This window comes from Papio anubis, chromosome 4 (genome assembly GCF_008728515.1).
Source record: "Papio anubis isolate 15944 chromosome 4, Panubis1.0, whole genome shotgun sequence".
Classification (NCBI taxonomy): Eukaryota; Metazoa; Chordata; class Mammalia; order Primates; family Cercopithecidae; genus Papio; species Papio anubis.
Genome location: NC_044979.1, coordinates 156,863,443 through 156,935,531, shown reverse-complemented (window position 1 = coordinate 156,935,531; position 72,089 = coordinate 156,863,443). Strand labels below are relative to the sequence as shown.

General features: G+C 34.7%; 1 long non-coding RNA gene across 1 annotated transcript; it reads left to right on the top strand.

Moving 5' to 3' along the window:
• Positions 1-22,319: 22,319 nt before the first annotated feature.
• LOC110742789 lies at positions 22,320-65,121 on the top strand. Its single transcript, XR_002520860.2, has 4 exons — positions 22,320-22,447; positions 22,736-22,760; positions 33,828-33,966; positions 63,678-65,121. It is a non-coding gene; the product is annotated as an uncharacterized LOC110742789 (long non-coding RNA).
• Positions 65,122-72,089: the final 6,968 nt, after the last annotated feature.

Genomic DNA, 72,089 nt, shown 5'->3' with positions numbered 1-72,089 from the left:
GGCATATTTGCATATTAAATTCTTTTTAGAACTGGTTCACGAAAACATCACAAGATGTGATACAGGAATTGCTGTATAAAACAAATCATATTACCATGGAACCTCTTGACAGAGTATTACTGCCATTCTAATTTTCTGTTTATTTGCATCTTTGATAATGATTGTGGTGATCTTATTCTTCAGCAGTTAAATTGCTTTGATTACCAGTAAGAACAATGGCATGTTATGAATTGTAAATGTTCCAACCCATTCTGCAGGTGCATCTCTAAGGGATACACATACATTCTTAGGTTTATATCGAGGATGGTGACTTATTTTCCATACCCAACTCCTGTGGATTCTGATGACCAGCTGGCAGATGATGCAGTTGAGTTGTGGAATCCAGTTCCCAGTCAGAAATCATGTTCCTTTGGTCATAAGTTTTCTTTCTTTTTTCCCTTCCTTCCTTCCTTTCTCTCTTCTTTTTTTGTTCTCTTTTTCTTCTTCTCTTTCTTTCTCTTTCTTTCTTTCTTTCTTTCTCTTTCTTTCTTTCTTTCTTTCTTTCTTTCTTTCTTTCTTTCTTTCTCTTTCTTTCTTTCTTTCTTTCTTTTTCTTTCTCTTTCTTTCTTTCTCTCTCTCTCTCTTTCTTTCTTTCCTTTCTTTCTTTCTTTTCCTTCCATCTTTCTTTCCTTCTTTTCTTTCTTCTTTCACAGTGAAGTTCTTCTGCTATCGGGTCATGCAGACAACAGAGATAACAACACAACTGAAATCATCTGAAGCCTCCACAAACTAACCATCATTAAAATAGATTCATTTGTGCTTATCAGATTCTATATCCTTTGAGAATTTGCATTATTGCCTTCATTTCTGACAATTTAAATACAATCTTAAATTTTTGAATACCATTTATTATAAAAATAGTAAAAATCAGTTTGTTTGGAATGTTTGAAGAGAATATGTTGAATTGATTCAGATGGTTAAAAGTAAGTTTAACAAATTTGTAGAAATTGCTGATGCTGATATTTATGTTCACGAGTTTTAGTATGTGAGACTGAAGAGTGCTAATTATTGCAAAATTACTTAGTTTTAAAATAAGATTTTGAAGTATTTGGAAAAGCCTTCATGACAGTATTAAACTAATGAATTTTTATGTAGTGGTGAAAATGCAAAGTGCCCAAATTTTTAAATACTAAAAAAGTTTATTACATAGCTATTACTGTTTCTAAAACACCAAGACCAACTAAAAGAGTCTTCATTTTGTTTTACTTTAATTTAAAATGTTTAGTTACCACCTCTAAATATGCTGATACAGTCGGTCTAGTATGGTGTTCAAAAATCTGAATTTTTTTATTTTTGCACATTTTAAAATAAAAGTTAGATTTTTTTTTTCACCTGGATTGTATGAAGCATTGAAGTCTCATCTCCTAGTTATGTTTGACTGGGGTTTTTAATGGATAAAACAAATACACTTGCAATATGAGTTGGACTTTTTAAATTCCCCCATATAATTTGAATATTTTTCTAATATCGTCATTTGCAGAGTATAATTTGGGGACTTTCATTTGTTCCTGAACAGTAAAACCTGAATTTTGTCTGATAGTATAAGTCATGTAAGTGAAGCATGTACTTTTTTGGGAGTGAGGGTGGGAGTTAGCATGGCTGGTTACTATGCAGGGAGAAAGGGAGATAACCGATGAAGGTAAGAATGATGAATTACACAAGATAAGTAATCAGGCTTTCCATTTTTAATATAATCTTTCTCAATCCAACTAGATCCCCTTTTGTCACTATTCTCTATATGCTGTCAATCTCAAAGGATATAAATCACCAGTTAATCACGTTGCTTTTTATCACCCCCTAATAGATCTGCATGCATTTCACAGCACAGTAGCCCAGCATGATAAGAATATAAAATCAAGGAACTTCAGGATGTTATGCTTTCTCAGCTGGTACCTGTGATTGATGCTGTGGTTGCTAAGATGGAATTCATGCTTGCTCCTACCAACATAAGACAATTGCAATAGAAACTGAAGTAATACTAAAGTGATAAATACACCTGTCATCTAAAACCACACCTTTCTTTAAAATCTACACCTAGTTTAACACATTGTTAAGCCACATCGATTATGCAGCTCAATGTGGTACACCAACATTCCTTTCCCTTGAAATGTACACATTTTCCATAATGATACAGAGTCTGCATATTCAGATTGACTAAGATACGGTCAAAAACACATTGAATTAATTTTATTAGTTAAGAATGGAACTTGGCCAAGAGAAATGGTGTTTTACATAATTGTTTTAACTTTTATTTTAAGTTCAGGTGCACAAGCACCGATTTGTTACATAGGTAAACACTTGTCATGGGGATTTGTTGTACAGATTATTTCATCACCCAAGTTTAAAGTCAGTGCCCATTAGGTACTTTCCTGATCCTCTCCCTCCTCCCAGCTTCCACCTTCCACTAGGCCCCTGTGTGTGTTGTTTCCCTCTACGTGTCCATGTGTTCTCATCATGTATCTCCCACTTATAAGTGAGAACACGGGATATTTGGTTTTCTGTTCTTGCATTAGTCTGCAATGGATAATGGACACCAGCTCCATCCATGTTTAAAAATTGTTTTATTTGTAGGAACTTGATCTTATTTTTACTTTTATTTTAGGTTCAAGAATATATATGCAGATTTGTTATGCATGTAAATGCACGTCATGGGGGTTTGTTTTACAGATTATTTCATCACTTGAGTATTAAGCCTAGTATCCAATAGTTACTTTTTCTGATCCTCACCTTCCTCCCACTCTCTGTCCTCAAGTTGGCCTCAGTGGCTGTTGTTCCCTCTTTGTATCCACGTGTTCTCATCATTTAGCTCCCACTTATAAGTGAAAACACGCATTATTTGGTTTTCTGTTTCCACAGTAGTTTGCTTAGGATAATGACCTCCGGCTCCATCCATGTTCCTGCATAGGACAAGATCTCCTTCTTTTTTGTGGTTGTGAAGTAGTCCATGGTGCATATGTCCCACGTTTTCTTTATCCAGTCAGCACTGACGGCATTAGGTTGATTCCACACCTTTGTTATTTTGAATAGTGCTGCAATGAACATATGCATGTGTGTGTCTTTATGGAAGAATGATTTATATTCCTTTGGGTATATACTCAGTAATGGGATTGCTGGTCGAATTTTCTGATTTTAGCCCTTTGATTAATTGCCACACTGCTTTCCACAATGTTTGAACTTATGAAAACTCTCAGCGACAGTGTATAAGCATTCATTGATGGCATTAGGTTGATTCCGCACCTTTGTTATTTTGAATAGTGCTGCAATGAATATATGCATGTGTGTGTCTTTATGGAAGAATGATTTATATTCCTTTGGGTATATGCTCAGTAATGGGATTGCTGGGTCGAATTTTCTGTTTTTAGCCCTTTGATTAATTGCCACACTGTTTTCCACAATGTCTGAACTTACGAAAACTCTCATCAACAGTGTATAAGCGTTCCCTTTTCTCTGCAGCTTCGCCAGTATCTGTTCTTTTTAATAATAGTCATTGTGACTAGTATGAGATGGTATCTCACTGTGCTTTTGATTTGCATTTCTCTAATGATCAGTGATATTGAGCTCTTCTTCTGAAACTTAACGTTATCAGACTTCAAATTATACTACAGGGCTACAGTAACAAAAACTGCATTGTACTGGCACATAAACAGACAAATAGAACAATGGAACAGAATACGGAGTCCGGAAATAAGGCTGCCCACCTACAACCATCTGCTCCTCAACAAAGCTGACAAAAACAAGCAATGCAGAAAAAAGTTTCTGTTGAAGAAATGGTGCTTTGGTGACTGGATAGCCGTATGCAGAAAATGGAAAATGGACCCTTCCTTACACCATATACAAAAATCAACTCAAGATGGATTAGAAACCTAAATGTAACACCCAAAACTATAAAAACACTGGAAGACAACCAGGCAATACAATTCGGGACATAGCAATGGGCAAAAATCTCATGATGAAGATGCCAAAAGCAATTGCAACAAAAGCAAAAATCAACAAATAGGTTCTAATTAAACTTAAGAGCTTCTGCACAGTCAAAGAAACTATCAACAGAGTAAACAGACAACCTACGGCATGGGAGAAAATATTTGCAATCTTTTTATATAACAAAGGTCTAGTATCTAGCATTTATAAGGAACTTAAACAAATTTACAATAAAAAAATACAAAATGGGCAAAGGACATGAACAGACACTTTTCTAAAGGAAACATACATGCAACCAAAAAGCATATTTAGAGAAATTTTAAAAAGGAAATCTAGGATGGATGCTGTGGCATCAACATATTTTCAAAGCAAATCAGTCCCTTTTACCATCATTTGCATCCATTCATTTGTTATGTCTTCATTTTTATATTTGAAAGGTGGCAGCCAGAAATCCAGCCATAAAGTTGATATTTCATAAGAAAGATGGTAAAACACAAATGAGGCTTAGGTCAAATCAATACATTCCCCTTAAAAGGCTCCCAGGAACTTCTTCCTTTATCTTATCAGTAAAAAAATTGTGTTACATGACACTAGCTGCTGCAAAGAAAGTTGCAGAAACTTTTTTGCTATGTAAGGGGAGGCTATTAATGCCACAGGGAAAGCTAGTTCTATACATAGGAGAGAAGAAAGAATGGATGTGGCAGTGGACCTTGTTGTTTTGTTACATCTATTAGAGTGAGGGAAGCCAGCTTTTAACAACTTGTTTAACTGTGAAAAAAAGGATGTCATAATTAGATGTAATAAAGTTCAAAATCAGTAAAATTTTGACTAGGATGTTGATAGCATCATAGCCAGAAAAGGGTAAAGAAGACTAAAATGTATCCTTACCCTGTCCCTTTGGTTTCACTAGAATATCATCCACTTCCACAATTACAGCTAATTTTTTTTTTTTTTTTTTTTTTTAGACGGAGTTTTGTGCTGTTGCCCAGGCTGGAGTGCAGTGGTGCGATCTCCTCTCACTATAGCCTCTGCCTCCCGGTTTCAAGCAATTCTCCTGCCTCAGCCTCCCGAGTAGCTGGGACTACAAGCGAGTGCCACCATGCCCGGCTAACTTTTGTATTTTTAGTAGAGATGGGGTTTCACCATGTTGACCAGGCTGGTCTTGATCTCCTGACCTCGTGATCTGCCCGCCTTGGCCTCCCAAAGTGCTGGGATTACAGGCGTAAGCCACCGAACCCAGCCAACAGCTAAATGTTTTCATTGATAACTCTCAGATACACAAATGTTATGTTTTTCTCCTCTCATTCATTATCATAGAAACATAGACACACTAAATATCCTAAAACTGAACAATTTATATCAATAGGTCCCAAACTGATTTTTTTTCTGATTTGTTAATTTCTGTTCATGGCTTGACCATTATCTCTCAAGGAAAATTAAAATCCATTTAGTTAACTTTTATTTGGTGTTCTTCTTCATTTATCTTACCCAATTGGCACTCAATATTATAGTTCTCCATCTCTAACATTTATTTTTAATAATCTTTTCATCTGCTCTTACTACCACTATCCCCATTCATATCCTGGATGATTCAAGAAAAAACTGTTTCCTCAACATTTTCTCCATCCTTTGTAGCGTTCTTTTTACAAACAATGCACAGATCTTGCGAAAACCTTGTTACAATCACATCAGTCTCTTAACGAAAATCATTAAAGAATTGCGGTATCAGTCTCTTAATGAAAATCATTAAAGAATTGCGATACCTAATAAAGTGGAAACACCTTAAGGAGATTTCCTGACTCTTAGTGAAATATTATACCATTTACTTTACCAGGCGAATTTATTTTATTTTATTTTATTTTATTTTATTTTATTTTATTTTGAGATGGAGTCTTACTCTGTCTCCCAGGCTGGAGTGCAGTGGCACCATCTCGGTTCACTGCAACCTCTGCCTCCCAGGTTCAAGCAATTCTCTGCCTCAGCCTTCCCAGTAGCTCGGATTACAGGCACCCACCACCATGCCTGGCTAATTTTTGTATTTTTAGCAGAGACAGGGTTTCACCATCTTGGCCAGGCTGGTCTTGAACTCCTGACCTCATGATCCACCCACCTCAGCCTCCCAAAGTGCTAGGATTACAGGCGTGAATCACCGTGCCTGGCTTACCAGTTGAATTTCTTAACTTTCTATTGTGTAACATAGTTGAGCTAACAGACTACTTATTTACCCAAGGGGAAAAAAGCAAAACAAAAATACCTTTCCCTTGTCTCTGGACTTTGGCTTACACCCTAGGAAACACGTCTTAGGTATCTGTTGACATTGTATTCATCTTCAATTTCAAATTCAAATTAAGCTTTCTTAACAATTCTTTTCTAATTCAGCTGATTGTAATTTCTCTGTCTCTCTCTCTCTGTCTCTGTCTCTCTCTCTTTCTCTCATGTGTGTTTGTGTGTGTGTGTGTGTGTGTGTGTGTGTGTGTCTTCATTCAGGACAGGTTCCCAGATGGCCATAACCAGCCTAGCTCTTTCCCCTCCTTTCTTGCTTGTAATTCTCAGAATAATGTAGTGTTCTAGGCATGCAACATCCTGATATAAGGAGGAGCTATTTGGAACAGCCTGGTCTCTGTTCTGTCCTTAAAACGGGATACACCTCAACACTGTAGCCCAATGAATTCAGTGACCCCTGGGCATGAAACCTGCAGCTGATTGCTTTTGTGGTCTCTTAGCTGTGGTACAACATGGAGCACACACAGACAAGAGTCCATTTACCCTGGGAAGTTCTCCTGAGCCTTGCAGGATCAGCTTGCCATAAATCCTAGGATTCCATTGTCGCTTGCCGCCTATCTGTGAATAATAAAGTTCTTTTGCTTAACTTGGTGTGGGAACGTTCTGTCTTACCAGGCTTGTTCAAATAGTAAAACTTGCAAATCAATAACCAATGCATGGTAAGCTGGCTTAGCACACAGTAGTCCTTAATTTTTTCTACCACTTTTAAACCACTTAATTTGGTATCCCTGTTTTTCACGTAACTTGATATGGTTTTATATTCTTTTCTGGATTATGTAGTTCAAGAAATACTAATTATTAATGTATCTCCTGATATGCTAATCACAGTAAAGAAATGTAACCCTCTTATATGTCCCGGAAAAAATATGGGTATTTATATGTTGTGAGTGAAGTCTGGTCTGTACCCTTATGCATAGGATGAAGGTTTAATATCAGAGACCAATATTTATTTTCAAACCACGAAAAGATTACTTTTATGTAATTTACATCACTGCTATTCGAACTTTAAAGTCTATATGAACCACTTAGGAGTCTTATTAAAAATTCAGATTCTAATGCAGTAGTTATTTAATAGAGCCCAATATTCTGCATTTCTTACAAGCTTCCCAGAGATGTAGATGCCATGGACCCTCAAACTAAACTTAGAGAAGAAGGGAAATAAATAAAGGAACAGTTCAAGAGGACATTTAAAATATTTTTTTCTGTGTCTAATCTATAAACAGAATACCAATAACACCAATATTTACTTTATGCTATTGTAGATATTAAGTGAGACTATGGGTAAGAAAGTGTTTTAGAAACATAAATATGTAATTACTTTAATCAATATATCTATGTAAATATAAGTATTTTTTTCTTGAGAAGACTGAATTACATTTGTTGAAACATAAACATAGAAGTTGTTGATAAACAAATGACATATACCATTAATGTAACCATCTAATAATAATATTCCTGTGTTATTGTTAAGACTTTCTGAAGATATTTTCACTTTGAATTTCTGATCCTAATTTTTGCCCTCTGAAGTCCTTACAAAGATATGAACCAATTAGTTTACGGCCCAAACCTTAGACACTATTGTTCCTAAAACTATTCTAAATTACTCTGCAAATTTCTAATTTGTTTGGGCTTTGAAACAACTTTGAAAACTCACATTTTGCTTCTAAAATTAGTCTAAATTACTATAAATTTCTGTTATTTGGGCTTTGGAACAACTTTGAAAACTCACACTCAATACAGAGCAAGATCTACAGAGCTAAAAAGAGAATTTAAATACATGGAGCATTGTCAGTTTGTCAAACCAGCCAAGCCATTTAGCAATTAGCAGCCATAGTCACAAATGCCAACTAAATCCAGAAGCATGTTCCTCTCATCAAACAGTCCAATTGTTTGTATTGATGCAACGCTTAGTCATAGACCAGGTGCTCAGTGGTTTAAATATGAATTCATTTTCTGAAATTAAGTCTGAAAACCTAATGAAAAAAGCTGGGTGTAATTGCAAAGGATACATTACATCATGACAATAGTCAGTTATAAATGATTCAAACAGCAATTAAATATGCCTCTTACTTGTTTGACATGGGTTGTGGGAAGAAATTCCTTTAGTTCAATTTACTTTTGGTATTTTACAGCTGCAGTTCTCTGGAATATAGAGCCCATTTCCACAACTAAAAGGCCAATAGATTTTCTTTATGTAACACTCCAGTGCACTGCCTAACCTCAGCGGGGATGAGCATTTATCCTATTTAAAAAAATGTTATTTCAAAATACCTCTCTGACATTGCAATGAAAATTGTAGTGATTGTTGGTAAAGATGATTTCTGTTTTTTCTTTTTCACTATATTAAATGTTTCTCTGTAGCACAGCATGGTGACTTTTGTAACCTTTACAATGTTAAAATGAGCTATTCACTGTTTACTATAGCATTTCTTTTGTAAGATAAACGTATTCAATTGATTGAATTCTGGCAAGCAGTGAATTCATCCACAAAAGTAAGGAGTTTATTTGTTCAGTTTTGCATTTCAAATACATTTTATGCTTTGAACAACTATTCCTTTAAAATATTTTTATGTTTTTTTAAATGAAGATACATACATTAGGTTCTTTATTTAATGATATATATGTTAGTCATCTGATGAATGAAAAAAATTACAGTGCAGCACAAGTTCAAGCTGGTATGTATTATTAAGTGCTAAAGATTGTATTAAATTATAATATAGTGTTCTGTTTTCATACTTTGGTATTCTTAAGAACAGTTGATTTATCTAAATTTTTAACATACACACACACACACACGCACATATATGAATGCACCTATTCAGTCATTGTCTTCTGATTTACTGGACATTTCAAGCAAAATTACAAAGTACTTTGCCATATAAATTCTGGAATGTTAGAAAAACATGATTCTATTCAATAGGTTATTTTTGTTTCTGCTATTAAAACTAAAGTATCCATACACTTTAAAGGGATCATATTCATTATAACACCGTATGCATTTGAGCTTGTGATCAGCTGATCTAGTCCTAAAATATTTAGCACTGCATCTTGAAGTTCTACATTTAATTCCAAATTGTATTACCACGTAGGCTGAAGGACAGTTTGGCAGCTAGGATAAAGTAGTTGTATTATCTATTATTTCTCACTATTTTATAAGTTACTTCTAGAAGAAAAATCCTATGATTTTTTGTGATTATAAGGTACTAAAATAGAGTGTTACATATTCTGTATGAATTTTTTGTTTTTCAAATCACTAAGGCAGGGGGTTTAAACCTTTCATGGATATGCCATTACTTTCATTGGATCTATACTCTGAGGGCAGTGGTGGCTGCTATTTCAGTGAATCAATGAAGTTAAACAACATGCTTCAAATGTTTCGAGATCTTATTATTTGTTAAACTTTTTATTAGATCAGTGTTTTGGAGTCTCAGCGACAGTTGTGCACATTATGTTATGAGTATGTGTGTGAAAAAATAGAATCATGAGTAACAAAACATTATTTTCTAAAAGTTGCATCCATGATTCTACTTACTATTATACTATTTGCTATAAAATCAGTTTAATGGAAAGTATCTACATAGTTTTAACATTTTTGAACTCAGGAAAATAATAGTGAGAATTCGTACACTTAAGGTCAACTTACCACAGGGACATCTGAAATTCTCCTGGGGTGTCTACAGAAAACGATAATAGTGCAACAATGACCCATGAGGATAGTAATTATATCAGCCTGCCTTAGGGAGAGCGCTCAACTTCAACACTATCAGGCTGAAAGTTCCCTCTCGTTGGAATTCACAGTAATAAAGGAGTCCATTTGTATTAAAAATTTTAATTCCTGACACAATGGAAATAGTGTCAGGAACAGACACAAAAATCAATTCAATTATTAACAGGATATTTTGAAAATGAAATAAAAATAATGCAATCTGCCAGATGAAGAATCAGATAAGCAAATAACGATATTTACTAAGCGCTTCTTATGGACCAGAAACCTTTATGTGGTCAGGACAAGGCAATATGAGATATTACTTTGTCGTCAGGAGACCTAGGGCAAGTAATGCATGGAAAACATCTTAACAACAGAGTATTTTTGAAGAATAGAGAAGATGGAGGCTAATAGATCATAAATCTTAATAGTTTTGTTATGAAAAGAATATACGAGGCAGCCTGGACAGTACATACATTCTGAATTATTAAAGTTTGTTGTCTCCATTAATGTCTATCGCCTTTTGGATAGCAAGAACTTCATTTGCAGTTGTGGACTTCAGGGTCTGAATTAGACACCCAGCATTTTCGTAAGGAGAGGATTAAAAGGATGTGTTTTCAAGACAGAAATCCCTTGTTTAGAATTTGGCTGTCCTCCCCATAGTTGATAATACTTGCTAAGTTGTTAACTCCTTTAAGATTTGCTTTACTCTAAAGCGAAATATACATAATAATACTTACCAGGTTTTTCTTAGATTAAATGAATTGACTCACAAATCACTTTGATTGGTGAGGGGCTCAAAAAATAGTGGTCAAAAAACAAATGGATAACTTTTTTCAAACACATAATAACATTGAGAAGGTTAGACATTCTTGTGGAATGAAACACTGATCCCATTAGGATCAAAAGATATACATACATTTTGAAACAGAAGGAGGTATAACATCACCAAGATGGCAGAATAGGAGATACCAACCTTTACCACCCTTAAATACGCACAAACACACACACGCACAAACACACACACACACAAACACACACACACACACCCTCACACACACAGAGACACATGTACATACACATGTATAAATACACAAAGAGCTATCCTCAAACCCAAATAACCTTGAGAGGGCTCAAGTCCTATTAAAGAATCCTCTGTAACACACAGAGGAGCAAATCACCAGAGAATATCTACATAAAAATGATTTCTGGTTATGTTGGCACACCAGAGATGCCAGAAAATGGATAGGAAGAAAGAAGAAAGTCAGAGGCTATTGGTGTCAGTCACACAGTGGGTACCACCACAGTTCTCAGCAGCCTGCTCTGCAAAAGACACCAGCATCTTTTGCCACCAAGTTAACCAACAGCTATTCCTGCTGAGGAGCCCCAGGCATCTTTTTGAAATTCCTCAAGAAGCAGACACTGTTCAACCACTTTGGGTAAGGAGCTGCCATCTCTCCCAACCCCAGATGGGCTCAATCCCAAAGCCATGGCTATCTCTTGAGTGCTCACACTCCAGACCTGGGCTCTGCAAACACCACATTTCTGAAACCAGAGCCATCAACATGGTGAGGGAGCTAGTTATCAATCCAGGCCTGAAACCAAGGTCTCCCTGAGTATGCCTGTGCTCTTCGTAGTAGCTGAGTTGGTGCCTGGAGCACAGGCATACTCAGAGAGACCTTGGTTTCAGGCCTGGATTGATAACTAGCTCCACCCCAACACCAGAGTCACTGTAACTCTGCACATAACTGTGCTCCTGCTCTTGGCTCCCTGGCTGCTTCATAAGCATATGCACACCACATATAGTTACCAACATGGCAGTGGGGCTGCATGTACCCTGGACACCAGGGCCATTACCACCGCAGATCCCAGAGCCATTGTTTCCTCTACTTATGCCATAATTCACACTGCATCCTCGTGACCAGTCCATAGATGCTACTCATCACACACTGGTACCACCACTACTGCAAGTGGACCTGCAAGCCAGACCTACTGCCAAGAGGGATCCCCTCTGCCACAGCTACCTTGGTGGGAAAATAAGAGATCAGGAGGACCACAGCAGTCATCACCACTGAAGACTCCAACAACCTTTGCCACCAATGAGAACGTCCACAGGATTGGCCATTAAGGACGCCTGCAATTGTCAATACTAACTTCAGCTGAGAAGGCTATACAGAAAACACACAGATTCATTCTCATAGATGTCAGAACTGTGATACCTCACCCAGCTAGTGCCCCCTTATACGGAAAGGTCTTTCTATGCTGAAACTAGCCAAAAATTCTGGAAGAGGTGACTAATCCACCAAATGGTAACAAGAAACATAAAAAACAAACAAGGAGACATATTACCACCAAAAGAATACAATAATTTCACATTAACTGACCCCTAAAAATTGAGATTTACGATATGCCTAACAAGAAATAAAAAATATTTGCTTTAAGGAACTCGGTGAACTTTTTAAGAAAATACACGGAAACAATTTTTTTAAAAAATTGAAAAACAACAATCAAAACAAGATATTTAACACAGAACAATTAGCCAAGAGAAGAAAATACAAGGTATCCCAATTGAAAAGGAAGAAATTAAATTGACTGTGTTTGCAGAAGAGACAATTTTATATAGAAGGAACCTTAAAACTCTATGATAAACAAAGTTAGAATAAACAAATCTAGTAAAATTGCAGGATACAAACTTAATATACAATAATTAATTGCTTAATGACACATTCTGAGAAATGTGTCTTTAAGCAATTTTGTCACTGTGTGAACAGCATAGAGTATACCTACATAAACCTAGACAGCTTAGCTTACTACACACCTAGGTGTTCTGGTCAGTCCATTGATCCTAGACTGCAAATCTGTATAGCATGCTACCGTATTGAGTATTGTAGGCAATTATAACACAGTGGTAAATATTTGTGCATGTAAACATATCTAAACATATGTAAACATATGTAAACTATATCTAAACATAGAAACATATCTAAACCTAGAAAAGGTACTGTAAAAGCATGGTATAAAATACAAAAAAAATGGTATAACTGTGTAAGGCACTTATCATGAATGGAACTTACAGGACTGGAAGTGGCTCTGGGTGGGTGAGTCAGTGAGTGAGTGGTGAGTGAACGTGAAGGTTTAGGACATTAGTATACACTGTTGAAGACTTTATAAATACTGTGTACTTAGGCCACATTAATTTATAAATTTTTTTCTTTATTCAATAATAATTAACATTAACTTATTGTAAGGTTAGTTTATATACTTTTTTACTTATTTAAACCTTTTAATTCTTTTTACTAGCACTTTCCTTAAAACACACATTATACAGCTGTATAATATTTCTTTTTAAAAATCTTTATTCTATAAGTATTTTCCTATTTATTTATTTACTTTTTTTACTTTGTAGACTTTTTTTGTTAAAAACTAAGACACAAATAGACACATTAACCTGGGTCTACACAGGGTCAGGATTATCAATATCACCATCTTCATCTTCACATCTTGTTGTACTTAATAGACTTAGGATCAAATAACAGACATGGAGCTGTCATATCCTTTGCTAATAACAGTTTCTTCTAGAATATCTTCTGACAGAGCTGCTTGAGGCATTTTACAATCACTTTTTTTTTTTTTTTTTTTGACAGGGTCTCCTCTGTCACCCAGGTGGGAGTGCAGTGGCACCACGCCTGGCTAATATTTTGTTGTTGTTGAGACAGGATCTCACTCTTGCTCACACAGGTCTCAAACTCCTGGCCTCAAGCTATCCTCCCGCCTCGACTTCCAAAAGTGCTTGAATTACAGATATGAGTCACCATGCCCAGGCTACAATCAAATTTTTTTAAATAAAAGAGAGTAGACTCTATATTATTGCTAAGAAATATATTATAGTAAATACATAAACGAGTAACATAATCATTTATTATCAAGACTTATGTATTGTGCAAAATTGCATTTGCTATACTCTTATATGACTAGAAGCACAGAAGGCTTGTAAACATCAGCATCACCACAAACATGTGAGTAATACATTGTGTTATGATGTTATGAAGGCTATGATGTCACTAGGCAAAATAAAATTTTTAGTTTGGTCTTATGAAACCACTGTTGTATATATGACCCATTGTTTACCAACATTATGCATGCATGCCTATATAACAATCAGTTGCATTTGTGTACACTAACACAAACCTATCTGAAAGAGAAATCAATAAAACAATTTATAACAGTTACAGAAAAATAAATTTAACAAAGGAGGTGAAATATCCGTGTTTTCGTTCTCACACTGCTATGAAGAAATACATGAGACAAGGCAATTTATAAAGAAAAGAGGTTTAATTGACTCACAGTTCCGCATGGTTTGGGAGGCCTCAGGAAACTTACAGTCATGGTGGAAGGCACCTCTCCGCAGAAGACAGTAGAGAGAATGAGGTGACCAGAGAAAATGCCAGACACTTACAAAACCATCAGACTCATGAGACTCACTCACTGTCACAAAAACAGCATGAGGGAAACCACCCCCATGATTCAATTACCTCTACCTGGTCCCACCCTTGACATGTGGAGATTATTAAAGTTCCAGGTGAAATTTGGGTGGAGACACAGAACCAAGACATATCAATCTGTATACTGAAACATTGATGAAAAAATTGAAGAAGACACAAATAAATGAAAATTATGGGTTGGAAAAAATAGTAGCATTCAAATACTTATACTAACCAAAGCAATCTACAGGTTCAATACAATCCCTATCAAAATGTCAATGATGTTTTTTACAGAAATTAAAAAAAAACACATTAAAATTGGTATAGAACCACAAAAGACCCTAAACAGCAAAAGTAATCTTGAACAAAAAGAACAAAGCCAGATGCATCACACTACCCAATTTCAAAAGCTACTATAAAGCTATCATACTCAAAGAAGCATGGTACTAAAATAAAAGAGACACATAGACCAATGGTACAGGATAGACAGCCTAGAAATAAATCTGCCCATTTATGGCCAATTGATTTTTGACAAAGATGCCAAGAACACAATGGAGAAAAGACAATCCTTTTAGTAAATAATGCTGGAAAAATTGGGATATTCACCTGAAGTGAATTGAAATTAGCCTCTCATCTCACACCATATATGAGAATCAATTCAAAATAGATCAAAGACTTAAATGTAAACTGAAATTGTAACACTACTAGAATACTTAGGTGAAAAGCTCCCTGACCTTGCATTCGGCAATGATTTTATGGATAAATACTCAAAAGCACAGGCAAAAAAGCCAAAATACACACATGGGATTTTATTAAACTGAAACTTCCGCATATTCAAGTAAACAATCAACGGATTGAAGAGAAAAACCCATGGAATGGTAGTATATATTTTCAAATCATACACCTGAATAGGGGCAACTATCTAAAATATATATAAGAACTCAAACATTTCAAAATCGAGCAAAAAAATAGACTGATTTAAAAACGGGCAAAGAGCAGGGCATGGTAGCTTATGCCTGTAATACTAGAACTTTAGAAGGCTGAGATGGGAGGATTGCTTGAGGTCAGGAGTTTGAGAGCAACCTGGACAACATAGTAAGACTCTGTCTCCACAAAAAATAATTTAAAAAAAGCTAAGTGTGGTAGTATGCTGTAGTTTTAGCTACTGAGGAGGCTGAAGCAGGAGGATTGGTTGAGCCCAGGAGTTCAAGGCTGCAGTGGGCTAATATGACACCACCTAATGTGGGCGATACAGCAAGAATCTGTCTCTAAAAATATAAAACAAAAAATAAAAAAGTGAGCAAAGGCCTCAACGTTACTAATCATTAAGGAAATGCCAATTAAAACTACAATGAGCTATCTCTTTACACCTGTTACAATGACTATAATAAAAAAATATGTGTTGACAAACAGGTGTAGGAAAGATAATCTTTGTATAATGTGAGTGGGAATGTAAACTAGTACAATCATTATGAAAAATACTATGGAAGTTCTTCAAAATATTAAAACTAGAACTATATATGATTCAGAAATCTCTTTCTGGTGATACATCCAAAGGAAATGAAATTAGTATGTCACAGAGATCTCTGTACTCCCATGTCCATTGCAGCATTATTCACAATTAGCCAAGAGGTGGTATCAACCTATGTGTCCATCACTGAATGAATCAATTTAAAAAATGTGAGATACACGCACACACACACACAATGAAATTCTATTCAGTCTTTTTTTTTCTGAGATGGAGTCTTGCCCTGTCGCCCAGACTGGAGTGCAATGGTGTGATCTCAGCTCAGTGGAATCTCTGCCTCCCGGGTTCAAGAGAGTCTCCTGCCTCAGCCTCCCAAGTAGCTGGGATAAGAGGCATGCACCACCACACCTGACTAATTTTTTGTATCTTTAGTAGAGATGGGGTTTCACCATGTTGGTTAGGCTGGTCTCAAACCCCTAACCCAGATCTCGAACCTCATGATCTGCCTACCTTGGCCTCCCAAAGTGCTGAGATTACAGGCATGAGCCACCATGCCCAGCCAATTCTATTTAAATAAATAGATTTTTTAAATAAAAAGGTGTATTTTCAATTCAAGGTGTAAAAATCACAGTAAATATCTAGCGAGATATACAATTTTAAAAAAAGCAATAGCATCTGTTTTTGTAACAAAAGCACATGCAAAATTTTGCAGTTAAATTTTTCCTTTGTGAAAACATGGGCGAACCTGGAAGACACTGTATTAGTGAAATAAGCCAGGAACAGATGATAAATACCACATGACCTCACTTATATGGGGAATCTAACAAAAGTTGAAATCACAGAAACAGAGAGTAAAATGGTGCCTACTAAAGGCTGAAGGTGGATAGATGGAGAGATATTGGTCAAAAGATACACAGTTTCAGTTAAAAAGGCGGAATAAGTTCAAGAAAGCTACTGTATCTTAGTGACTATAGTTAATAATAGATTTTATACTTGAAAATTAGTAAGAGTAGATTTTAAGTGTTCTTACTACAAAAACTTATGTGAGATAATGAGTCTATTAAATCGTTTGGTTTAGCTAGTCCACAATGTTTGTGTGTGTGTGTGTGTGTGTGTATACATATACACACACATATATAAATACATATATATGTGAGTGTGCATTTGTATACATATATATGGAAACATCATGTTGTATACCATTAATATACATAATTTCTATGTGTCAATTTAAAAAACTTTTTAAAAATGAAAAGGAATGTGAGTAATCCACTCTACATCTCACTTTAGAGTGCTGGACTGTTGCAGGAAGTCAGGGACCCTGAATGGAGATACCGGCTGGAGCCGAGGCAGAAGAAGATAAATTCTGAAGATTTCATGGACATTTATCAGTTCCCCAAATTAATACTTTTACAATTTCTTACACCTATCTTACTTTAATCTCTTAATCCTGTCATCTTCGTAAACTGAGGATGTATGTCACCTCAGAACCCTGTGATGATTGTGTTAACTGTACAAACTGATTTTAAAATATGTGTGTTTGAACAATATGAAATAAGTGCACCTTGAAAAAGGACAGAATAACAGCAATTTTCAGGGAATGAGGGAAGATAACCATAAGGTCTGACTGCCTGTGGGGTCGGGCAGAATAGAGCCATATTTTTCTTCTTGCAGAGAGCCTATGGACGGACGTGTGAGTAGGATAAATATTGCTGAATTCTTTTTCCAACAGGGAATATTAATAATTGAGATCCTGGGAAAGGAATGTATTCCTGGGGGTAGGTCTATAGACGGCCGCTCTGGGAGTGTCTGTCTTATGCAGTTGAGATAAGGACTGAAATACACCCTGGTCTCCTGCAGTACCCTCAGGCTTACTATAATTGGGAAATTCCAGCCTGGTAAATTCTAGTCAGACCAGTTGTCTGCTCTTGAACCCTGTTTCCTGTTCAGATGCTTATCAAGACAATGCATGCACAGTGGGACACAGGCCCTCATCAGTAATTCTAATTTTGCCTTGCCTTGTGATCTGTATTGCCCTTTGAAGCATGTGATCCTTGTGACGTACTCCCTGTTCGTACACCCCCTTCCCTTTTAAAATCCCTAATAAAAACTTGCTGGTTTTGTGGCTTGAGGTCGCCATCACAGTCCTACCAATTTGTGATGACACCCCTGAGGCCCAGCTACAAAATTTCTTTCTTTTTATTCTTTCTCTTTATTTCTCAGACCAGTCAACACTTAGGGAAAATAGAAAGAACCTATGTTGAACTATTGGGAGCTGGTTCCCCTGATACTGGACTTTGCAGAATCTAATGGAATTTTACCAAAGGTTCTGAATGGTGCTTAAATGGAAGAATGATTTAAGAGTAATAGACACATTTGTTAAATGATTACTCTATGACAAGCACAATTCTAAGTCCTCTCTGGGGAGTTTTATTTCACTTTCTTCCTTTATATTCAAATAAACCCTTTGTGCAGATTCTCCATGTGTCATGGAAGTGATAAATTAGTTGACCAAATTCAAACAGTAAGTATATAGCAAAGCCAAATATAAACTTAAGTAATTTGACTCTGGAATAAATAAATACACACACACACACACACACACACACACACACACACAGTTTTTTATATTTTTTATATTTCTTCCCCAAACAAGAATGAATATTTTAAACAGTATATTCAATTTTATTACTTTAAAAATATTTTTAGAATATTTAGGTATCTTATACACATGTTAAATTATTTTCATAAAAGCAGTTTTTATTAAAGTTAATCATGTGATTTTTTTAAATAAAAAGGTGTATTTTCAATTCAAGGTGTAAAAGTCACAGTAAATATCTAGCAAGATATACAATTTAAAACAAAGCAATAGCATCTCTTTTTATAACAAAAATACATGCAAATTTTGCAGTTAAATTTTCAAATGTTTACAACAAAAGTACATCTTTAAATAAATAACTTTTATGCTAATCATATAGTAATTAAATACTGTGACAGCAATTCCCTTCTCTGCAATATCTATGATCCCAACAAGTAAGTATTCTGTATGAAATTGGTATTATATTTAGTATTCTAAAAATAAATTCAGAGCTTTTTCTCAAATACTGCACAATTCCTACATCTTGAAGATATCCAAAGCCCTGAAACAGTATTAAAAATATAAAGTAAAACTAATGTCTAGGTCACCATCAGATTTCCTATAACCAAAAAACTTTGAGATCTCTATAGCTGCAGGATCTCTTTCTGCATTGTAATAAATCTTCACGGCAGGGGTTTAGGAGGGACCCACTGCCTTTTTCAGGATTTCTCTCTCCAAACACGTTCTCTGTCATGTTAGCCGTCACTATGAAGCAACTATTAGCATCTATAACTCCTGTTCAAACCTTCCCCACAACCTTAATTAGAATTTGACTACATGGAAATTAATATAATATGAGCATATTAAGTCTTCTGTTTGGAAACAGAAATTTTATAAACATATTTAGCATCAGGAATGTGAAAGTAGTACAATAAATATTACTCTTCCTTATTTAATCAATTAAAAAATCTGATCAACTTATTGAAAATACAAATTGAAAAGAAAACATATAGGTTTGTTTCACACTTGTAAAATACATTATTACTACCATGAATCTTAGCATCCAAGCTTTATTTACTTATTTCTCTCTTACCTTGTTCAATTTAATTGTTCTTTAAGAATAATTGTTCTAAAAGAAATCTTTTCTTTCCTTTATATTTTAGACATGGCTTTGCAGAAAAGATTTAAGAAACTATTAATAACTTTCACAAACACCTAATATGTGTGATAGAAAGTCATTTTTTAAATGTTAAAAGAAATAGCACTTTGGGGAGGCAAATTATTATCCTAGGTATGTGATATTATCCTAAATTTGTAACTAAGAATTTACAGATTTTGTAACTTCTTTGAGTCTCAGTTTCATCATTTGTAAGATGAGGAATAAGACATTTATATCAACAATTGAAATGGATTTTTATCAAGTAATTAACTTTATGTGTGGTATTTCGTATAGTTTTTAACATTTAGTATACAAATTTACAACTTAATGGATTCTTTCCTTCACTCAAAAAATATTTATTGAGTACTTATTTTGTGCCAGGCACTTCGCTAGTTACAAGTAATATGCAATATGAGAAAAACAAACAAAGCCTTTTCTTCATAGTTGGATTGCACACATTATATACATAGATATGCATCTTTTAGGGAAGAATGTTAGAAAACAGAATATTTTAGAGATTTATTTGGAGTACATCACAAGTTCAATTAGGATTTAGTGATGCAATGCATTAAAGTTATCTGACATTTCTGTCATTATATTCATATATGCTATTGAGATTATTAGAGATGGCTTCTCTGCAGCCATCACAAAGCGGAACATTATTACTTAATTCACAATGTTTGTAAAAAGGAAAAAAAATAAATTTCTGAAGGGAAAAATACTAAGGACCAAGTTTTTGAAAGAATATATATTAAGGTTATAAACAATGCTGCTTAATTATTACAATAAAAACCACAAAAATGAATTTTATATATGATTTCTCATGACCCTCAAAATAATGTGTATGTGAGTAAAAATAATTCCAAAAAGACCCTAAGTCGATTGATAAGAGCATGTAGCTGTCTGGCTAAAAATTGAAGACCTACGGGTTACATTCCTCTTCATTGTTTAGCCTATTTACAAAGTTTAAAGTTAACCTCCAAAACTTGAATTCACAGGGCCTTTAAACTGGTATCTATGTTTTAATTTTTTTTTCAAAAACAAAAGAGAAAACAATATTTAGCCTTCATTCCCACTTAGCAAGTGAGTATGACTTCCAAACAACTGCTGCCTCTGTAGCTAAGGCATTAACGGTCCAGTTTCACTGTCTTATATTTCATTGTCTTACATTCTGCCTGCTCCTTGTAATCAGGTTTTGTGTCTGAGTCTTACAGATACTGAAATTTCCTCATTTTAAGAAAAACTTTTAGCATTGTAAGGGATAAATTTGACTACATTTTTCAAAATTGTTCTTTACAGTTTGTTGAACTTTTGAATAACATGAGGAAGTACATGTTTGGAGGGTTTTATTCAACTAACTTACCATATGATCCAAATAAATTTATAGTCAAATGATTTGTACTCTGAATTGGTATCATTTTCTGAAACCAAAAGAAGTGTGCCTTAACATAAGACCGATTCACCATGTAGGCACGTATAACCTTGTCAGGGAATTAGTATGGATACCAAACATACAGTAGTCCATGTCTTCATGTAGTTTAAATTTTGGTGATGAGATCAAAAATAAGTTTAAGTTTAAAAAAGATGTTCTAATTTAAAGTAACAAATGCAACTTAAAAAAATTCAAGGTGGGAACATTAAATGATGATACATGGGAGATGTGTATTGTCGAAAAAAATGGATGTGGAAAATGCTCTCAGATGACACAAACTGTAAGCAGTGATGTGGAGAGATACCAGGGGCCAGCCTTATAGCAGTACTGGAGGAGTAAGAGCACCACAGAAAGACTTCTCACGATAACTTGGTATTACTCAGCTAAAGATCCAGTCATGCTGTAAACAGTCTTGTTTTTGTTCTTTGCACTTGAAAGCCTTCTCCACAATTTGACAGAGCACATGAAAATCAATGACATACATAGTATGACTCATTCCTGACTACTCTTCATACAGAATATGTAAGATTGCTCAAATTATTCGTGGAAAAAAACTGACATATTATTTTAGGTGAACAGGTTGAGTAGGGAATATAACAGTATATAATTTAGGAGATGATAGGACAATTTAACACTGGTTACATCACATTCTGAAATAACCAGTAATTAATATCAACCAAGCAAAATGGCAGATGTAAAATAGTAACCATTATGTGTCTGGAATTGGTTCCTTCCGGTGGGTTCTTGGTCTCGCTGACTTCAAGAATGCAGCCGCAGACCCTCGCGGTGAGTGTTCCAGTTCTTAAAGATGGTGTGTCCCGAGTTTGCTCCTTCAGATGTTCAGATGTCTCCAGATGTGTCTGGAGTTTCTTCCTTCCGGTGGGTTCGCGGTCTCGCTGGCTTCAGGAGTGAAGCTGCAGACCTTCACCTTGAGTGTTACAGCTCATAAAGGTAGTGCGGATCCAGAGTGAGCAGCAGCATTTATTGTTACAAGCGAAACAACAAAGCTTCCACAGGGCTAAAGGGCACCCCACCTACTTGCCACTGCTGGCTGGCTCAGGTGGCCAGCATTTATTCCCTTATTTGGCCTGGCCCAGGTCCTGCTGATTGGCCCATTTTACAGAGTGCTAATTGGTCCATTTTACAGGGTGCTGATTGGTCCATTTTACAGAGTGCTGATTGGTCAATTTTTACAGCGTGCTGATTGGTGCATTTACAAACCTTTAGCTAGACACAGAGCACTGATTGGTGTGTTTACAATCCTTTAGCTACACAAAAGAGTTCTCCAAGTCCCCACCGACCTAGAAGCCCAGCTGGCTTCACCTCTCAATTATGAATAATAATCTCAAATTATTTCACAGTGTTGTCAAGTGGAAAATACAGGTACCAAGATGATATTGTATGAAATCAGTGCTGTATTTCTTTACTGTTTTAATAAATGTTAATTGAGTGGCTATTAAGTGCAATGTTCCCAAATAATGGACAGGAAGGGGCAAGAAGTGATGGGAATAATATCCAAGTTTCTGTTTTTGGTTAGTTGGTAGTGCCAGTCTACAAAATTCAGTAGAAAGAATAACTTTGAGGGGTGAGGGAGTAGTCAAAGGAGAGAGATGTAAACAGCTCTTAACTAGGCTTTTCTGGTTACTTTTTTCTGCCGTTGACCTGGTGAAGGACAGAGTGACAGCATTCTCGTAAGGTAAGAGCTTACAAAAACTACATATAGTTTAATTAATGTTTCTTTATTAATGGATTATGGGAGGAGAATGTGGAACTGCTAAATGTTTTGGATAGCTATTTAACATAATAAATCTATCAGCCAAGGGGGATGGGTCATTGCAGAAGGATGCTGGGTGTGAAGAATGCGGGATACTACAACATCTTAGCCCGACAGCCTCAATAAACCCTGATGTTAAAATACCTTCAAGTATTTTTTAATAATTACACTAGATATTATAGAAATTAAAAGGCTGTACAATCTTTTTCTGATATTGTCATTATTTTATTATTCAAGTCCATTTCAAAGCTCAAAGAAAATAACATATAACATTATGATAAACAATAAAGTTACAAACCACTTTAAACCTAAAAATGGAAAATTATGCTAAAGATTTTATAGAATTGATTTTTTAGTTTGTTGAAGTTGTCGGCAATTATGGAATTCATAAATATTAAGAAGTTATGCTCAACTAACACTAAAGCCTCTTCTCTTTTTTTTATTATCATCATACTTTAAGTTCTAGGGTACATGTGTACAATGTGCAGGTTTGTTACATATGTATACATGTGCCATGTTGGTGTGCTGCACCCATTAATTCATCATTTACATTAGGTATATCTGCTAATACTGTCCCTCCCCCCTCCCCACAATAGGCCCCAGCGTGTGATGTTCCCCTTCCTGTGTCCATGTGTTCTCATTGTTCAATTCCCACCTATGAGTGAGAACATGTGGTGTTTGGTTTTCTGTTCTTGCGATAGTTTGCTGAAAATGATGGTTTCCATCTGCATCCATGCCCCTACAAAGGACAAGAACTCATCCTTTTTTATGGCTGTGTAGTATTCCATGGTATATATGTGCCATATTTTCTTAATCCAGTCTGTCACTGATGGACATTTGGGTTGATTCCAAGTCTTTGCTATTGTGAATAGTGCCACAATAAACATACGTGTGCATGTGTCTTTATAGCAGCATGATTTATAATCCAAGCCTCTTCTCTTACCAATAAATCAGGTATTACTTTTTTTTTCATTTTATGTCACTCATAAAAGGGCACAGTAGAATTTATGAACAAAATATACATCTTCAAAAATTACAAAAGTGCACTGTTTACCAAACTTCATGTTTTGGTTTCTGTCCCTCTCTCTCTCTCTCCTATTGTACATTTTTGAGAAACACAAATAAATTTTGACTAGTTGGATCAGTAGAATTGTATTTTACTCTATTCAATTAATTCTGCAGCTGGGCTGTCCTTTAGGCAGTTTTGGACAAAAATTCTCTAGCTTATCTCATAGTTCATTGCTGAAGCCGATATGAAGTGATGTTCTACAAATTATTAACAAATTCCTGAAGGCCAGTTTTAAAATAAAGGTGCTGGCTGGGCAAGGTAGCTCATGCCTGTCATCCCAAAACTTTGGGAGGCCGAGGCAGGTGGATTGCCTGAGGTTAGGAGTTCGAGATCAGCTTGGCTAAGATGGTAAAACCATGTCTCTACTAAAAATGAAAAAAAAAGATCCGGGTGTGGTGGCACACGCCTGTAGTCCCAGCTACTCGGGAGGCTGAGGCAGGAGAATCAATAGAACCCAGGAGGCCAGAGGTTGCAATGAGCCAAGATTGCACCACTGCACTTCAGCCTGAGCAAAAGAGCAAGACTGTCCCAAATAAATAAATAAATAAATAAATAAATAAATAAAGTGCTAAATACATGTTTCAAACTACTGTATTATCCTGTTATATAACAAATAAATTATCAATAAAATTAAATAATATTAGTAATATTACATTTGTTTCAGGCCATGAATGTTGAATGTATCAAACATCAAGAAAATGAGACATACTTATCTGATTTGATATTATCTATCTCATCTTGGAAATGTACCCCAATATTGAAAGAATGCCAATTTGCTATTTGCAAATCTATTTCTTACTTAAGCAAATATCTCAAAAATTTGTCCGTCTGTCTTTCCTTTTTCAAACATTACTTGGTACACAATAATATATGTTCCTTTTTATAAATGAAAATAAAATAATTGTCTAGTTTACATGAATAATACATTTTTTATATTTAGTCAATGTTTCATTTTACATTAGTTTTAGATGTATAGAAAAGTTGCAAACTCAGTATAATGTCCCATATATTCTGCAATCCATGCATCTTATTTTTGACATTTTATTTTAATATGGTACATTAACCACGGCAAATGAACCAATATGAATACATATCATTAACTAAAGTTCATTCTTTATTCTAGCGTCTTAGTTTTCAACCTAAAGTCTTTTTTCTGTTTCTAGGGTCCCACCCAAGATATCACATTGAATTTAGTTGTCACATTTACTTAGATTCTTCTTTCTCAATGACCAGGCAGTTTTGAGAATTACGTGTCTGGTATTTTGCAGATTGTCAACCAATTAATTTTGTCTGACAAAATTATTAAACTGGGATTATGGGTTTGGAGAGGAAGATCTTAAAGGCAAAGTTCAATTTCTATCATATCATTTCCAGAATACATGCTACCAACATGACTTATCACTGACCTTGTTAATCTTAATCACCTAGCTGAGGTAGTTTTTGTCAGGCCTCTATATGGTGAAGTTACTCTATTTTAAGATAATACTCTTAAAAAGTTCTATTCACTATTTTAGAGAATAGGATAATGAATATTAGCAGTACCAGTCACATTAAATTTAATGTTTGACCTATACTTTCATGTATTCCTCAATAATTGGAACTTATTTTTATAATAATTTATACCTGCACGATATAGAAATTATACAATTTACTAGGGATGAGTATTCAAGTTCTCCTGTGAGTCTCTTGTCACTCTATATAAATACAGAGCAAGACTCTCTCTCAAAAGATGAAAAAAAAAATAAATAAAATAAACAAACAAAAACCAGAAAAATATGTATGTATATTTTTGTGTATTTGCATATATTAACATATACATATATTTATATATTTTGTATTAAAACCAGTGAATTTTTTAAAGAGCTCATTAAATGAAACTTAATTGAAAATTAGTGAACTACAAGATTAAGCTAAAATTACATAGAATGCCATGTAGATGCCTAAAAACATAAGAAGATAAAATAGAAGCTAAGAAATAGGAAACATTAAATGAGAATAAGATGCATTAGATTTGAATTGCAGTTGTATAATATATCCAAACATTTTGGATACATGGCTGTATCTGCTTCATTCCACCTCATTAAGCATCAAGTTTATATACGATCCATCATTGCCTTTTTGCAGTTTTTGCTCAGAGTAGGAAAACTATCTCAGATCTTGATTTCAAGAGCTCAGCAAGATCTACATCATAGGTAAAAGTTTTCATTCCTGTTACTCACAGAGTTTTAATTTCTTTCTTTCTCTGCTTGTTTTTTGACTTTGAAACTAGCAAGCTTGCATATTTAAACACACTTACTGCTTTGTGTTTACAGTCTCTCTAGTCTAAGAAGATGTTTTGAGGAAAACTTAGCAAAGGGCTCATGAGGAAATATATATTCACTCTCTGGGAATACATGGGTGTTTCAAAGTAAAATTTTGTTAAAAATGAAAAAATATATATATTTTTATATACAAATGCTTGAATAATTTATTATTAACAGACACACACTACAAGAAATGTTAAAAGAAGTGTAAGTGTCAAGCAGAAGAAATATACCAGATGAAAATATGGGATTATCCTTAAGGAATAAAAAGCCCCAGAAATTATAACTACAGGGATAAATGAGTTGTATGTCTTAAATTTCTTTAAAAGATAATTGACAGCTTAAAATACTGTGGAGTTTATAGCATATATATGTCAAATACATATGTCTCTCTCTTTCTCACACACACACATATATAATACACACACATACACACATCCAGTAGTTGATCCCTGAGCAACACATGTTTAAACTACGTAGATCTACTTGTACACAGGTTTTCTTCTGGCTTTTCTACCCCTGAAACAGTGAAAACAACTTCTTTTTCCTGCTCTTTAGCCTTCAAATTGAAGATAAAAAGAATGAAAACCTTTGTGATGATCCACTTCTACTTGGTGAATAGTGAATGTATTCTCTTTTTCTTCGAATTTTCTTCATAATGCTTTTCTTTCTCTAGCTTACTTTATGGTAAGAATACAGTAACATGTAACATACACAATATGTGGTAATTGACTGTTTATGTTATTGGTCAGGCTTCCTGTCAACAGTAGGGTATTAGTAGTTAAGTTTTTAGAAAATCAAAAGTTGTAAGGAGATTTTTAACTGCTTGGGGATTGAGACTCCTAACCCCATGTTTTTCAAGGATCAACTGTGTATGTCAAATATATAACAACATTTTCATAAAGACCTGGAAGGAAGAGAGGAAAGTACAGTAAATCCTCACCTAATCTCATTGATAGGTTCTTGAAAAGTGTGACTTTAATATAAACTGTATATAAGGAAACCAACTTTTATCCTCGTCAACATTGTAATGAAACTATACTGAATTAAATGACATTATTCAAGCACTTTCTGCATGTTGTTTCATATGAAGTCAGTTTTTAAGAATATGTTGATGACATGAGGTGAGGACTCACTGTATATTATTCTATGATCTTATGAACTATGTAGAGTGGTATAATATCTCTTTCTTCTGGACTGTGACAAGTTAAAGTAACCATAAAAATAACAAAATAATGATATATAACTACCTAAATTATAGAGGAGAGACAAATTGATTTATAGTAGTAGTAATAATCTAAAAGATGGCAGAAAAGAGGGAAAAATGAGACGGAAAAGATGAAGTAAATAGAATATAAATAGCATAATGAAAAACATAAGTCTGACTATACCACTAACACATTACATTTAATGGCCTAAATACTTCAATTAAAAGGCAGGGATTTTCAGATTGCATTTTAAAGCAGGCTCTAATCATACGCTGCTTGCAAGAAAAAAAAATTTAAAAAATTATTAGTTTAAAACCACAAATAGATCAAAAGTAAAAGATGTTAAGAAGATAAATCATACAAATGCTTGCCAAAATTAAGATGAAATGACTATACTAATATAAAAAAATGTGATTCAGAGCAAAGAATATTGCTGAGTATGAAGAAGATAAGTTTATAATGTTAATAGTGTCAATTTTTCAGGAGGACATAGCTTTAAATTACATGAAACTAAAACTAACATACAAGAAAATTCACAATTATAGTTGGAAATTTTAATTTTCCTCTTCTGACAGTTGAGAGAACCAATAGAGCAAGAATGAATGAGGACATAGAATATTTACATGACACAACCAATCAACTTAACCTAATTAACAATTATAAAACACTCCAATCGACAACAGCAACACAGGTATTCTTCTTATGTATGCATGAAATATTTACCAAGTTGGACCATAAATCAAGTCTCAATTAATTGAAGAGGATTGTAATCCCTGGAAGTAAACTAGGAACTAAGTTAGAAGCAAATAGCAGACAGATCTACAAAAAACTTCTCCATCATATGGAAAGAAAGAGCACACTTCTAAATAATATGTGTGCCAAATAAATCAAAAGTGAAATTAAGTATTTTGAACAGAATGGAAACAAAAGAACAACATATCAGAATTCGTGTGATGCTGCTAAAACAATACTAAGGGGGAAAGTCATGACATTAAAGAAGAAAAATCTAAAATTAATGCCCTTGGCGTTGACCCCAAAACAATAAACTAAGAACTATAAGTAAAACTCAAACTAAAGCAAAAAGAGAAGAAATAATAATGTTCAGAATAGATATTAATGAAGTAAAAATCACAACACCAATGTAAAAACATCTATAAAAACAAAAGTGGTCCTATGAGAAAATCAATAAAATTGATAAATCTCTAGCCAGACTTATCAATGAAAAGGAGAAAAGTCACAAATAATCAATTTTAAAAATCAGGAAGTTAAAAAAAAGCTCTAGGTGATTACACAATTCGAGAATATTGTGAAAATTGTCAGCATCAAAATGCAAGGGTGGAAAGTGGGTGAGGGCTGAAAGACTGCAAACTGAGTGCAGTGTATACTGCTCAGGTGATGGGTGCACCAAAATCTCACAAATCACCGCTAAAGAGCTTAGTCATGTAACCAAACACCACCTGTTCACCAGTAACCTATGGACATAACACAATTTTAAAACAAAGAAAGAAAAAAGAAGAAAGAGGAAGGAAGGGAAAGAAACCCTGACAAACAGAACAGGGTATTAAAGTTCTCATGTTGTGTGCCTGATAACAAAAACCATCACAAAAGACTACTAAAATTGCAGCCTTACACAAAGGCCATCACAAACGTACACAAAAAAATACTTCTCCAAAGACATCTGCCCAGCTATTGCCTGTTCATCCTAGGACTGACATCACCCTTGTTATTGATCTTATTGATCTTTGCAGCCAAGGATAATTATGTCGATAGAATTATGTCATCTTCATGTTTCCTTTGTCCTTTACCTTTACCTTTACCTTTAGCTTTGTCCTTTACCTTTCTAAATCCACACATAACTTAATACGGTGTGTGTATTCATATTGAAATTCCTTGTTTCCCAATAAACATTATTCTCCTTTAGAAAAATTTATTTTAGTTGACTTTAGGAAGAACTTTACTCAAATAAATTTATTAAGTTCAATATTTCAATTTCCTTGAATGACAGGACCAAATTGTATTGAGTTAGAAATAGGTGGACTAGATATCTCCTATCTATTGAAAGCAGTAAAATTTTAGTTAAAAACTTTCTCACAAAGAATCCTCTTTATTACTAAATTTTTCACAGGAGAATGATAGCAAATATGTAAAGAAGAAATAATGGCAATTGTACAGAAACTCAGAAAATTGAAGAGAATGAAACTCATTCTATGAGAACTGCATTATTCTAACATATCGTAAGAAATGAAAGTTATAGTTCAGTATGTTATGTGAATATAGATGCAAAAAAGTTTCAAGTTTAGCAAATAGAATCCAAAAATATATAAAAAGAATATTTCACCATAATCATTATCTTGGAAATGAGAAGTTGTTTTACATTCATAATCATAAAATATAATTAACCATGTTAACAAACAGTGATTTTGTGAAATATATATTTTATCTTAGTCCCAGTTTCTCTTTTTGTATGCTAATGAGTTGATTGGTGGCTGGGAGCACTTAAACAGATTCAGGATGAGAGGTGGTCACCAAAAAGAACAAGGAATTATTAAAGGGTTAGAACTTTGAGCCTTACACTCAAGAAGAGAAGAGTGGCGCTGAAGATCGAGGTGATCACCAGTGGTCAATGATTTAATCAATCATGCCAATGTAATGAAGCCTCCATAGAAAACTAAAAGGATTGAGTGTGGAGAGTTGCTGGATAGCAGAACACATCCCACATCCTTCATTCAGTTCCTGGAGGGTGATGTGCCTCAGGAGGGCATGGGAGCTTTGGGTCCTGATGAATCCTTGTTTTTTAATGCAATGAGAGTCATTTAGGGCTTTTGATCTTCACAACTGTAAGTTAATACATTTGTACTGTTTTAAGTGAATAAGTGTGTGGTAGTTTGTTACAGGAGAAACAAGCAATTAATACATGAATGTATGCAAAATATACATCCAACATAATAATTAATGGTGAAATTGATGCTGAATGCTGTCCAACTAAGATCAGGAACAATAGGAGTATATTCATTTCACCATGTATTGGATATTTTAGCCAATGAACAAAGGCAAGGAAAAGAAATAAATGGCATCTAGATTTATGCAAAAAGGAAAATGGTCTTACTGTCTTATTTGCGGAAAGCATAATTGTTTATAAAGGAAATCTGATGGAACCTCATAAAATCTTTAAAAGGAAGTAAAAAGCAATGCTGTTAGAAATAACCAGTGATTTTAGAAAGTTTACAGAACACAAGACCAATATACAACAATCCATTGTATTTCTGAATACTAGCAATGAAGAATCAGAATTATTTTATTTAAAATGTATTTATAATAGCTTCAAAATGTTAAATGTTTAGGGATAAATCTGAAAGAATGTGTGCATTACCTGTCCAGTGAAAACTACTAAATGTTACTGAATGAAATTAAAGGAGGCCTCAAGAAATGGCAAGAGATACCTTGGTCATAGATCAAGAAGTCTCAATATTGTTAACATTCAATCCCCACTCCCACCCTGCAACTAGATTGGTTGATAATTTCAATGCAATCTCTAAACCTATCAAGGCTTTGTTGCTATTTAAGTTATCAAGCTAATTCCAAACAAGTATTTGAAAATCTGAAAGATCTGGAATGGCCAAAGCAACTTTGCACAAAAACCTGTGCTAAAAGAAAAATCTTGGAAGTTAAATGATCATTGAATAGATAAAAACCTCCAGAGAAATACAGAGTTATCCCTGGATAGACATGTTTACATTTCAAAGCGGGAGAAAACCTGGAACCATGTTTTTGTACAGTGTTCCGTATGTATCTATGGGGGACTTGTTCCAGGAACCTTTGGGATACCCAAATCTAAAGATGTTCAAGTGCCTGACATAAAATGGCACAGTATTTCCATATAACTATGCACATCCTCCTATGTTCTTTAAATCATCTCTAGATTACTTATAACACTTAACACAATGTAAATGTTACATGAATAGTTGTTGTATGGTATTGCTTTTATTTTCAATATTTTTAATTGTTGTATTTTTTATCAATATTAAAAAATACTTTCCATTTGTCATTGCTTAAATCCACTGCGCTGAACGTGACAATACAGAGGCCTGACTGCATGTTCTTTTCACTAAAGGACTATAAACTAGGAACATGCCATTCATCTTCCTGCAGATGACTTGTTTGTATTGGAGAAATGAGTTATCTCTGTCTCCTATCTCTTTATTATAGTCTCTTTCTCTCCACTACTTTAATATAAATCTGGATTTTATTAATATAAAAAGGGAATTATGATCCAGGTCACCATATGTTATCTCTAATAAATGAATAAAGTATAGTCAACACACATGCTAAAATGAAAATTCCAGAGACAAATCTAATCCTATAGTCACCGCCAAAACATGATGGAAGCATCATCCATTCTCTCAACAAGTTTATACTGAGATTCCACTATATGTTCCTGCACTTTTCTTGGAACCAGGAACACACTGATGAAAAACACACTACCTGCCAATCAACATTTTTAGAGTGAAATCATGGCTATAAGCTAAGACAGCCAAAAGAAACAAACAGAAACTTACAAGCTAATTAAAAGTGTGCTATATGTAATACTGGATACTAAACAGATGGTATATGTGCAGCAGAATAAAATTGCCAGAAAACAGAACTAACAAGGGTGCTCCGTCTTTTGGATGTAGATTTGTTCCCTCCCAAAAACAGAAAGAAATTTTGTCCCCGTGGATATTTATGATTTAGGAGGGAAAAGGAGAGAGATGTTGGTTAACCAAAGAGAGAGAAAGAGGGAGGGGGAGACTAGAATTAGGAGCAAGAGCATAACATAATGGGCAAACACCCACGAACAGGTAAAATGAACTGAAATGAGTAATGCGTTTTTAATGAAGCTCACCAAATTAGAACAGGAATAGGAAATAACAGTGGAAAAAGACAAACTGCTAGAGTGTTCTGACTAATTAGTATATTTCTGAAGCTTTTTGTATTTTATTTTCCATAATATTGAAAAACCAAGGGCTACTATCACACTAGACCGATTTTTAATAACAAAAGTTAATTATCTGGTTAAAATCCAGTGAAAATGAGATCACTATAACCTGAAACTAGTGACTTATGGAGATGAAAATTTTAGAAGGATTTTGAACAAGTATCCTAGATTTTAACTAGAAAAAAATAAAGTTATAAAAACAATGGCTGAGTTTTAAATGCAACATTAAAATATCTTAAAGATCTTTGAAAACTAGACTCTGTAAATATACTTTTGAATGATGAGTTAGATGAGAGTGAAGATGTGAAATGATTTAATGATATTAATATGTCTAACATAAAGGTCCATAATTAACACATCTAAAGGTTAAAAAAATAGTTCATAACCAAAAAAAAAATGCAAACTTCAAGAATCTATAAAATTATTCTTAGGGGACTGTAATGTTAATTTTGTAGAGCAACTTGACTTGGCCAATATGTGCCCAGGTATTTGGTGATACCTATTCTGGGTATTGCTGTGGAGGTGTTTTGGGTGACATTAACATTTAAGTCAGTAGACTGAGTAAAGCAGCTTACTTGCTCTCTCTGATGTGGTTGGGCCTCATCCAATCTGTTGAAGGTCCAAATGAAACCAAAAGGATGACCTTCCCTTAAATGAGAAGGAATTTATTCTGCCTGACTGCCTTCAAACTGGAGCATCAGTGTTTTTCCCACTGCAGACCCCACTGAAACACTGGATCTTAGATTTTGGGGCTGCTGACCTTCAGGTTGAAAGTTAAATCATTGGCTTTCCTGGGACCTCAGTTTGTCAACTCACTCTAGAGATCTCGGGATTAGTCAGCCTCCAAAATCGTGTGAACCAATTATTTCTCTCATAAGAAATAAATTCCATGATAACTGTCTCTCTCTCTCCGTGTGTGTGTGTGTGTGTGTGTGTGTAGTCATGTATCGCTTAACAATAAGGATATGTTCTGAAAATTGTGTACTTAGGTGATTTTGTCATTGAACATCACAGAGTGTACTTATACAAATCTAGTGTATGTATAGGTAGAGATAGTGTAGTCTACTGCACATCCAGGGTATATGGTATAGTTTTTGCTTTTAGGCTACAAACGTATACAGTTTGTTACTGCACTGAATACTGTAGGCAACTGTAACACAGTTTTATCTGTATATCTACATATAGAAAAAGTACAGTAAAAACAAGTTATAAAAGATAAACATGATAGACCTGTATAAGGCAGCACTATAATAATATAACTCTCATCATACATGCAATATGTCATTGACAAAAATGTCATTGTGTAGTACATGACTGTGCATGTATATGTGTGTGTGTATGTCTATATATACATACACATGTCTATGTATATACACACACACACATATACCTAATATATATAGCCTACGTGATAAAGGATATTTCTCTTCACAGGACTCGCAACAGGGGTGTCTCATTTACCCAGAGTGCAGCTTTCAACTCCTCGTGGAACTGGAGTGCACGAACGCTGGAAGCAGCCAGCTGCGTCAACGCCAGCAGGGCCGAACTCCACTCTCTGGGACGTGCTGCACAGGTGAGCCGGCGCAGGAGTCAGGGCAAGCGCTTTTGGGCGGTGGAAGAAGCAAACTCCGTGTAGGCCCCACGGCTGCATCGAGGGTGGTGCCTGCAACGCCGGAAGCCCCAGAGGGAGAGTTACGGTGCTTTTTTTGCTCTGCTATCCGTGGACAGCTTAAATGCTCAGTGGGCCCTGCTTCTTTTGTATCCATACTTGTGTCTCCCGAGCTCTTGCTGGGAGTCCAAGAGAAATTAGGTTGCATGAATTGAAGGATGGTAAATTCAGGTGATTTTATGGCTGATGAAAGTGGCTTTCAATGGGAAGGGGAGCTGAAAAGGGGACGGGGCAGGATGATGATCTTCCCTTGAATTCTGACCATCTCTGGCCAGATTCTTCTCCGAAGTTTTTCCACCAAGCTGTCTTTCCAGAGTCAAGCCGCTTCTCTCTGACATTCAACCATAGGCTTCAGTGTCCAGCTGCCTTCCTCTCTGCCAGTTTTTATAGGCGTAGGATGGGAGGCGGGGCCGTGGATGGTTTAGGAAAAGGCAACATTCGAACAGTAAAGCAGGGGTGTAAGTTCTCACTTTGGGTCACCCCGGTTTCAGGCTTGTGGGTGGGGTTTTGTAGGGGATCCACCTTTTCTGCAGAGGAGAGAACGAGGTTACCTTGACTATCTGTGGAGGAAGTAAATGAACAGAGATGCCATAGATCTGGTCAAAAAACAAACTGAAACATAAGAAAAGAAAGTCTTTAATTGTTATTTTGCTTCTATTTTCTCTGTAATTTGGAAATGAGATTGAAACCAACTGGTAAGAAGAAAAATTGATTAACACAATCAATCAAATATATCGAGAAAAATTCTAAGAGAGTAACTAGCTCACTAAATGAGCTTGACTCATGACTCAGACAAATTACATCTCAGGGCAATGAACAAACTTCAAAAAGAGTTAATTAAACTTATGTCAAATATCTTTGAGAAATGATGGGAAGCCAAATGAAGATGAGAAAATATAGACTGAATTTTTCTCATCTTTTTTCTCAACTTTAAGAGGAGAAAGTTAAGTCTAGACCCTAGACTAGCCAGAGCTTCATATTGACCATGTCCAAGATTGCAAACTCAGCATCAACTAGTTCATTCTTGGGTACCTAGAAAAAATAAGTAATGAAAATCCTAAATATTCCAAATTAGGAAAGGTTTGGAAAGGTCATGGTCGAGTTTGATAAATTACAGTGCATAAGGCAAAGAAGATAATAGGTACACTTTTTTCTGTGCTGATTATTTTCATCTGAAATATTACCTTAAGTTCTTGATGAAATACCTTTGAGAAAATGATCATGCACTACATTACCTCTCCTCTAGAAGTAAATGCAGAATAATGAGGACAAGTAAAGCCGTGGTGTTTAAGAAATTGTTGGGGGGCGTGGATGATAGTTAATACAGAGAAAAGACACTTAACAGCAATAATTTGGGGTACATATTTGAAAACACGGCATTTTGTATAAAGATTTGGGTGGTGTCTGGCATAGCTGTGATGAGAAAAATCATAAGTCACAGTTTGGAAAAACTTTCTAGTAATTATCCCCTCCCCACCCCCATGGATCAGTTTGTCCCCCACTGTGCCATCATTTGATTTGAAAATGTGGATATGCAAATTGAATTACCACACACTGGAGATGTTTTATGAAGGATGTCGCATCAAAATGAGTAACTGAGGCAGGTGTCTCAATCCATAGAGGTTTATCGAGTCTGCTCGAGGGTCCATCTGGGATAAATGCGAGTCACAGACACATTGTGGCTGCTTTTTTCCAAAAGGATACCAGGAAATTTGGAATTGATCCATTTTTCCTTAGAAGGGGATGTGAGGTGTATAGCTACCTACTTGTGAGACTTTAGTTAACACTCATTATGTCTACATTTTACAAGATAAGTTGAATGTCTGAAGAAAAAGGGAATGGTGAAAGCAGACATCTCAGAGAGGGGTGAAGGAATGATGAATCTCATCTTGTCTTTGTTCTATATCTGGAAAGATAAGACAGTAATTAACATTATCAGGGTGAAGTGTTTTGAAAGGGCCGATTTTGGTTTATCCCTTAATGAAGAATGCCTAATGGCAGTTAGGGAGGGAGCAGGTGTAATGAGAAGTGTCTGAAGCCCTGTCCTACCATGGCAGGGAACTCAGCTTGCAAAATTTCTCTGGAGTCCCCTTAGCCAGGAGGGAGTTGTTCAGTCGGTTGAGGGGCTTAGAATTTCATTTTTCTTTCTCAGATGTGAGAAATTGTATTGGGGCTCAAAAAAATGATATCCCAAAGTATAGTGCTTCGGCGTGCTGAATGCTTTAAGCTAAACGATAACCAAGATCTTGCTGACCTTTCCATGCCCTCCTTTATTTGTCTCCCAAAGCATGGAGAGGAACTCTCTCTGAACTTCCTTTACCTACCTGAAGACTGATCTTTCAAAAAGGAACTCAATTTTCATGAGCTTCCTCCCCAAGAATCTCATTACCCAGAGAAGATATCTCCATAGGAGATACCACACACAGACACACTTTGTCACAGACTATCATCTATTCTTCTGATGGGCTCTTACATGACAGTTTATTACCTGAGATACTTTCTATCTGCATAACAGACAACCTTTGTTTGTCCTGCATGTCACCATCAACACTTACAGAAGCTCCAGGCCCCCATTCCTTTCTATAGTTAAGGATGCTGTATAAACTTCAATCATCTGACATTTCTTTGAGTCCCACATTTTGTGGAACTCTCATGCGTGTTTTTTTTCTCCTGTTAATCTGTCTACTGTGTAAACCAAACATAAAATTCTAAGGCCCTTCAACTATCTGAATGGAGCCCTCCTCTTGGCCAAAGGGATTCCAAGGTTAACCTGAATCCACTTCAAGCCATGATGGGAAGGAGGTTTGGACATGCCTTAATACACCCACTTCCTTTTTGTAATTCAGGAAAAGCCAACCAGCATTAATGTCACCACAGAAGTTAAACCTGATAAGAAAAATTTACAGTCTATGCTCTCTGAAGCCTACTACCTGGAGGCTTCATCTGCATGGGAAAACTTTGATCTCCACAACCACAAACCTTTATGATCATTACCCAGACATTCCTTTCTATTGATTCCAGATCTTTAGAAAATAACTTAACTCAATAAATTGCCTTTCAGAAAATGTCAGAATCTATCTGTAACCTAGAAGCCCCTGCTTTGAGTTGTCCCACCTCTCTAGATCAAACCAATGAGTAACTTACAGGTATTGATTGATGTATTATGTCTCCCTGAAAAACATAAAAGTAAGCTGTACCCCAACCACCTTGAGCCATATGTCCTCAGGACCTCCTGAGGCTTTGTCACCTGTGTGTCCTTAACCTCAGCAAAATAAACTTTCTAAATTGATTGAAACCTGTCTCAGATGCTTTTGAGTTCACCACTGTCAGTTTATTTTGTGGAATCAATTATCAAACCTTCAGAGAGTAGACAGAAAGCTTTCTCTTTCCTAGATATGGAAGGTGATCTTAAGAAGGAGCTTATGACATGCTTCCAAATCTGATTGTATGCTGATAGCCATAACTATTTTGCTGATCTGTGCAACTTTATTTATGTGTACTCATCCCTTCTTATAATGAAAGACAAAAATAAAATCTGCATGTTTCTATAATGTTACTTGACTCACTGTGGACACTATTAAATAAAAGAAGCTTTACTTTGGCTATGAAGTCATTTATGAAGAACTACAGCTTACATCATTTACAACTGGAAAATGTTCTAAGAATATACTGTAGAGAACACCCTGCATGTCAAGGTGATGACCCAGGTGGCCTAATTGGAGTTAGCTACAGATAATTGCTTCAGCACTGTAAAAAAAAGTTCTGGCACAATTAAAATATGTAGTACATTACTTTAAATATTTATTATAGTCATTACATTGCCAAATGCAATACATTCTCTCTAATTTAATCTGTACATCTCTGTAATTAACAACTTATTCATTATAGGAGCTATGTCTTATATATCATCTAATACACAGAATTAAGTAGCAGAGTTGCCAAGAGTAAATGCTTCACCTATCTATAAAAGAAAACAAAACAATACACATTTTACTTATTAAATATTTTCTTTCCATCAGTGAAACAACACATTCATTTCTTTATAGCTGTATCTATACATACAAATAATTATAAGTGGGAACAAAAATATCAGTCATTAAACAATGAATCAAGGGTTATGATTTGAGATCCACCACCCTCTGCCCCACTCTAAGTGCATAATGATATTAGAAAAATCTAAGCTTACAACAGATGTCTTCTAGGATCGAAAAGAATATGAACACACAGCAATAAGCAGGTTTAAATATGTAGGCTTTCTAGTATCACAGCAGAAAACAAGCAGAGGAAGAAGAAAATGAGGTATCTTTGGGTGTAATAGGTATTAAAGGCTTCCCTGAAATGGAGCACATTCCTGACTTTTTGAAATCAAGACATGAGCTTGGTTTCTTACTTTGAAAGGAGACTAAAAAAAGAAAAACACATTGTAATGGCTGTTTTGGCTGGGGTTATAAATAGAGTTCACACCTAATGAAGTGGAATGAAGCAGATATAGCCATGCAGCTAATCATGTTGTTTATATTATGTACCAATGTCACCATGGAACAGGGATTCCGAACCAACTAAATTAGATCCTTCTAGTTCTGGTTAGAAGAAATTTATAACACACAAAACCACAGTATAGGAAGGGGTGAGTACACAAAAATAAAGAGAGAAAAACATAAAAATATAAACAACCCCAAGATTGGTACTAACTTGCAAACCAAAAGCTGAAAACTCAAACTGCTATTAATAAGGATAGTAAACTATATCAATTGAAAGATGAATTTATAGTAGATAAAATGAAAATAATAGAGGATGTTTTAGTCCTTTTAGGCTGCTATAATAAAACATCATAAAACAAGTAGTTTATAAATGACAGAAATGTATTTTCATAATGCTAGAGGCTGGGAAATCCAAGATCAGGGTGCCAGCAGATTTGGTGTTTGGCAAAGGCCCTTTTCTTGGTCTATGAAAATAACACCTTCTATATGTGCCCTCACATAGTGAAATGGGTGAAAGAGCTCCCTTGGGCCTATCGTATAAAGGGATATTTCCCAATCATGATAGCTGTGTGTTAAGATTTCAACATCTGAATATGGGTTGGGGTGGGTGGGGAGGACAAGCATTCAGATCATAACAATGAAACTTAAAATGATTTTATTATAATTTTTTTAGATATCTCATAGGTATAAAAAATGGAATCACATTAATAAAAAGAATAAAATTATAAAAAGGCATATATTAAATACATTAATGTGGATATAAAATTGACTTATCAGAAATATGAGAAAATGTCATTGAATTTTAAAAAATTAATGAGTGGAAGGAATTGTAGGCCACATGTAGTAAAGAAATAATGAGTGCATCTAGAGACAGTTCTGAGGAATTTGCCCAGAAAGAAACACAAGAAAAGTAATTAGCCAAAAAAAAAAAAAAGAAGATTTAGGAACTGCAACACATATTTAGTAGGACTTTCAGAAGATAATAGAGGAAATGTCAAAGAAACAGTATATGAAGACAAAAATTAATTATGCTTTTCTTAGCATTTTAAAATACTAAGAAGTCTCAGATTGAGAGTGCCAAAATATAACTACAAATAAAACCACTCTGAGGCCCTTTGCAGTAAAATGGAAGACCAGTTACGATTAAAAGGAAAATTATAGGAACTCCCAGATAAAAAGGAAAAGAAATTTTAGAAATGTTAATTAGATTGACAGTAAGTTTTTAATCAATAATATATGGCAGGGTCACTGAAAAAAGTTGGCCCAGCGCGGTGGCTCACGCCTGTAATCCCAGCGCTTTGGGAGGCCGAGGAGGGTGGATCATGAGATCAGGAGCTCAAGATCAGCCTGACCAACATGGTGAAACCCCGTCTCTACTAAAAATATAAAAATTAGCCAGGCATGGGGGCAGGCACCTGCAGTCCCAGCTACTCAGGAGGCTGAGACAGGAGAATTGCTTGAACCCGGGCAGCAGAGGTTGCAGTGAGCCGAGATTGCGCCACTACACTCCAGCCTGGGTGACAAAGCGAGACTCCAACACACACACACACACAAAAAGTTTAAGAATACATCAAAAAAGGTAAATTATCCATCCAGTGCACCACCATTCATAATTGATGTGGATAAGTAACTACGAAGAGGATTCACATACAACATACCCCTCACTTTAAATCTGCAAGACAGATTTTGGTAAATGGCAACCTATATGAAAGCAGCATGGTGCCCAAAAAGATGACTACAATAAAAGACAAAAATATATTAGCAAGCTAACTGTCACATGTGAAAACAATAATAGTGACCAAATCATTAGAATTTAATTACTAAATAGAATCAATAAGGACAATGTGAAAAAGTGTTTCCAAAGTGGTTAAAATTTGCTAACAGTGTCTTACTTAACAGTCAGAGGCTAGAGGCAGTAATTATAAAAAATACGTATTTAGATATATAAGTTAAAGGTAACAACTAAGAGAGTAGAAGAACTAGGTGTAACTTCTAAGCCATCATAGGCAAAAAAAAGATTCTGAGTTTGGTATGGTATAATGTGTTGGTATCAAGAGATAAAATACACAACAAGAGTTAAAGAATCAGCAAAATCATTCTAATTAACTTACATTAGTGAAAGAAGATGGGCCTGAAGCAAGCCTTGCTATACAATTAATTGGTTCATATTTGATATATATAAATCCAAATACTTAGTAAAGATCTCCCCAATCCTACAAATACAATATTTCCTGTGCCCCACCCATGCACCCCTAGTCTGGTGATATATCTCAAATCCTGTGTTCTCTGTCTAGGCTCATTTACTTCTTAGAACCATCAGCTCTTACCATTGTTAAAACAAAAATCTAAAGGCAATTTTCTTAGTGTTGGTATGTTGGCTACCTATTGTGGCTACCTCTAGATCAGTGAACTGAAATACCGAGCCTGTGTCAAAACAAATATGTTTCTCCCTTTGAATTTATTTCCATGGGGATGTTTTGCTTGTTGTGCAGGATACCTTTCCTTTGCTCCTTCAGATTCACTCTCCAGACTTTTCAACTCTGTTTCTACTACGTGAGGCTGACCTCTAAATCAATGGGCTCCCTTGTGTCCTGCTGTTCTAGTTTGGCTCAGTCTACTAGATGTCTGCGTTAGAGGAAGAAAGAGGGAAGACAGTAGGTCAAGGTATTCATTCCCCTGATTCCTTTTCTGTGAGGTGGATTTGAACTGTGCAATTAATTCAATGTCACTGCTGCTCTCAAGGGAACCTCTATTCCGTACTTTTCTTCTATCAGGTTATTATCACCGCTTCCTTTCCTCAAGGGTTGTGGTTTGATGTCTCTTGACTACTACTGAGCTCAGGTCACAGAACAGTCATATATGCCTTGTTTACATCCAATAAACTGTACTCAAACTTCGAATTTGACTATGCCATCTGGTTCTTATAGAAACCCTGTTAGGTATGTTGTTTATTAAACATACAATTTTTTTTTTTTTTTTTTGAGACAGAGTCTTGCTCTGTCGCCCAGACTGGGGTGCAGTGGCATGATCTCGGCTCACTGCAAGATCCACCTCCTGGGTTCCCGCCATTCTCCTGCCTTAGCCTCCCGAGTAGGTGAGACTACAGGCGCCAGCCACCTCGCCTGGCTAGTTTTTTTGTATTTTTTAGTAGAGACGGGGTTTCACCATGTTAGCCAGGATGGTCTGGATCTCCTGACCTCGTGATCTGCCCGTCTCGGCCTCCAAAAGTGCTGAGATTACAGGCTTGAGCCACCACGCCTGGCCTAAATATATAATTTCTAAGTTCTGCCTTAGTATTCCTATACTAAATGCATAATTAGGGATTTCTTTGTTGCACAAACATCACAGAGCGTACCTACACAAACCCAGATGGTATATCTTACTACACACCTAGGCTACATGGTATGAACTATTGCTCCTAGACTACAAACCTGCACATCATGTTACTGTATAGGGAAAGGACTCCCTATTTAATAGATGGTGCTGGAATAACTGGCTAGCAACATGCAGAAGATTGAAACTGGAACCCTAACTTTCACCACATACAAAAATTAACTCAAGATGGGTTAATGAAATTAAATGTAAGACCTCAAACTACAAGAATTCCTAAAAGAAAACCAAGGAAATGCCCACTTGACCTCAGCTTTGATAAATAATTAATGGCCAAGTCCCCAAAAGCAATTGCAGTGAAAACGAAATTGACAAAGAGGACCTGATTATACTAAAGAGCTTCTGCACAGCAAAATACATTATCAACAGAGTAAACAGACAGTTTACAGTATGGGAGAAAATACTTGCAAACTATGCATCCAACAAGAGTCTAATATCCAGAATCTACAAGGAATTTGAACAAATCAACAAGCAAAAACCAAGTAACCAAATTATAAAATGGGCAAAAGACATGAACAGACATTTCTCAAAAGAAGATATACAGGTAACCAATCGACATATGCAAAAATGCTCAACATTACTAATCATAAAAGAAATGCAATTCAAAACCATAATGAGCTACGATCTCATACCAGTTAGCGTGGTGATTATTAAAAAGTCAAAAAATAACATATACTGGCCATACTGTGGAGAAAAGGGAACACCTATATACTGTTGATGGGAGTGTCAATTAATTCAACCACTCTAAAAGCAGTCTGGAGATTTCACAAAGAACTTAAAACAGAATCACCATTTGATCTAGCAATCCCATTATTGGGTATAAACCCAAAGAAAAATAGTTCCACCAAAAAGACACATGAACCTGTATGTTCATCACAGCAGTACTCACAATAGCAAAGACATAGAATCAACCACATGCTCATCCATGATGGACTGGATAAAGAAAATATGGCACATATACACTATGGAATACTACACAGCCGTAAAAAATGAAGTCATGTCCTTTGCAGCAACATGGTTGCAGCTGGAGGCCATTATTCTAAGTGAATTAATGAAGGAATGGAAAACCAAATACCACATATTCTCACTTAAAGGTGGGAGCTAGACATTGAATACACATGGACAAAAAGTTGGTAACAACAGAGACTGGGATTTACTACAAGAAGAAAGCGGGGGGTGGGGGGTGTGGACTGAAAGCCTACCTATTAGATACTATGCTCACTACATGGGTGATGGAACTATGTGTACACCAAACTTCATCTTTTGAGTATATAGAAAGGGAAGTTTCAGGGAATTTGTAGAAATGAGGAGTCATCATATTCATTTGACATTTTTCCATTTCTTTGACTATCTGAACTACAAAGGACTTTCTTACAGAAAAGTATACTAAAATATAGAAACAGATTCTTGTCTCCCTAGCAGCCATTTGCCTTCTCATTTGTATTTTTGTTTCCCAAATCAACCTTCTGTAACAGAGGCTGACAGAGGCTGCAGATTGTTAAAGTGTATCTTCCTAATCTTTTAAATAGGAGTAACCAACACAACTCAGTTCTCTTTAATGAGTTTTCAGGGAAGACTATTTGGAGTAGTGAGGGATTTGGAAAAATATTTCCAATTTAATAAATGAAGGTATTAAAAGAAGAAAACTTTGTTCTTCATTCTTTTCCTTCCTGCTTCAAATGCTGCCGTATTTGGATATAATTCTTAGAGACAAGACATTTAACTTTATACTATGAGGGAACATATTACCACTACAAGGAAGATAGAAGAATGGAGAGCAAGAACCTGGGTCCTCTAGGGCTTAGTGAACTGATCTGAAACAGCTAATAATAAACTTCTGGTTATGTGAGATAACTGAATGTGGTTATTTTAGAGTCACAATTAACTGTGCATTCTGTTATATCCAAAACAATTGATTTTTATTGATATAGAAAAGAAGCTGCAAGTCACATAAATTCAACTTGAATCATTTAAATGAAAAATGCAGACTTTTTAGCTTACATATGCAATAATGACTCAAAATACATCTCCATTTCAGATAGAAAGAAGGCAGGGAAGTCAAGGGTAGGAGTTAAATTCTGTTCCTTTATGACCTAACCTATGACCTAATTAAATTGCACGTATTACATTTTTAAAACATTTTATTTATTTATTTAATTGAAAATATTATATGTATTTATCATGTACAACATTATGTTTTGAAAATGTATACATTGCAGAAGGGCTAAATTAATCTAGTTAATAAATGCATTATCTCATATACTTATTTTTTGTGGTGAGAACACAAATTCTCCCTTAGTCGTTTTCAAGATGCAATATATTATTATTAACTGGAGTAATCATGTTGTACAATAGATCTCTTAAACTTATTTTTCATATCTAATGCAAATGTTATATTATTTATGAACACATCCCTATCCCACTCCATCCCCAGCCTCTCCTAACCACTTTTCTAACTCTGCTTCTGTAAGTTCAGCTTTTTAGTCTTTCAAATATAAGTGAGACCATGCATGATTTCTCTGTCTGTGCCTGGCTTATTTCACTTAATATAGTGTCTTCAGGTTCATCTACATGGTTTCAAATGGCAGGATTTCCTTCTTTATAAGGCTGAATACTATTCCATTGGGCATATGCATCAACTTTTCTAAATTCTTTCATCCATTGATGAATACTTTGCTTTCATATCTTGGCTATTGTGAACAATGCTGTAATAAACATGAGAATGTAGAAATCTCTTCAAAATACTGATGTCATTTCTTATGTATGTATAACCAGGGAAGGGTTGTTGGATCACATTATAGTTTTATTTTCATTTTTTTGAGAAATTTCTCTACTGTTTTCTGTGTGACCATAGCAATTTACATTCCCACCAGCATACTTCTCTTATTGAAGAGAATTTGGTTCCATGAACACACCTAATTCCTTAGAAGTGAAAGGAATTTTTTTCTTCTGGGCAATACTGTGTCCAGAATAAAATTCTGTTACTATGAAAGAACAGATGGTGACAATGTCCTTTATTTTTGCATTTATTTCTGTGGCGAAATATCCATGCACTCACTTCTCACAAATGATACAAACTCTTCCCATCTCCAGCAAAAAATAAACAAACAAAAACAAAACAAACAACCTTTCCCTACTAAATTACAATGTCATTAAATGTTAATGAACAATGGATAATATACAGCAAGTTCCAATATGGATATTTAGTTTAGATAACTGAAAGACAAATTTACACTCCCCATGTCAAAAAACACTGAATTTGGAATAGACTAACAACAAAAATCTGATTTGAAAAAAGGTGGAAGAGGAAACAATAGGCCTTATTCAAAGTATTTAACAAATGTCACTAAGCAGGACACCACACCTCAGAAGTAATTCCCTTGTTCATGGTCCTGAGTGCATTTTGGCTGTGCCCCTGGGAAATTTTCCTTGTATAGTAATTTGCCCTAGTCAGGGTAAGAGGATATTGGAGAATATCTTCCTGGAGAGTGAATGTAAGTTTTGTCCTGGGGGTTGCTTATTAATTGTATTATCAAAGCCTCCGCATATCAAGCTGTTTGTGTCCTTGCTAATATAATTAACTTGAATGACTTAAGGTCTCCATCCCTTAAAAGGTTGGGCTGTACATAGTGACTTACCTCTAAAAGGCATGGTATAAAAAAGAGGAAGAGAAAAGTAATTTTACAAGCACTCTCTCAGTCAGGTGATCAAGGATAGCATAAAAAAAGATATAATGTTGGTGATATGATAAACGTGGCACTTTACCTTTGTGATTTTTTCTCAAAAATCCTAGTCTAATCATAAGAAAAACACCAGAATCTGAATTGAGGGAGAGTTTACAAAATATCTGACCAGTACTCCTCAAAACTGTCAAGATCTTAAAAAACAAGGAATGTCTGAGACACACTTATTTTCTAGAGGTGCATAAGGAGATAATGGTCATTAAATGAAGGATGGCAACCTAAATGGGATACTAGAAGAGAAGAAAGAACAAGAGATTAAAAATGATAAACATGTGAACGCAATACTGACTGCAGTTAATGAGAAATTCAATAATATTTGATTAATTGTGACAAATGATCTTATTAATGCACGATGTTAATGACAGTGGAGACTGGGAGCTGGGTATATGGGAACTCTCTCTACTCACCTAGCAGCCTTTCTGTAAATCCAAAATTCTGTTAACATAAAGTTTATTAAAGAAGTCTTAGCAGGCATCTTGTCTAATTGCTTCAAATCAGTTTAATTGTGAATAAAAGTATCCAAATATTGTTACTAGACATAATTTTAATTCTGAAGTGTATTGTCTTCAATTAAATGTTCTCTGCTCTATCTTGATCCCTCACCCCTCTTACCTTATAACAAAATAATGACAGATGTCTTGCTTTCCTACAGGCAGAGCTTGACAGTGCATCTGCTTAGCATCTATGGGATTAACCACAGGTGATCACTGTAAATTAAATTCTAGTCTTAGGGTTTTATGCCATACAAGTGCTGTCCCTTATGACTCCAGAAACCTGTAAGGCAGGCTTGTTGCTAACCTCTCCTCTACGCTGAGTAATTTTCCAATTTTAATTGGCAAACATGATTAAGTTACCAATCTTCCATAATGTGAAGAATACGAAGCAAGTGAATATCCTAAGATGTGTATCTACACATTCCTGCAGTGTGTAGGACTTTGGTTCTAACAGTGAATAAGATCACTTTGTCAGAATATGTGCTTCTTGCCAGAATGTACAGCTACATTTTTAATCTAAGAAAATAATTTCTAAGAATTTGACTTGAAGAACACCTGTCATATTTGAAATTATTAGAAACAGCTAGGATTAGTCTCATGGCCACTTATTAGATACTTGTGTATCTAATAATCTTTGCTAGCAATGCAGAGGATAAATTACCAAGTTCCATAATTCCATACAATAGTTTTCATGCAAGTCAGTAAAAGTATGTCACAATTGTGATTATATTATTAGCTTCTCTGTCTTGGAAACCATTAGTAAAGACTCATTAACAGTGGGTGAGAAACAGTAACAAAGATTAACTATTAGGACATTGTGTACAGGTTTACACAAAGGGTGGGCAGATTTTTGAGTAGATCATGAGAGAAAAGTCATCCAGGGTTGGATCTTATAGATGCATTATTCTGACTACTGTACAGTTTTCATATATACTGTGATTTGCTGAAGCAAAAATCTGCTTATCGGGTTACACCATTGTTAAAATTTTTTTCTACTGTTATTTTTTTCTCTTTCTGCTAGGATGCATATCCTCCAGGCTGACAGTCCCTAAAGCAACCCAACTTTCCTTTCTCTATGTACGTAGCCGAATTTTTTAGGCTATTTCACAAGTATCCTTGTGAATTCCCTATCAACATTCAGTATCAATGTGAACTGCACTCCATTGAACTCCAGCCTGGACAACAAAGTGAGACCCTGTCTCTACAACAAAAGGAAAATTGAAATAAGTATGATTACTAGTTCATTGTGAAATTAATACAACTGTAGAGTAAAATATTTGTTTTGTTTCAAAGGATATTCACAAATTTTTTTATGTGTATTTGATAAGTTTTAAAATTGACAATCACTCAACTCTTTATGAATGAGCTGCATGATTATATGGTAATTAAACAGAAAATGACAACAAAGGTTCTAAATAATATTAAGACTAAACAATTATGTTATTTTAATGATATGTAACACAATCATAAATTATATCACAAATTATATAATGAATATAAAACAATTATATTATTTTCTCTAACAGAGAAACCACATAATTTCTACCAATTATTTTACAAATGTAAGAACATTTTTTTCTTCAATCCATGTAGAGAAAGTTGAAAATAGCTCACCACCAGATAGAAGGATGACCTTTCCAGTATAACGTAAGAGTTTTGTTTTTGCTTCTGTTCATTGTAAATCTTTACTTTGATTTTATTAAAAATATATTAAACTAATTTTTGGCTGAGTAATGATAGTAAAGCCCATTGATATTTTTATCAATACAAATTACTTGCTTTATTTATTTTTATTTATTTATTTTTGAGACAGAGTCTCGCTCTGTCACCCAGGCCGGAGTGCAGTGGCACGATCTCGGCTCACTGCAAGCTCCCCCCACCCCGGGTTCCTGCCATTCTCCTGCCTCAGCCTCCCGAGTAGCTGGGACTACAGGCGCCGCCACCACGCCCGGCTAATTTTTTGTATTTTTAGTAGAGACGGGATTTCACCGTGTTAGCCAGGATGGTCTCGATCTCCTGACCTCGTGATCCGCCCGCCTCGACCTCTCAAAGTGCTGGGATTACAGGCGTGAGTCACTGCGCCCGGCTAATTACTTGCTTTATATGTTGCTTGCTCTACTTTCATTTCCTTTCAGGTTCTCACTCATTTTGTATTTAATCTGCTTAGAAACATCTTGTTACCCCAGAATAAAAATTTTCTTCAAAAATTACATATATCTTAATCATGACACGGTCCTAGTATCAAAAGTCTTTAGCCTACAACATTGGCAAAATCTGAGACCATCTATTTCTTGAAACACAGTCCAGTGCCTTCTATCGTTTGGATCCGGTCCAGGTTTACATAATCATGCCGGTGAAACCATTCCAGAGAGGCTAATGAACAAAACAAGAATATGCTTTCTTTTCCAGATCAAGAGACAATTCTGCTGATAAAATCCTGGTAACTGCCAGATTGAATCAGATCCATTGTCTTCCAGACCAATGTCTCATACAATATTTTTGCCTGTAATTTCATTTGACATAAACTGTAACTGTTTGGGATGAGACTCAGATATGATAACCTGGGTTCAAACATCATATGGGTTTTCATTGATTCAAGAGTCGTATCCACTATTAAAAAGTGTATGAAACAGTTTCTGTTAACTCTAATTTTGACAATTTAATGCTGAAAAGACTTGCTCTGTTAATGTTTATTCTTTGTTGTTTTATGTATTATTTATATCCATTGTTTTATGTATTATTTATATCCATTGTATATACATACATTCTGATATGTATGTTTTGCATAATTTCCCAAAGATTTCCTTTAGAATTAACTTGACATCTATAAGAACAATTAAATGTATCTATTTATTGGCTTCTTTCCATTATTATTCTATTTATATCCATTGTCAGTGTTTACATTTTCTTCAGAACTCTTTAAACTCCCCAAAAATGGCAACATTCTTACCCTTGAATCAATTTTATCTCTTTTTTAATACAATAATTTAATTGAATGTTTTTTGAGAATGAAAATTTTAACTTGAGATATAGGCAGATAGGTATATATATATATATATATAAACGTAGTGATGTAGAAATATAATATGTATTGGTATCTATATATAGTGGTTATCTATTAGTTGAATTTTATTTATAGTGTCTTCACTTTTTCTATAGTTTCACTAAATTTGTCTACTTTTTCTGTCAATCACTGTATAAGGTGTGCTAAAACCACCCAATAAGATGGTGGATTAGCCAATAATTCCTGTATTTTCATCTTTCTTTACTTATTTTGAAACTATAGTGTTAGATACATGAAATTTGGAATGTTTTTAAAATCTGGCATATTGAATTTTCAGTTTGAGATATTTTAATACTCTTTATACTAGTGTTTTGTTTGCTTTCTTGCTGTTTAGCTATTATTTACTGCTTGGTAATTTTTTTTTCTGTGTATATTCCATCTTTAATTTTTAAATTTTGGTTGTATTATCTTCTGGGTGTGTTGTTTGTCTCTACTGTGAATGACATGTAACTACACCCTTTTAGACACACACACACACACGCACGCACCACACCCACACACGATAGCTAATGCAGCAAATTCAGCATCAGAAGACACTGAACTACCACTCTAATGTATAGATAAAAACTAAGTTTCCTTGCTGGATACAGGGAATGAAGTACCCGCCTCTCCAAACCCAACTTCGAGGAAATCCTCAGTGATTGACTTTGCAAAGTGGATGTCTGTGTACTCCAGCCCCCTCAGCCCTTTAGGTGCAAATTCTGATATGTATGTTTTGCATTGTTTCCCAAAGATTTCCTTTGGAATTAACCTGACATCTATAAGAGCAATTAAATGCATCTTTTTATTGGCTTCTTTTTCATTTCATATTTTCCTACTTGTATTCATGCAGACACCAAATAAATTACATGTACTCAAATCCATTTCTCACGGTCTGCTTCTGAGAAAACCCAAAAGAAAAATCAAAAGTTCCAATTTTTTTGTTACCTAGGAAATATATTCATATGTATATGTATTGAGTTTTTGCTATGTTAGAATTTATTTTCACCATCTCATTTTGCCTTTTTTATGTTCTCTATGTTTATAATTTTCTTTATAACTTGGAGTACATACAGGGACGACATGCATTATTTCAGAACTTACTTTTATCTCTATTTCATTCTACCCAAAGGAAAGAAAAGGAAGCCTGAAGTTAATTTTAAAGAGAAAATGCATTTGCAATACAAAGAGGATAAAAAAATGTTATATATGTTAAATACACTAGAGCAAGCATTTAAAAACAATTCTAGAGTATGATTTCAAATTACCTGTCCAAGAGACAGGAAAATAGTTGTAAATCACGGAGGACTATTTGATACTCAGGCATGTGCTTTGATCATTAAAAAAGAGTTACAATATCAGAATATTATTTATTTTGTAACTTTGAAAGGGGAATACATTATAAAAATCTAGTAAGTATAACAACAGCAACTACCATTGATCAAGTGCTTACCATGGCAAAGGCATAGTGCTCAGAACATTTCATGTGTTCCCTCCTTCACTTTTCATCACAGCCCTGGGGAGTTTCACTGTTATCTCTGTTTTACAGATGAGGAATCCGAGGTTTCAACAGAATCAGTAAGTTGACCATGTGATAGAAAGTGCCAAAGTTACTCTGATGGGAATTAAATAAATAGTAGAAATATTTAAGCATGTTGGAAGAGGATGAACTTGAAAATATTTTTTTCTGAGGCAGTTAAAAATGTTTTGAAGTATTTAATAATTTTATTCTGTAGTATATTGCTCTATGTCATATAATACTGTAATAAAGGTCCTATAATTTTAAAAATCATCTGCTATCTGAGCTTTCTGAATAATAGAACATTTCAAAAATATTTTTACTTCATAGATATCCCCCTCAATCGAGGCTCCAGATCTATTTTTCATATATATGTATTTTTCACATATGTATATATTTTCCATATATATGTGGCAAAATTTATTCTGCTTTTGAATGGAATTTTCATGAAATGAACAGAATCTTGTCATTGCTTTGAATGTGATAGGTGTTTCTAATATCCTATTTTGGTTTCTTCAAACAAAACTCTACTCACCTGTAGTAAACGTGCTATAAAATAGAAGTAAATATTGAAAAAAAATAAAATAGGAAAATGTTTCAGAGCAAAGAGCAGCACATTTACTCAGCAAAGCCATACATATTTTTGGGCTTGCCGTTTATTTAGTGGTCATCAGTGGGGACTGGTTACTATCTCAAGCCCTCGTATTTTTCCCCAGAAGCATAACACTGTCTCCAAATTCTTCACACAGATGTTGTCAGGGTCAAATAAAATGCTCTAAAAACTGTCAACTGCTATATAGAAGAAAAATAATTAGGTTTTATTGTTAATAAAGTAACCATTTACAGGAATTTTTCGTTTATATGCTCCACCAATGTCTCTCTGATGGAATGTTTTGCCTTAGCCACTTAAACTGTGTGCCCCATATATAATCTTTAGCATCTTGAATTTTTCTGATGCCAAATAAAAAATCTCTACTCATTATCCTGTTGAATTAGAAGACAATAACCCAACAGAATGACTCTGACTTTATTTCCCAGATGTTTGCTGTATAAAGATGTACCACTTGTTAGACTATCTCCCCAATAGAATTTCTGCTAAAATTTTGATGATTTGCTATTGACATGAAAGGTCATTTTAGTCCCCTAACCTTAGAGTTCTGAAACTCCTTTACTTCCAATGATCTGGTCCTTCAGTTACTGACTCTGTGTTCATGCCCTAGTTTTTGTTATTTCCAGCAACTACATTTCTTCCTTAATATCAACTCGAACCTTCACACTCTCCAGCCACCACTTCTTATCTTTCCAAATTCTTTATTACTTGAGAATTCCAAGAACATTTTTTTTTCCTACCTGAACTTCCTTCAACCCTTTGACCTACTGCTGTTTGTCACCTCCATTATGTCTTTATTCTTCTCATTACCTGCTTTGGTTTCTATGAGCTATCATTATAATAATCGTGTTGCATGTATTTGGAATCCCCTTGTCCCTTTTCCTTCTGCATTTTGCCACCTTGAAAAAAACCCAATTTTAATTAAGTCAAGCTCTCTGTTTTATGCCTGCCTCTGAGCAACTGAAAGTAGTTGAAGGAAAACACACACACCCACACTGACTGATCTTGTTTTTAACTCATGACTAGCAGCCTCCATTTACCTTCTGTTCAAAGATCCTACTCAATGTACCTGGTATATTTACTCTAGAGTTCTAATCTCAAGGACTGTATCATACCTTAGTCTTCTTTCTAAAACACTATCTTCGTAAACTTGAAAAGGACAATGAATCAGAAGTAAAATACAATACATTTTCATGCGCTATCTACCTATGTCTGCAATTCTCGCTAGTTTTCCACCTGGTTTAGTTTGTCTTGTAACTATCTAAGGCCAAAGACCAAATCCTAAACTTATACAATGAAATTAACCTCTCTCAAATGATTTTGTTGTATACAGTTTTGTACTTTCTATTATTAAATAACTCAGTGCAGAATGAATTTTAAAATATTTTTGGTTGCACAATCTCTCTTATCACCAACAACGTTGCTCTCCTCACTTTGGAGTAAAACTCTCCTGAGTTGTGTGTATTGGTCGAATCTAAATTTTCTTCTTCCATTCTCCCTTGAACTCCATCATATCTGATAATACAACAATTACAGTTAAAGCTTCCAATGAGATTTGTTTGTTAAATCTACTAGATTTTTTTTTTTTTTTTTGCTTGTATCTTACTTAAGTTATATGAAGCAATTGGCACAGATGATCACTCACTCATACAGAAACAGGTTTTACTTTTTGGTAACCAAGACCCATGTCTTAATAATTTTTCTCTCATTTCACCTTTCAGTCACTCTTGCTGATTCTTCTTCTAAAGTTTTCCTGTCCAGAGCTGAGCCTTGAGTTATCTTTGCTCTACTTATAATGACTTTTTTGGTGATCCTTTCCATTTTCATAGCCTTAAAAAATCATATAAATGTTTAAAACTTCACTTTTTTTGCCTCAGGCTGAATCTCTCACCTGAGATATTCCTATGAAAAGCATTCATGTTTATGCCTCTGAGTCATCACAGAGTTAGATGTTTGAATTTTCACTTTGATTTTCAATCAGCCCTGAACTTACTTCTTTTTCAGTTGTCCCCATTTCAGTAAAAAACAATCCCACTCTTCCTATATTGGTTACACCAAAACCTTGGAGTCTTCCTGGACTCATCTCTTTTTCTCTCCTCCCAAAGTAATTGCAAAAGCTAACAGTGTTTACTATGTCTCAGATAGTGTTCTAGCTAGTACACACACACATACAGAAAGGAGAAATTTTCACAACTAGCTAAGATAGGTAACACAGTAACCTGTTTTACACAGATAAGGTATCATAAAAAGTTTAAGTGGTACTCTGCTATGTAGCAAGAAACAGGCAATTTTGGGATTTAAGTCAAAGTAGTCTGGGTCCAGAATGCATACTCCTAACAACTACTGTCTTACTTTTAAAATATAGTCAGAATCTAATCAATTTTCATGCCCTTCACTTATTGGCTTGCTATAAGCCACCATTGTCTCAACTATAGTATTGCAGTTGCCATAGTCTTTATTTATAGGCCTTACTAGTACACCCTCCTGTTTGTCTTGCTTCCTCTCTTCCTTTCTGGTCTCTTCAACTATCATCTTATTCAAGAAGCTATCACTGGTCACCGTGCAGAAAATAACACTGGTCTTTTCTCTCTGCTACTTGACCTTTTATCCTTTGTAACTGAGCACTCTCTTAGATCAAGGTAAGTTTTCCTTTTTTCCCCACTGTTCTAATATTAGAAGAGTGCCAGATATTTATCAAATATTTGTTGAATAAATTAATAGTCCATGCATGCACTGAAAGCTTTCTGAGTTGTCCAGATACGTAAGCTAAACTAAGCTGAAATACTATTTACCATGTTGTGCATAGTCTTCTTTTCAAAGGAAACTGACAAAATTAGTTGCTTATTTTAGTGATATATATCATCAATTATTGGACAATTTGATGTGCGAAATTCTGGAACTACTTTGTCATGTTCTATTCATAGGTAGAGGTAGAACATAATAACTATTCTACATCCATCGAAAGTCTAGAGTGAGACAACTTCCTAATTACCAAAATCTGATTTACTAGCTATACTCCTGAGATGGTTTGGAAGACTCCAGACACCATTCCTATACCCCTGGCTTGCTGGGGCACAGTTGTCCTGTGTATTCCTCAAATTAGTTGTCTCCAAAGTGAAGTGTATGTATCAAGATGATCTACTGGGGTATAAGAAGAAAACATTACAATGAATAATATTTAAATGTAGAGAAAAATTATTTTTATAATATTTAATATACAGATAAATACTGATGTTCTCACTTCATCTTAAGACAAATGGAGGGTTGTCCTACATTGTGTAAATATCCCCTTAAAAAAGAGAAGTGACAGTCTTACTTTCTTTTTCCCCTAACAAGTTATCATGCATGCAATATTCCTGTTTCAGGTTTAGTGAATTTCTAAATAGTATTATTTTATTTTAACAAAAGTAAGTTTTATAACATGAACAACCAGCTTTAAAATATCCCTGCAAAGAACCATTAGTTGACAATATTGGTCACAGTATAAACACAGGCAAACAAGCAATGGAGGAGCATAAACGTTCTTAGAGCACATTAACTTTGTCAAGAACTACAGGATGAAACAAATGCCAATTTAAGATTTTTCAAGGGATGATGACAAAAATGGAAACAAAGTGAAACTAATTGGAAACATGTATTTAATGTCATGAGAGTCTGTGTTATGCCTTGAGATGCTTGTTAATAATACTATTTACCCATCATCATTAGCAAAATTGTTAAGAACTAAGCACTAAGTGTCAGTGATGGTTTCATTGAGAGTAATGAGTATCAACATTTATTTTATTGTGAATTTTTGTGAAAATAATGGATGATATAAAATATCAAATCATGTAGCATTATTCATGAGTATTTTATTTTTTATTTGGTTAATTTTAATTTCTCTTTTGTAGATTTTTACAATATACATACATATCAGTATGGCAGTATAAGTAGTATAAGTATATAAACTATAAGCAAATCGTACATATATTTGGAGTATGTGCTCACAAATTTTAGAAATACAGGTCTATGAGTAAAATGGTTTGGCAATGAAAGGCTCATAATCTACGTATGATATTCACATAAATCTCAAGCCATTAATGGAATTTGTTTATTCAAGCAATTGATTAATTTGATAAATATTAAATCCATTACACAGACCAGTACCATGCAGAAAAATAAAATGATTGAATTATTGCCCAAAGACCCACATTACAAAGGAAAATTTGGAGAACGTTTAGCTAGTTTTTCTTACAACATGAGGTAAAATTAGACTAATTTATCATCTTGCATAAATATGAAAATAAAGCCCTCAAATATGATGTGAAGAACCAAATAACAAAAATAAAAACAATGTTCTCAGGTAGCAGTTAAATCATATTTATAAATAAATGAACTGATACTGATTTTCAACTCTAAAAGGTTATTTTTATATAATAGTTAAATTGGTAATTTAACATAAAAACAGTACATAATTTGTACTGTACATTTTTAACTAGTGAATACTTTATGTACACATTCTTACACCAATATGCATGATATTGCTCCTGATTAATGAAAAATTGAAGCATTTTTAGAATAATACAATTATGTCTCCAAAGTATTAAAATATTGTTGTTGGAATATACAATATATATAATTACAATTAAATAATATTGCATATTTAAAATATTTGTACATTTTTATTCATATTTATGGTTTTAAAATATAAATTTTATAAGAAAATTAAGTTTTGCAGCCAACTGAAAATGCAGTTTTTATAATTCATTTTATTATTTAAAAGTTAGTAATATATTGAAAAATACCTAAGAAATAGCCACAAAAATAGTAAATCATGCTATCACCTTTTATATTATATTCACCAAAGATTAACTCTTTAAACTTCTCACTTAGAGTTAATGTATTTATGGTTATTTCTGAAAGAGAAAAACAAAATTCTTAAATTTTCAATCAAATTTTTAAATTTATTTTTTAAATGACAGTAATAAAACAGGGCTTATATTGTACTTTACAAATATTAAACCTTTTAGAAATGTTAGGAAAATACTGATACCATGCAAACAGATGTAATATTTAATACAAATGAATACAAATTGACTTTCTGTTAAAATGTTTGTACTATCTAATAGTAGGGAGCAATTATAATGTAAATGGTTGCAAGCATTTGACCTTTAGACAAAACTTCTTAACAGAAAGACAGGGCCGTGATTTAGGTATTAGAACATGGCACCTCCCACATCTAGTAAGTCAATTAAGCCAGTGACTTTTACCTCCAAAGCATCTGTCTCCATTAACCCATTTGTCATCTGCAATACACTGCTGACCCACATAGGTAAGATGATAATATCTCTCAACTTCTCCATTAAAATGTCCCCCTTACTCCTTTTTTTTTTTTTTTTTTTTTTTTGAGACGGAGTGTCGCTCTGTCGCCCAGGCTGCAGTGCAGTGGCGCAATCTCCGCTCACTGCAAGCTCCGCCTCCCGGGTTCCCGCCATTCTCCTGCCTCAGCCTCCCGAGTAGCTGAGACTAGAGGCGCCACCACCACGCCCAGCCCATTTTTCATATTTTTTTTTTTAGTAGAGACACGGTTTCACCGCGTTAGCCAGGATGGCCTCGATCTCCTGATCTCGTGATCCGCCCGCCTCACCCTCCCAAAGTGCTGGGATTACAGGCGTGAGCCACCGCGCCCGTCCCCTAATGTTGAGCTCACACCAGTTTACCACTGAGACTACCTAATTTATAGTTCTTAAACACATGTCATTGTGGCATCTCTGCTTATGATAACAAATAATAAGAAGCAGCAAACAAGCAAGCCCAAACAAATGTGTTAGCGACCTGTGTCTTCCAAACGAAGTTGTGATTCCACCTTCTGATCTTCCTCTGCTATGCACTAGGCAATTTTCTTCCAGACTAACTGTTTATCATACATCACACTCAAAGCTCAACCTTCTCCCACGTTCTTGCTACTATAACCTTTTTGATTGTTGCTCCTGGACACATATGACTTGTTCAATGCACTGGACCATTATACATTTAAAGGTTAAAGGATCATGCAAGAAATAGCTTTTTTTAGCACAGTATGAAAATGTTTCATAAATATATGTATGTATAGTACTGTGGTGGATTTAACTTATGTTCTTAAATATATTGGTCGTCCTCCCTCACAGGTGGAGTTTAAACTCCTTCCATTGACCCTAGGTTACATACACAGTTTGTGGACAGGGAGCTTATAGGAGTTTATAGAAAGGGGGTATAGAAAGATTTGATACACAGGAAGTTTCTATGTATTTGTAAAAAATGATAAAATCAGTTACCTTGAACTTTCTAGAGTCACTTAGAAATATCTATTTTAAGTTTTTAGTAACTTCAGATTTTTCCATATAACTAAAACAGATAAAATCATAAAGTGAGTTATAAAATTACTTTAAAATATGTTTAAAACTCTCTTGATTACCAATATATTTATGAGGAGTTGATTTTCACCTTTTGCAATAAGATAAAAACTAACAAAGCAACTTACAGATCTTTTTTCTCTTTTCCCCCAAACTTAAATCACACTTTACGGGGAGGCTATTGACTTAAAAGAGTAGCGTTACAGTGTTTTCAATCACTTGTCAGAGCACATCTATGAAATCAAATTAAGAAACTGTTGCAAATGTGTTTAAATCACACACCCATGAGCACATCCAGTCCTAAATCCCTAACCACATGAGTAGAGCAGTCAGCACAGACAAATGCTAATGGAGACTCAAGAGACAGTCCTGTGGGAACCTACACAAATATGGTAAATATAGAACAGTAGCTGATTAGTAGTAGTGTTTAAATGGTGTTTTTTTAAAATCTGGAAATACAATTACTGCTTTATTAAAGTCAATTTCCTTTTGTTTAGTCCTGTGTGGACATAGAAAACTGCATTTCCCTCCTAATTACTCTATGTATGACTCATTTCTATAATCAGATTACCCTTGTCCTTCGTTTCTCTAAGCTAAACAAATCTAATTCATTTAATATCACTATTTGCCAGAAGGTTAATTATCTTCGTTTCTCTTCTCTGACCATCTCCTTTTTCACCCTTTCTTAAATAAGGTCAGCATCTAAAACTAGACACAATTACAGAAACCTGATTGATGTAGAACAGCAGAAAGATTGCTTTCCATTTCTGCCATAATTATTTAATACTTCTCAGTATCTTATTGAATTACACTTTATCATGACATTTCACCATGGCCATAAATGTCAGTTTCAGTAATTATTATTTTTCAACCTTATAGATAGCATTTCCCCCAAAAAGTTATCTTTGCAATTCATTTCTACATCAACAATTTGGGGGCTCTGACAGTACCATTAATCCTTGTCACACTCTCCTCCCATGCATTTATCTTCTACCATCAGACTAGTTTCGTAAAGTAGCATCACATACCTTCATCCGGTATGAAGCCAGTCCCTGTTAACTGTCACATGAAGTCAAAGCTCTTCTGGCTAGTTGCCAGGTGTTTCTCCTTTCATCCCTGGCCTGAAGGTGAGCTCTATTCGGTTGTATGCCGCTGAAGATTTCCCCTTTTTCAAAATCTTTGTAATGCTTTTTTGTAAGTTTCTATTCAATTATTTGTCTTTCCTGCCTTACTGTAATCTCACTAAGAACATAGACTCTCTGATTTACTGTTTTAGCTTTATAGCCTGGAATTTTGTGCTAGTGGTAAGATACTCAATATGTCTTTTATAACCAAATAAATAAAAAAGTCAATTAATATACAAATAATATTGTGAAAATATTTAATTAATATATAGTACTTTCATAATTCACGTTATTCTGCAGCCCATTAGTCATGTTTAAATGAGAACTTTTGTCTATCCTACAAAAGTGGGAAGGGGGAATGTTTCTTGGAAAGAGAACAACAAGGCAAAAGGGCAGTCCCTATGAAATTAACTATTTGTGCAGAGAGAGAGAAGGAGCAAGAGCACAAGCAGTCAGACTTGAGGTTTTTTAACCCTCATCTAGGTCATAACTTCATAAAGAAAGAGCCACAAAACTATAAGATGTTCCCATAGTAAGAAGAAGATTGGATCTAGCAGGACTTTTTCTTATTTGTTCATATAAAAATATTTTTGAAATCCATTTCCTACTTTATCCTAAACTAAAATTATTCCAGATAGAAAAAGTATATGAAAGTGTATTTAAACCAAGAAGAACTATAAAAAACAAAGTTCTCCTTTGAAAATATCAAATATTGAGTAATTATTGTAGTGTCAACTAATTGACTGTATTAGAGAATTGGGACCACCTTAAAGAAAGTCATATACCTACATAATTTTAGAAGAGAAACAGTATTTGGTTTGTTTAGATTTAGAGAGGGACTTAAGAATTTGGGGGAAATGCTACCTATAGGGTTAATCATCAAATCTTGAGTGTTGTGTAGACATAGTTTAGAACCAGTAGTTCTGTTTTGTACTGAGGGTAGGTGTTGACTGTATTACAAAGGCTCCAGCTTAAAGAGTGTATTAGTCAGGGTTCTCTAGAGGGACAGAACTAATAAGAGAGATGTATAAATGAAAGGGAGTTTATTAAAGAGAACTGACTCACACACTCACAAGTTAAAGCCCCATGATAGGCCGTCTGCAAGTTGAGAAACAAAGAAGTCAGTGGTGGATCAGTCCAACTCCCAAAACCTCTATAGTAGGGAAGCCGGCAATGCAACCTTCAGTCTGTGGTCAATGGCCTGAGAGCCCCTGGCAAACCACTGTTGTGAGTACAAGAGTCCAAAAGCTGAAGAACTTGGAGTATAATGTTCTAGAGTAGTGTATTAGTCCATTTACACAGTGCTGATGAAGACATAACCTAGACTTGGCAATTTATAAAAGAAAGAGGTTTAATGGACTTACAGTTCCACATGGCTGGGGAGACCTCACAATCATGGTGGAAGGTGAAAGGCACGTCTCACATGGTGGCAGACAAGAGAAGAGTGAGAGCCAAGCAGAAGGGTTTTCCCCTCATAAAACCATTAGATTTCATGAGACTTATTCACTACCACAAGGACAGTGTAGGGGAAACTGACACATAATTCAATTATCTCCCACTGGGCCCCTCCCACCACATGAGGGAATTATGGGAGCTACAATTCAAGATGATATTTGGGTGAGGACACAGCCAAACCATATTAGGCAGGAAGCATGCAACAAAGGAGAAAGATGAAGTCTGGAAGACTCAGCAAGTCTGCTCTCCATGCTCTCCATCTTCTCCTGCCTGCTTTATTCTAGCCATACTGGCAACTGATTAGATGGCACCCACCCAGATTGACAGTGAGTCTGCCTCTCCCAGTCCACTGACTCAAATGTTAATCTCCTTTGGCAACACCCTCACCGACACACCCAGGAACAAGACTTTGCATCCTTCATTCCAGTAAAGCTGACACTCAATATTAACCATCAGAAAGAGCCTAGGACAAATACTGAATGAAGGACATGTTTGAGGACTCAGGATTCAACAGTATCTGCAAGAGTCATGTCGGGGATGGATCCACTAGGAGGGCCCAGAAGTCTCTGACTGTGGCCACTTCTTTCAGCCTAGATGGCAGGAAGACACTTACTGCTAAGGAGTATTAATTCATGAGCTAGAGGACAGCACAAGAATCCAAATCAGAGCATAGATCCATTGTCCCATCATGATGAGGACATATAAAGAGTCTTCTACATATCAGCGATAACGAGGAGCAGAAGGATTATTAGAAGACTGAGCGTTTTCCCCAAAGGAGACTATTTTAAAATGAAAATAAACTTAATTTCTTTTAACTTTAATTTTATAAAGTTCCCCTGCCCTTAGCAGAAATGGAAACCTGGAAGCCACAAGGAAAAAAAGTAAACACTATTATGCGTTCTAGCATATCTAAGGAGTGTGTGTGTATGTATATGTGTGTGTATATACATATATATATATAGAGAGAGAGAGAGCAATAGATAAATAAAGGGATCATGTTCCTGATTGGCACCAGGGTAGATGTGTAGGATTTCTTTTTACCTCTTCACAAATTTTCTCTATCAATTCGAAACCTGCATTCAGAGTCAGAATGCAAAGCCGTCTCACAAAATCCAGATCTATCATACTTGTCTAGGCCTGTCACCCACTTGTCCTTAATAGCTATCTCCTCTCAAAGTAAATTTTCTATAGTTATATTAATCTCTTCACTGCATTGCTTACTGGCCAACTGACTATATCATAAAATTTTATAAAACAATTTAAAATATTGATTTTGTATACTACTGTAGATGTCAATAGTTTTTAAAATTGGTTTATCATTTTGTTATTTGGTTAAAATATAATTGAAGTTACAATGCCTAATTTAGCAATGGCAACCCTAGTGATATATTGTAAATAATTATTATGAGAGGCAAATTTCCTAGATAGGCTATAACAAACATGTCATTTACATAGGTCAAAATGCTAATCATACTCACCTCTTTGCTGCCTCCAAATCTAAATGTTTGATTTTACTGCTTCTCTATGAACTTCTTTGAAATAAAAGGACTGAGTGAGGTAAAAGTGAAAGGAAAGTTCAGTTTAAATAACAATGTGGCCTGTATTCCAAGAGATGGCACTTTTGAGTGGTGCAAAGAAGTAGTAAGGAGCCTGGACAATGACCATTGCTTCCTGTTTGGGAATAAGAGAATATGTGTACACAGATACAGGTGAATATACACAAACATACACATACACACACAATTTTATGGTTTCTTCTTTTTCCTTATATCCAGTACATACTCTATTGGTTGTGTCATTAAAGTGTGAGCCTTCAGAGATCAGTTACTGTGCAGCATGCTCCTGATTGACAGCCTCCCTGACCTAACCATCGTGACCAGAAAAATCTTACCCTTAAAGTACCTGGCATCTCAGGCTTGACTTACATATTCTCATTTCATAAACATCCTCATAGAGTTAGATCAAGAATTAAGAAAATTGTATTACATAACATTCATTATATAATATTTTTTCTTTTTGGTTTTGTCATCTCTAAATTGTGTGCTTTTCATGACATAGCATATTATTTTAATAATCGTAAGACATTGTTGTGCCGTTCATAGAATACAAAAAGAAAAACTCATTATTACGGGCAATTACAATCTGTAAGTATCATTTCTGTCTGGCTATTAAATCTCAGATCAATATGAAAGCAGCCAGGAAGCGGAAGAGGTAATCTACTCACTAATAAACTGTAAATGAAACTCTGTGATTTATTATATTTTTATAATTTAATATGCACATAAATATTTCAATTGGTTCATTTAAATGTATTCAGAAACATACTAATAGATAGTTGGGTAACACCAAAGTCATGAGGTCTGAGGTTGTAAAATTGAATTATTATTCTAATTGGAAGTAACCAGTGGTAAATAATTATTTTACTTATAAAGTTATCATACTTCATATTTTACTCATCTCTTACTCACATAAGTTTCCCCAGGACTGTTCTTTCTTATTCTCTCCACTGGCCCAAATCCTGAAAATCCAGAATGAAGGACACCTTTGGAGTATTTTGACGTATATATATTGAAAGTATTTGAGGTATATGTTTATCACCTCTTTATGTTCTACAGAAACTGGTACAGTATGTTAAATACAGTAGATGTTGAATAATATTTCCTCAGTCAGTATACCTGTAACAGATTGTTAAAAGGAAGTTTCCTAACTCACTTTTTTCTGAGACATAACAATAAAAAGTGTTGCATTTCCAAGCAGCTTGTAAGACATAACTCCAAGCAGCCATAATAGGTGATAAGGATTCCATTTACACAAAACTCAAGAAAAGGCAAACTAATTTGTATTGATAAAAAGCAGGCAATGATTGTTTGGGGACGGAAGGGTAAGGTAGAATGGATGAGAGGCTGCAACAGACTGTTAAAGGGAAGTTTCCCTTTAACTGATATACTGACTCAGGAACATGTGCTTAGCAAACAAAACAAGTTGTTGAACTGTTTCTCTAAAGTGGTTGTGTCATTTTACATACACATCCTCAGAGTGTCAGAGTTCCATTTCCACCCTATTCTCTGCAATACTTCAGATAGCCTCTTTTAATATTAGCCATTTAAACAAGCATGTCATAGTATCTCACTGCGGTTTTTAATTTGCATTTTATTAATAATTAATGATGTAAAGCATCTCTTAATGTGTGTATTTTCAATTTACATAAGATAACATTATAACTTACAGAAATTATTATGTTAGAGAACTCACTTATATCTATCATAAAAGGTATAATTAGAAAGACCTAAATTCTAATCTTCAACAAGGTGAAGAATGCGTGCCTTTTGCTTAAAGTCTATGGGTACAATACCACTTGAAAAGATTAAATATTTGTTTCCTGCAGCTGGAGATTTGGGGAATTGATGTCTGACCCACGCCTGAGAAAGATGAAGAAGGGAGTTTGACTAGAGCAGCCTGTGGTGACTGAGACTTGGAATAAGGCAGTGAAGGAGAGGTATGGTCTGTATTGAGAGAGTTGTGGTTCAAGGAGCCCAACATGGGAGACATGACAACAGAGAATGAAAACACACTATTTTAAAGGATGCTTTAAAATAACACCTGTTCTGTAAAACCTTTTGCAACTGCAAAGTTTTAAAGGATAAAATTTAATAAGTTTGACACTGTGAAATACTCACCATAATCAAAATAGTGAACATGTCATCATGCCCCAAAATTTCCTCATGCCTCTTGGTAATACCTGCCTCCCATCCATTCTACCTTACCCTTCCATCCCCTAACAATCATTGCCTGCTTTTTATCAATATAAATTAGTTTGCCTTTTCTTGAGCTTTGTATAAATGGAATCATCTAATACATACTCTTTTTGGGGGAGTGGAAGGTCTTGGCTTCTCTTATTCAGAAACATTTTCAGGTTCATCCATGGTGTTGATTTTATCAGCATTTCACCCAGTTTTGTTGCTAATATTTCATTTGATGGGTACATTATAATGTGTTATTTATTCACCTATTCATAAGCATTTAGGTTGGCTTTGACTATTACAAATATCTCTTACAATAATTGATACATGATATATGGACATATATTTCCTTTTTATTCCTTTGAGTAAATACCTAGGAGTAGAATGGCTATATCGTATGGCTGACATATGCTCAGTAAACAAAATAAAACAAGTCGTTGAACTGTTTTTCTAAAGTGGTTGTGTCATTTTACATACACGTAGTCAGAGTATCAGAATTCCAGTTCCACCCTACTCTCTGCAATATTTCAGATAGTCTCTTTTAATATTAGTCATTTAAACAAGCATGTCATAGTATCTCATTGTGGTTTTTAATTTGTATTTTATTAATAATTAATGACGTGAAGCATCTTTTAATGTGTGTATTTTCAATTTACATAAGATAACATTATAAATTACAGAAATGATGCAGTTTATATGACTTTAAGTGACTATAAGTCTATTTCTTGCTTTTACAACACACCAGCTTTAACTGAATGAACTATAGAGTTTATTATTTCAATGAACATCTCCTAACTCAGTAACTCAGTAAATCCATAAAATGTTGTTTAATTACATGTTAAATGTTATGTGAAGTTATTAATGTAGTAGATTCTTTAAAAAACTACTTTTTAAGGAAAGAGGGTAATTTTTGGACTATTATAACACAAGGCAAACATTTGTGAGAAGTTAGCATATTGACAAAAATAAATGGCAAACTGAAGGATGATGTAAGGAAGCTCTACTAGATTTTTTAAAATGTTTCAATACAGATTTAAAGAAACTGCTTCAGACTGTAAGCACTACACTCAGTGTCACCCAACAAACAAATGAAAATTAAATGTAAAATCAATAAAATATGACTACAAAGTTAATTTCAAATTATTTTGTTTCTATTAAATACAAACATTATATATGGCAAATGGTGATAAACAAGAGTCTCCAAATCTACAGTATATGTGTTTTGAATAATATTATATTTATATAATTTTTAATCTAGTACAGGCAGGAATTTATGTTTCATCATCTTGGACTTACTGTGTTTTGTTCTGTTTACTAGCTATCCATACATTTCTCCCAGTCTACCTTGTAACTTGGTTCATAAAATATCCTATAGGTATTCATTGGTTGAATAAAAATCTCTCAGTAATATTTTCTAAAAGGGGGGAGGGGATAACCCTAATGAACAGCCACAAGACATTTCCAGTTTGATGAATGCAAGTCCTTTGACATTACATTAGACCTTTTGCATTATTGATCTAACGAGGAAGGGAAATATAAGAATGGTGATTTAATATCAACCCTCAAAACTAAGACTCTGACAGCATCCTGTGCTGTCTACTAGGATAATTGTAACAAGCTGAAAAGAAAACTCACCTTAATAATTTGCCTCATAGTGAAAGACAAAATGATCACAAAAAATGTTTATTGTGCCAAAGGAGACATAGTCTGACAAATCTTAATTTTTGATATAAATTTTAAATAAATTTTGCTTTGAAAAATGAAAACACTGGAAATTAAAAAAAAAAATTTCTACTCATTATGGCATATTTTAAGAACTCTGTTTAATACTTTTTTTCAGCACCACTCAAAATGGAGGGTAAAATGAATTACTTTTTGGGGGTAGAAATCTAAGAAATATTTCCTCTAATTAGCTATAATGTTTTCATGGAATATGATTGATCTGTCAATTTGTATGATATTACATCAACCTTTTAAATACTTTATAATCATTTATCCTTACAAATATTCATTTTCATAAGTTTTGAAACATAACATCAAAAAAGGTCTTTCAAAGCAGGTAAAAATATGTGTGAAATATGCCATGGAAAATTTAGTAAATGGCAACTGACGGATCTTGTACTTTGAGACCCAAATGAAACTGACCATATAGTGTAAGGAAAAAGTCTTGAATGACTCCAGTTGTCTCTGAGAATTGATATTGAGAGCACTAGAATAGATAATATATTAATATATGTCTATAATATACACAGACCCATACATGTATACATACATTTATACATATACATGTAGGTATCTATCTGTTTAACTGTTTCATAAGCTGATATTCCCAATTTAAATTCTACACTAGAATATCTGTTCTATTCCCCAACTCCTTTTTATATGGTTACTCCCTTTTCCAGCAGTGCAACCTATTATCCACAATGTATAATCTCGTTTGTCAGTCTTAGATTACATTGAAAGCAGTTCTAAAATTATCAATCCATGCCAATACAAAAATATTGCTAACTGGGTTGCAGAACCTTTTAGAAAGTCTTTTTTGTCTTTACACTGAAGGTATTATGGTCAAAATACTGTGCTAATGTGTTTGCAATTTATTTGGATTCGTTCTTTGCTTCATGCTTCAGTTTGGTTGCATTTTTCCATTAGGTTGAATGGAAATATTGTTAGGTTCATTTGTTTGTTGTTTGTTTGTTTTTCATTTTAAAGATTTTTCCCTCAACCTTCTTAATTTTATTTTATTAACTATGTAAAATATTAACATGGGTCCAAAAGTAAAATCTATACCAAAAAGGGGAGTCTGAGAAGCTCACTCTTTAACACTTTTTCTCCCCAGTTCCATTTCCATGTATGAATAGATATATTATTTGCCCAGGACTGCCATAAGAAAACAACAGAAGCAGCGTGGTTTGAAACAAAGGAAATTTATTCTTTCATGGTTCAGCAACCTAGAAGCCTGAAATTAAAGTGTTAGCAGGGCCATGCTCCCTCTGAAACATCAATCCAGAAAAGATTCCTTGTTTCTTCTAGCTCGTGTTGGTTTCCGCGTTCTTGGGCTTGTGGCAGTACAACTCCAATCTTTGCTTTTGTCTTTCCATGGCCTTCTTCCCTCTGTGTGTCTGTGTCTCTAAGTCTTCTACTAAAAACAAACAAACAAACAAAAACAAAAAACAAAAACACTCTACTCTACTACTCTGCTACTACTCTATACCACTACTCTAAAATGTTACAGCAAAAATAAGGAGTTACGTCCTACTGTAATCCAATATGAATTCATCTTAACCTGACTGTATGTACAAAGACCTTGTTTTCAAATAAGATGACATTCATAGGTTTACAGTAGACATGAATTTTGGGGGACACTATTCAACCCACTAATATGGGCAATATCATTAGTTTTAGATTTATCATTCCTAGGTTTTGTTTTGCAAAAATAAGCAAATATATGTATATTTCCTATTACTCCTCCTTTATTGATACATATGATAGCACGCTATATATACTCTATACAACTTTTTTCACTAAGAAATTGTAGGACTGTTTCTCCACTATTGGTAAAACAGATCTCCTTCAGTTTTTCTTTTCTTTTCTTTTTCTTTTTTTTTTTTTTTTGGAGACGGAGTCTCTGTCGCCCAGGCTGTAGTGCAGTGGCGCAATCTCGGCTCACTTCAAGCTCCGCTTCCCAGGTTCACGCCATTCTCCTGCCTCAGCCTCCCGAGTAGCTGGTACTACAGGAGCCGCCACCACGGCTAATTGTTTGTATTTTTAGTAGAGATGGGGTTTCACTGTATTAGCCAGGATGGTCTCCATCTCCTGACCCCGTGATCGGCCCGCCTTGATCTCCTAAAGTTTTCAGTGTGTAATTGTAATAGTTTATTCAATCAATCTCTTACGTTTGTGAATGCATCTTCACCAAACATCTTGCTATTCAAAACAATGAACAACCTGTTGCAGGTGCATTTTCATATTGTTGGAAATGTGTCTTTGTCTTAACTCCAAAAAATGAAATTGCTTAATTCAAATGTAAATACACATTTTTTTGATATATACTAAAACATTTTCATCCTTAACTTTTTAAAAGCTATACCAATTTACATTTCTATCAGCTATGTTTGAGTGTTCTTATTTCTTCTCTCTGTAGCTCTTTCTCTCTCTGTATATATGTTGTTGTATACATATAATATACAGGTTATAATATATTTATAAATTTTATTAAATTATATCCAGGATATATCACCTTTATTATAATGTTTTTATAATATTTTGACACTTTCAAGGATGTTTTAATAAATATACCATTTTGTGTCTAATAAGCCAGAGCCACAGAAAGATATGGACATTTAACTGACTATTTTAGGCAACTAATGATTTTCTCCATTGTACAGGTCCTATATTCTTAAGTACGAATTTTTTTTATATATAGTAATGTAAAAATAATTTTTCATTTTCACAATTTTTAATTTTTCTATCTTTTCCCATGTAATTAATTGGTCTCTGGAGCCCAGTCAACTTTATCCCATGTTAAAAACAGTAAAATATGCTTGTTTACATGACTTGAGAAACTAAGAAATACTAAAAACCATTAAATACCATCTAGTAGATTTTCTAGATGTTCCTATTTTCAAACTAATGCAAAGAATGTTCTTACAACAAGAATCACATAGGCAAAAACCAATGCTATTTAAATGATTCAAATGTTTTCTACAGAAGCATATTTCCCATATTGATTATTAGGGAGAATTTGTTTATGTGTAATGAGCTTGAGATAAATACTGAATCTAACAGATTTTTTTTTTTTAGTTTTCTTGTTTTGCAGGCTCTTGGAAGGAAACAAGAAGAAGAAGATTAAGTTGCCATTGGGGAATAGTAGTAATTTCTTTGCATATTTGTTGGTTGTTTATTTTTTCTGTTGTTGTATTTTGTTTTAGATTTAGTTCAATAGCAAAAAGAGAATAAAAACATGATGGTTGTTAGGATAAAGATAATTGTTACTATTGATCGAGTGTTTATAAAATGTTTGATCTCTTGCTAAGTGCAGTACATACATTAATTTTCATTTCACACAAAACTCCTATTTTGTAGTAAATACAACATATTTAATGAAGATAAATCACTTATTACTCCCAAATCACTTAGCTAGTCATTGGTGATATCAAGCATATCACTCAGTGTTCAGTCAGAGAATCAGAAATAGATAAATCAATAGAGATTTGACCTCATGCAGCATTTTCAGAGGCTTGACTGTATGCAAACTGGTTAAGTGGTATCTGTAAATCTCTTGTCTTTGTATTGATATTGGACCTTGAAGAACACAGGACATAGGCAGCAGGGAAGGAGGGATAGCTGTCAGGTGGGTGAGAGCAAGAAATAAATGGAACCCAAAAGCACAAGCTGTAGCACATGAGGACAGGCTAAACGCTAGCTCGGTTGTTACTGCCTCTGAACCTCATTGGTATGAGTGTTCTGCATAAGCCAGACGTAACACACACACCTGACATAGGAGTTTATGAAGCCAAAAGAGGAACAAAACGAAGGTGGAACATTTGCAGGCTTGGCCACTGCCTCTAAGTAAGGAAACAAGCACATGAGTGACACAGTGTGAGGGCTACAGAATGTCTGCCCCTTCACTTTCACCCTCTGAATTTCTCCCAACAGTCTTTTCTGTGATCCAGTTAGCCAGAAACATACAAAAAAGGAAGTAATAAAAAACGTATTTCAGTGTAGCTAAATTGACACATTACAAAACTACATGAGGATTCAATCGCAGAGTTTTCTATTTTCAAAATCTGAGTTCTCAAGTGCAGTGCTCTGTGGTTATCTATCATTGCAAGAAGTTTAAAGGCGTCTCTCCATGATTTCTGACTGCAAGGGGAGGAGAAGCTGCCCACATTCAGGGAATTGAAGAAAACACATTCTCAAAGAAATGATGCCTCACGGGAGTTAGCGAATCCTAACGCTGTCCTTAGCACAATTGCCTGGAAAAAGTTAGGCACTCAGTAAGTTCATTTTAAATCAATGACCAGTTTGAGAAAGGTGGAGAGAGGGGGCAGAAACACAAGTCACAATGGCTACAGAAGCAGGGCCCAGGGTGCCACAAACTTGGTGGGCCTGAGGAACCAAGAGAATGCTGGAAACCAAATCCCCTAAAATCACAGCATAAAGCCTGTTAATTTAGTTTCTGGGTTTTTACGTGATACTTGTGATCTAGTAAATAGATGTTGTTTTTATTTTCTTAATTGATTCCAGTATTTTCCCCTAAATTTCTATATTAACACAGCTATTTGCCAAGTGTTCTGTGGATTTAGTTTTTTCTGCATTATTCACTAAAACATTTTATTATTTGTTTCCTACTCTCATCCATATGCACAGATTTAAAAACTACTCAGATTTGTTAAGAAAGTACTTATATTCAGCCAGGTGTGGTGGCTCACACCTGTAATCCCAGCACTTTGGGAGCCCGAGATGGGTGGATCACCTGAGGTCATCATGAGTTCGAGACCAGCCTGGCCAACGCGATCCCTACTAAATATACAAAAATTAGCCGGGTGTGGTGGCGCACGCCTGTGATCCCAGCCACTTGGGAAGCTGAGGCAGAAGAATCACTTGAACCTGGGAGGCGGAGCTTGAAGTGAGCCAAGATCGCACCACTGCACTGCAGCCTGGGCGACAAAAGCGAAACTCCGTCTCAAAAAGAAAAAAAAATAAGAAAGTACTTATATTCAGTAAACAGCTTTAATTCCAGCAAGTGTCCTTTAAATCTATTGTTTTGATAGCAATGAAAGGTATATTGTGAAGAATTTTGAATGAACTATTATCTTTGAAGAGTGTGTTTTTAATTTTTTAAAATTTTAAGCATGTGTTAGTTTTTGTTTCTTTTATTGGCAAATATTAATTGTACATACTTCTGGGGTACTAGTGATGTTTCAATACACAATATATAGTGAGCAGATAAGGGTAACTCACACTTCTATTATCTTAAACTTTTATCATTTATTCGTAAAACTATATAATATATTTTTGTTAACTATACTCATCCTGCAATGGTATAGAGCAATAGAACTTATTCGTCCTATCTGGCTGTTAGAGATAATTTGTTTAAAAATAATTATTAAGACCACAATTTTCCGAACTCCAATTTTTAGCAAGCACTTTTTAAAAATAGGACAAATATTATAGTTAATCCAGAGGGATTTTTAAGTATAAATGAAAATTGATAATTCTTATTTTTTTGTTTTTAATGTTAGATTAATAGTAGATTAGAGTAGATGGTAGGAATAAATTAGATTAGGGCAGAGGGTATGATCAAAGTCAATGAAGTGTTCTTACATAAAAGATCATAAAATACTATTTTCTTTAGGATGTCAGTCTTGATGAAGCATAAAAGCAATTTGCATCACATAAAAGTTATTTAAAAAATAAATAGTGATAAGTGGTGGGTGAAAACGGAAATCTAAAAATTTGTGAGCAATAGAGTTATTAATGGAACCAGACTATATGATCAACAGAACATCATATGCCCAGTTAGAGTTCATGCAGGTGAAATGTGGGAATTAGTTTTGCAAAAAACACAAAGAAAATAAATGAAAAGCTAGTCATTTTTTAAAACCTTAAATACCATAGAGAATTCTATTCATTAGCCTTTGAAGTTTCCTGTTTTTCCATTGATTATTCAGTATAATTATAACCATGCATTCTAACAAGGTCACTTAGGACATAACTGCATATAGAGAGCTTGAGTTCAGTTTTGGAGCCTCATTCCAAAATGGAAATGAGCGCAGTTACTTAGAAAAATAATTCTTGAACCAATTAACATACTCCTATTCTTTCCTTTATGATGCAAATTGCCATTAAAGAGCAGTGCAAAATTTTGCTGCGCATCACTTAATGAATTGGTAAAGTTCATACCATCTAATTTTAAGATGTGGAGGGATTGCCATTATAAATATTTCCAGCATTCTGAATTGTACCTTCAACATTTCTCAACAAATGAAACACACAAACCAATAAAAACTGCCAAGGTACCTCATTATATTTAATATGTAAATATTCTGTGATAT